A 71,468-nucleotide genomic window follows, 5' to 3' on the forward strand; every position below is an offset into this window, starting at 1 on the left:
CTCATCTAGCACATGTTTTCTCCATAGGGCACATCCCAGCCTTTGTGCTCTTAGAAACTCAGGACACTACTTCAGCACTACACTTGGGGCCACTTTAAACAACAGAGTCACCAACAAAAAGCACAAAAATTCGAAAAACATGGCACAAACAGACCATGAAAAGGACACCTGTTTACAGCATGAGAGCTGATTCAAGACGGCAGAGTGCCGTCTCGTTCCCTTTCAGCTGGGAGCATGTGCATTGGGTAACTCAAATTTTTCCCACTCTGTGCATGTCCCAAGCTTTCAGAGATGGCCTCCTCAGAGCAGCTGACCCAGGGCCCAGCCCAGGGTTCAGAAAGAGTGTCAGCGAGTGTCTAGGCTGAGTCCTGACCCTGTTTGAAAGAGAATGGCCCCTGGCTTAGAAGCTGAGATGAATGTCCAGAGGGACCAGCCACAGCCATTCCCCATGAGGAAGGGACAGAACCTGCTGTGCCCTGGCCAGCAAAGAGGCAGTGATGCAAGCTCCTATTTATACACATAAATTTCCGTTTCCGGAGTGGATGGGTCCCTGTGAGAGTTGAGGGTGTTCCAAATAAGGTCCTGGAAATTGTGTTTGTCAAGCTCTCCACATAAGAGACCAGCATCTAAGGGCTCTCTTCTCTGTACCAGGCACACCTAGAATCCTTCCACATAAAAGGCACATTTTGGGCTTCCCTGGTGGCGCAGTGGTTGAGAATCTGCCTGCCAATGCAGGGGACACAGGTTCGAGCCGTGGTCTGGGAGGATCCCACATGCCGCGGAGCAACTAGCCCCGTGAGCCACAATTACTGAGCCTGCGCGTCTGGAGCCTGTGCTCTGCAACAGCAGAGGCCGCGATAGTGAGAGGTCGGCGCACCGCGATGAAGAGTGGCCCCCGCTTGCCGCAACTAGAGAAAGCCCTCACACAGCAACGAAGAGCCAACACAGCCATAAATAAATAAATAAATAAAATTTAAAAATAAAAAAGGCAAAATTCCTTTAAAAAAAAAAAAAGGCACATTTCATCCTCCAAAAGCCTGAAGCCACTTGTTCACTGCCGCACAGACCAAAGACCCCTGACTTCCAGTCCAGACTCTCCCCTGTACCCTCACCCTCTTCCTAAATCTTTTCCTAATCTGCCCTGAGGTTGAGAGTACGTGGGAGGAGTACAGAAAAAGAATTTGAAAGAGAAATTGATTAAGCGGGCTCCCCAAATCTGGTTAATTTGTGACCCGAGCCAAGTAACATATAGAAACAAAACTGGAGGGTGAGGAGGGCAGACTCTGATGGCCCAGGGTGGGCCTGCTGTTGAAGGAGCTGAACTCTGGTGCAGCAGCAGAGGGCGGGAAAGAGGTGCCTGTGAGGTTGCCAAATGCTGCCGTGGCCAGCCCCTCCCCCTCCCCCTCTTCCTCCCCACCCACCCCCACTGCCTCCCTGCCTCCCACTTCTATCCCTTCCTTTTCCATCTACAGCCCACTGCTCAGACTGCCAGTGCCTGACCCAGCTGGTGGATGCCACCAGGCAGCCCTAGGACTGGTTCCCCCAAAAGCAGGCTCTGTAAACCTTGCGGGAAGGAGGGACACCTCCGTCTCCCTCTCGTGTGATTGCTACCAGGATCTCTCCAGGTTTCCCTTCCCTTCCGCTTCCTCGTGTGGTCTCCACCGTAACCGTAACCGTGCATCAGAAGCACTTGGGGAGCTGTTTAGAAACGGTGATGCCCAGATCAACTCAATGAGAACTTCTGGGGCTGGGACTAGTAGTGTCCCTGTGAGACACGAATATGAATATCCCGCTCTCTTCTCTTCAGCCCCACGGAGCTTTCCCAGGCCTTGGCATACCCCACCCCTACCCCAGAAACCCAGAATTCTCTGGAAAAACAGGTAAGTGATGTTACTCATGGTAGTTAGAGAGGAGACATTCAGCCTATGTTAATTTAATTGCGACAAACACTCTCACACCCTTTAATACTTGTGTTCAAATATTTATATCATTTAAGCGCACAGAGTTTTCAAATTAGAATATTCTCACCAGAGCAAGGGGCTAAAGGTAATCTTTACGTGACCCAGAAACACTATTTGGGTATCTTTCAAGATCTCCTTACATCATTATTTTCAAAGGTGGTTTTAATGAAACAGAACAGGATATGACATTTTCACACAATATCTCATACCAGCTACAAAGTCAGACCGATCCTTTGTTTAAATATTCTCTGGTCACCACCTTGTTATCTGAATGAGCTTTACGCTGCAGAAGAGTATTTGCATTTGTTCAACTGCAGGGGAAAAGGAGGAGGCCATTCTCCCCTTCAGGAGATTTCTTTCTTCAGCAGCAGTTAGGAGGCGGGCACAGGAATTTCTTTAGTTAACACCAGGCAGGACCAGGGAGTGGACAGTGGAACATGTACTGAGTGGGCCCTACAACCTGAAGGTGGGAGGGAAGGTGGGTGAGGGAGGGAGGGAAGGTGGGTGCTCTGGGTGGGGTGGATCTGGGCACAAGGCAGGAGGGCAGGGACGGCAGAGGATGGCCCGGAGTGCAGGGCTGGGGTTTAGTGTGGAGGCGCGGATACGGCCTTGGGGGAGCATGAGCCTGGCAGGGCTAAGGCTGGTAGAAAGGCAGGGCTGGCCTGTGAGGGGTCTGAACGCCATGCTACAGCCCCATGTAGCTGGGGGTTTCCGCCTCTGGAAAGACCCGCAGCTGCAGTGTGGAAAGTGGCTCAGGCCGCCCTGGAGGCGCCGGCAGGCCAGGACAGAGGCTGTTCTGCGGGCCTGAGCTGAGGTAGGAGCTGCCAGCCTGGAGGACTCGCTCAGGGCAGGGCTTTCCTCTCCTGCTTTAGCACCCACCCTGGCGTCAGCCCCGCTCCTCTCTCCTTCCTCCTTCCCTAGCCTGTCCTGGAGGAAGTAGGGGATGATGAAGCACCTCGGAGTGTGGCCATGGCCTCCCACCCACGTGGGGACTTTGTAGCCTCATCTCCGGGGCAAAGGAACTACAACAGCTTTGGTCTCCAATGGGTGGAAGAGTGGGCTTGGGAGTTGCCTTGGCCAGCTTAGTGTCTGTGAAACACGGTCCCACAGAGACTTGGCACAAGCAAGGAAGTAAAGAGCAAGGGCGAGGATGCAGGGATGCAGGAATTTGAGCAAGGTCCCAGGATGGCCGTGTCCTTCTTTGCATCTCTCCTCCCGGATCGTGAGCACAGCAGCCCAATGGACAAGGATTTTCAAATGTTACTTCTAGAAAGGGAAACTGCAGCCTGTCTCCACCATCTATAGGGCTTCGGAGGTAAAAAGGTGTGTTCCCAGTTAAAGGTGGGCAAATAGCAGAGCCAGGCTGAGATCCACCCGTCCTGACACGGAGTCCAGGGCCCTCCTTTGGTAATACTTTGCTGGATGAAGCCATGCATTCCGTGTCTTTCGAAACTCTCTGTGGAGCCTAGTGCTGTTCTCAGAACTTGGAGCCAGCATCAACTGACCTTTGGTCCTTGGGGCAAAGACCTGGTCCATGAGCCCAGTCCAGGGACATAAAGGGAGAGTGGGTCTGAACCCTTGCTCTCTAAAGTGGGAAACCTCATGTCCTGCTCCAGATCCGTCAGAGCCCGGGAGACACTGTCGCACCCAGCTCACGCGGACAGCAGCGATGCGTCAGGACATGGAGGCATGGAAGCAGGTGTTCCAGGAATTAATCCGGCAGGTGAAACCATGGCACACGTGGAAACTGACACGAGACAAAAGCCTTCTTCCTAACATCCTGAAGCCAGGGTGGACACAATACCAGCAGTGGACCTGTGCCAGGTGAGTAGGGAATGCGATAGCAATATTCCAGAAAATTCTTGCTTATTTCTTACGGTGTACACTCGTTACTTGTCTTGTTGTGCTCACGCTTGTAAACTGAAGATTACAGGAAGCAAGGTGCCCTTGATCCAAGACGTTTTGGCTTCATTAAAAATTTTTCCTTTTTACACTGAACCGCAAAACCATAGCAGGACTGGGCTAATGCCCAGATACAGAGAAAACAGGCTGCGAGGGGTGAGGGTGAGAAGCAGTGAGGGAAAGAGAAGGGGAGGAGTGGAGGCTATTTCCCTCAACCGCAGGAGAGTTGGACGAGCAGGACCCAGGGCTCATGCTCCCTGCATTGGGAGACCTAGGGTCCAACACAGAGTCCGTGGGGAGAGGCCCTGTGTGCTGAGGAGAAGCGTCAGGGAGGGGGCAGAGGACGGGGAGAGCTGAGCAACACTCAGCAACCTTACCCCTCTCTACTACAAGCTGATGGAGTCTTTTTAAAATAGGACCCTCAGAAGTCATCCAGAGTCTCACCCTCTCTTTTCCAGTTGGGAAAGCAGAGCCCCAAGGATTGGGGGTGGGAGGCTGGGACTCTAGCTCGGGACTGGGGCCGTGCTCATTGCCTGCCCACCAACCCCTCGCCAGGAGAGGCTCCGGGCAGAGGAAGCAGAGCTCTCTTCTCCTGGTGGCGCGTGGTTTTCCCAGGCCAAGAGCATGGGAGCAGAGTCTCAGCTCATTTCTCCCAGTTCTGGAGGCTGGAAGTCCAAGATCAAGGTGCCAGCTGCTCTTCTGAGCCACAGGCTTCTCCTTGTGTCCTCACATGGCAGAAGGAGCTAGGGCACTCTGTGGGATCGCTATTATAAGGGGACTAATCCCATTCCCAAGGGCTCCACCCTCACAACCTAATCACCTCCCCAAGGCTCCACTTTCTAACACCATCACCTTCAACGTTAGGATCCCAACATGGGAATTTGCGGGGGGACACAAACATTCAGACTACAGCACTTATCCACACCGACTTGTATCTATTTTTGGATTTCAGTTCAGGGTTCTTGGGGCTGTTGCACTTGTAGCCTTTGACCCACTTAAATCTACATTTGAAGAAGCCTTGATTTGGGGTCAAGAGACTGGAGTTCCAGTCCTGCCTCTTCCACTCACTGGGTCTCTGGGCGTGACAAGTTCCCAGCGTGTGCCTCATCTCTAAAATGATCACACCGGACTTCGAATTTGCCCAAGATTCCTTCCAGCTCTGATGGCTTGTGATTTGCTGTTTTCATGGCAGACACATCTGTGGGTCACAGAGCATGTTGGTGGCACAATGGAGATAGGAACAAGGGGCTCGGGATTTCTTCCCCACTAATCCATGACCCGGATCAAATCATATTTCTGTGTGTCCCTCCGGCACAGCCCACAACTGGGCCATACTGGGCCAAGCTGAGGGTCTTGTCTTCTTTCTCCACAGGTTCCAGTGCTCCTCATGCTCTCGAAATTGGGCCTCTGCCCAAGTTCAGGTCCTTTTCCACATGCACTGGAGTGAGGGGGAATCCAGGGGCCGGGTGAAGATGAGGGTCTTTGCCCAGAGATGTCAGAAGTGCTCCCAGCCTTCGTTTGAGGTTCCCAAGTTTACAGAAGGGAACATCTCAAGGATCCTGAACAACCTGGTGTTGCACATTCTGAAGAAATGCTATAGAGAAGGATTTACGTTGGTGGAGATTCCTATGATCAAGGAAATCTCTCTTGAAGGGCCACATGACAGTGACAATTGCGAGGCATGTCTGCAGGGCTTCTGTGTGCAGAGTGAGTTAGGTCTGGCCATGTGGTCACCAATATCCAATTACCACCAATTACCTCCCACAATAAGCTCCCCCATCCTCGGGATCACCACCGAAAAACCTTCTCCCACGAGGAGTAGCACCGGAGGGGATGCAGTGAAGAAAAAGAAGGTATTACCCAGACAGTCGTTTCCTGAGACCACACAAGCTGAGAGCCTCCCCATTTCCTGGAGCCCGAGAGCAAACACCAACTTCCAGGCAGAGAGAAGAGACCAGAACTCCTTCAACAATTGCACTTTCTCTTCCCACACAGCCCAGCGTACCAGGAGCTTAGGCATGAGCTGCTGCTGCTGTCTCATGCTAATAATCATCATCGTAATTGTGGTAAAAACCACTATCTGAGCCTGGAAAGCATGATGTTGAGTTTATCAGACACACAGTCATCTATTGTATAATCCCATTGATGCAAAATATTCAGAATAGGTAAATCTAGAGATGGCAAGTAGATTTGTGGCTGCCAAACAAGGGACTGGAGGGAGAGGGGAAGTGGGGAGCAACTATTTAATCTGTATGGGTTTTTTGGGGGGGTGATGAAAGTATTTTAGAGGTGATGGTTGCACAACACTGTGAATGCACCAAATGCCATTTATTTGTTCATTTTAAGATGGTTAATTTAATATAAATTTCACCTCAATTTAAAAAAAAAAGAATGCTGCAATTTCATTCATTCTCTAGAGAACTGAGACTGAGGCGTTTATGGCTCACAGAACAGTTTGGAAATCTTAGGAAACCTGGGGGCCCTCTCCCCTGATGACTTTGCACAGACCTTCTGACGTCAATCTGTGGAGGCGTTTGCCATCCAAAGCATTAGTCTGAAAAGCCGGGTTCTAGAGCAGTGGTCTCCACCGAGGAGCTACACGCAGCTGAGGGCTGAGGCAGGACCATCTGCCCAGGTGGGGAGATATCCTTACAACTCCATTTAATTTTTGTTTGTACTTAACTATTTCTTGTCACATGTTTTATCATGTATGTTAATATATTAGTAGAATGGTATAGTGATATGATAAATAAATACACACCCATTTGGAGTGGGTGTTGGAGTGGGTTGACAGGGTTGCAAAATCAAAAACATTGTTACGGGGGACCCTGTTCTGAAGGACCAAGGGTGGAAGTCTGTCCATGGATTCTCACCAGGATTCTGAAACCAAGTTGCTTTCTATACAAGTTTTCTATTCTGATTAATGAGAATAATTTTAAGACTCATTCTCACATCTTTTTTATCTAGAAATAGGAATCCTTCTGTATATGTAGCTAAAATGAAAGCAGTAGTCATTTACAGCAAATGCTCCTTTTCACTCGCCCTTGTCTCCTTCTCCATCTGCCTGCCTCTCTCATCAACGACAGTGGTTCCTGAAAGCACAGGCTGCTCAAGCTGGGATAGTCTCTAGAACTTTTTCATTTTGCAAAACTGAAACTCTGTAGCCATTAAACAACAACTCCCCTTTTCTCCCTCCCCCTAGGCCCTGCTAACTATCATTCTTCTTCCTGTTTGTATGAACCTGCCTACTTTAGATACCTCATACATGTGGAATAATATAGTATTCGTCTTCTGGTAACTGGCTTATTTCACTTAGCATAATGTCCTCAAGGTTCATCCATGTTGTAGCATGTGACAGGATTCCCTTCCTTTTGGGGGCTGAACAATATTCCACTGTATGTATGTACCAAACTTTGTTTATCCAGCCATCCATTGATAGACGCTTGGGTTGCTTCCACCTTTTGGCTGTTGTGAGTAGTGCTGCTGTGAACATGGGTGTACAAATATCTCTCTGAGACTCTGCTTGCAACTCTTTTGGCTATATACTCAGAAGTGGAACTGCAAGATCATATGGTAATTCTACTTTAATTTTTTGAGGAACTGCCATGATGTTTTCTACAGCAGCTGTACCATTTTACAGTCCCACCATAAGGATTCCAATTTCCTCACATTCTAACCAACTTATTTTCTGTTTTTTTTTTATATAATAGTCATATCAATGGGTGTAAGGTGATATCTCACAGTGCCTTCGATTTGCATTTCTAGAAAATGCAATTTTTTATGATGTAAGTTTACACTTTCAAGGCAATATCAGGAATAATATTTGTACAACTCAGCACAGAGATAACTATTGGGAACAAAACAGAAATGTGTAGCTAAATTCTTCACAGACTTGCTATTCATGTTCAGACGTTGAAGCATAGTCTACATATCTGTATTAGGCAAACTCCAGGAACTTAAAATGTAATAGTGGGACAAGACAGAACAAACACATGCCTAAGAAACAAACATCTAAGAGAAAAGAGGGTGCCCCAGCAGCCCATAAATAGCTGGAAGCTGAGTGACCAGTGAGGTGGGGAAGGCATGCTGGGTCATTAATATAAAAAGGGGTTCTTAGTGGAAAGCAAATCATAAAATATTAAAGTGGGGATCAGCCTTAGAAATTGTCTTCTCCAACTCTATTTCTTACAGGTGGGGAAAATGAGCCTCACCCAAAGTGAAGTGATTTTTCCCAGGATTATACAGTGCATTTGTGAAAGCGCTGGCCTTGCAATCCTGGCTCCGAGTTCCAATGTTGACTATCGGCCCCTTCAGGAGGTTACAAAATATGTTCAGAAAGTCACAAAAATATACATGCTCTAAGTGATAACCAGGGACTTCCCCAGTGGTCCAGTGGCTAAGGCTCTGCACTCCCAATGCAGGCGGCCCAAGTTCAACCCCTGGTTAGGGAACTAGATCCCACATGCCGCAACCAAGAGTTCACATGCTGCAACTAAAGACCTCACATGCTGCAACTAAAGACCTCACATGCCACAATGAAGGTTGAAGATCCTGCGTGCTGCAACTAAGACCTGGTGCAGTTAAATAAATAAACAAATGAATAATTTTTTTAAAAAATCAATGATGGAATTAAAAAAAAAAAAAGTGAGAACCAGATCTTGTTTTGGATCACTTCATTGCCCATACCTGGGGTTACAGGAGCTACCTGGGGTTGACCAGTCACAACTGAAATTAGACTCTAGTGTAGCAGCTGATTACTAAAGACTGAAGTCCTAGCCCCAGACAGTGTCCATCCTTCCCTCAAAGCCACAGCTCTACTGGTGCAAGCTCAGCCTTGGGTCCTCTTTGTCTCCCTGGTGAATTTTACAATCAAGGCAAGTTCATCTATTTAACATCATATCTTCTTTGGTCCCATTACCAGTGTTTAGCTGCTTTCTTTCCTAAGAATTATGAGTGGTGCTAAGGCCCAATACTCAACTATAATTTGCTTCCTCTGTAATTTATATTATGCTGCAATAAAATGACATAAGCATCTCAATTTTTCACTCTGGTGAAACAGCTGGAGACTGTAAGCAGAGATTTGAGCTGCCTATTAACACTGCAGTTTGGCATCATTTCAAGTTTTAAAGCTTAGATGTAATTTCCTAATTTTTAGAAATAAATCCAATACACATACCATAAAATAAGCATTTACACCTATATACACTACAGAACGATAACTAAGAAAACATACAGATGACCAAAAGCACATGAAAAGATACTCAACATCACTAATTATTAGAGAAATACAAATCAAAACTACAATGAGGTATCACCTCATACCGGTCACAATGGCCATCATCAAAAAGTCTACAAACAATAAATGCTGGAGAGGGCATGGAGAAAAGGGAACCATCCTACACTGCTAGGGAGAATGTAAATTGGTACAACCACTATGGAGAATAGTATGGAGGTTCCTTGAAAAACTAAAAATAGAACTACCATATGACCCAGCAATCCCACTCCTGGGCGTATATCTGGAGTAAACCATACTTCAAAAAGATACATGCACCCCAATGTTCATTGCAGCACTATTTACAATAGCCAAGATATAGAAGCAACCTAAATGTCCATTGACAGAGGGATGGATAAAGATATGGTACATATATACAATGGAATATTACTCAGTCATAAAAATGAATGAAATAATGCCATTTGCAGCAACATGGATGGACCTAGAGATGATCATACTAAGAGTCGTAAGTCAGAAAGATAAATATCACATGATATCACTCATGTGTGGAATCTAATTTTTAAAAATGATACAAATGAACTTATTTACAAAACAGAAACTCACAGATTTCAAAAACAAACTTATGGTTACCAAAGGGGAAACGCTGTGGGAAGGGATAAATTAGGATCTTGAGATTAACATACACACACTATAAAATAGATAACCAACAAGGACCGACCATATAGCACAGGGAACTCTACTCAATACTCTGTAATAACCTATATGGGTAAAGAATCTGAAAAAGAATGAATATATGTATATGTATAACTGAATCACTTTCCTGTACACCTGAAACTAAAACAACATTGTAAATTGACTATACTCCAATAAAAAAAAAAAGATAACTAAAAGTATCTAAGTTTCCTTCCCACTCAGAAAGGGAAAGACAGTAATTGACAGAAAGGGAAAGACAGTAACTGATTTCCGGAGATCACTGCTCACAATCATCATGAGTTACCCTAAACTGGTGTTTGGCAAGCATGCCAAATGGTCATTCTAGAAAGCTAGAGTCAAGAAATCTGGTGTAGGTCTTGCTATTAATTAAAATGCTCTACTCAATGATCTCACCTAAGTGTCTTTGCCCCTTAACTTCCAGCATATGAAAAATGGGTATAGTAATAAGCTTTTGGAACCAGAACATTTTTCTCCTAAGAATTATATTTTCTTTCATTCATATTGCTTTAATGTTCATACATATATTCTACTATGCAAATTACTTTTCCAAATTATGAATCAGTCCATATGCATCATGCAAAATGTTCAAATCTCTATTTTCTCCACTAAGATGCTTATTCTACTTTAGAATCTTTCTGCATTTTTACATTAATATGAATAAAGTAAATAGTATTTCTACAAGCCTCATATTTAATAAATATATTTCTTTGGGGATGTTATGTAACATGAAATAATTACATATCAATGTAGTACTTTTTCAGTTATTTTTATGTAACATCGAGATAAGGTTTTTGCACAAAAGACTGGTTTTATTGAAATAAATTTTACATGAGCTATGGACAGTCAATTTATGCGAAAGCCCTCATTTCCCCCCTTTTCAGATATATTTTCCATTTGGCTGTATGTAACATACACTGTAGCATGAAATAAAATTCCAAAATCATTCACGTAGTACAACTAATAAATTTGCATTATATTTGTAAAGTGTTATAAAGAAAAATACAATTGTTTGAGGTTCGGTTGAAGTGATTTCTCATTTTCCTATTCTTTCCATCTCTTAACCTACTTCTCAGAGTTTGTCTTTAACTTGAAGCAGTACTCTACTGAAGCATTACTATGTGACTTTAGACTGTTCTGCCTGCTTTATGTCTGTTGAGGATAAAATATTTAGAGTTATGATTAAACCCATTAAGACAAAATATTGGGTGTCTATTAACCCCTCTGGGGGTAGACTGGTTCTTCAGATAAGAAAATAAAAATCACTCTTCATTTCTAGCCCAGATTAACTTCTGAAAAGCCCAAATGGCTCGACCATGTTATACAATATGGTAGCTACACTTGGCTATTTAAATTTAAATGTAATTAAAAATTTAGTTCTTCAGTCACACCAGACACTGTTCAAGAGCTCAAGAAGCAGATGCATCTGGTGGTTACTAAATTAGACAGCACAGATGCAGAACATTTCCTTCACTGCATAAAGTTCTACTGGACACCACTGGGCTAGACCATATAGGAGTCGATTCATATATAAATATATGTGAAGATATGCATTTTTTCCATCTTAGTCACAAAACCTACTTGTTTAAACTTAGCTTCAACACATTCACAATCCTGTTTATTTTAGTCCAAGATAATAGAATAAAAATAGATATTTGTACAATTTCTCCAAATCCTACAATGTGATATCAAAGTTCAAAGCCCTGTAATGAATACCTTCTTTGCCAGTGTAAATCCAGTCTCCTGAGCTCCCTCTGGACCGCAGCGTCTTGGCCACAGGCAGAGTTCTCCTGTGGTACCTGCAGAGAAGCCTTGCTAGGGACTCCTCATCAGTGTGGACTAGTCATTCCCACTACTTATATGGCCACCTTGGAGGACAGGTCCCTGGAGGCACGGTCTCTGCTCTGTGCTCTGGCAGGCGCCCCAGAACCCCCAAGGGGCCCACTCAAGGCAGGCTGACCACCCATGCAGGCCACACAAGGCTTCCCAAGATCCCCAAGGGGCCCACTCAAGGCAGGCTGACCACCCACGCAGGCCACACAAGGCTTCCCAGGACCCCCAAGGGGCCGACTCAAGGCAAGCTGACCACCCATGCAGGCCACGCAACGCTTCCCAGGACCCCCAAGGGGCCCACTCAAGGCAAGCTGACCACCCATGCAGGCCACGCAAGGCTTCCCAAGATCCCCAAGGGGCCCACTCAAGGCAGGCTGACCACCCATGCGGGCCACGCAACGCTTCCCAGGACCAGCCAGGCCCACACTTGCTCCACTAGGGACACCAGCACACCATCTAAGCCCCATGCCTGGGCAGACAATCCAGCCCTTCTTTCTGCCCTCAAGGTCCAGATTATACCTAAAGTCTTTCCTGAAAGCCTACACTTGTAAAATATAACTTAAAACATGAAAATAGCCATTTGTATAAACCCAAGGAAAACTGTCCTCAGTAAAAGAAATAATGCATTAAAACTCTTTCAAAATAACAAAATAAAAAAGTCTCATCTGACTAGTCCAGTATAAATACTCTTCTCACCATCCCTTTATCTCCAGATTCCTGAAAACAATGCAATCAACTTCAAATTTTGGTCTTTAAGTGATAATTTTTAAAAAATAACACATTTTCTAAAATATTAAATGTGCATGATTTGGAAACAAGTGTATGCAAATGAACCTTTAAATGTCAATATATAAACCCATTTATCAATTCTCCAGTCCACAGAGAGAGGTACTCACATATTTGAAATTTGAAAATCATCTTTCCTAACAACTATGACCATGGTTTCTAGACTTTGTCTTTAAGCACAAGCCATTATTCCTCTATGACATGACCCACAACAGGAAGATTTACAGCTCCACAAGTCAGGAAAATTCTGTAGTCTTCTGATGGATGGCATCAAAGCTGAAGGCTGAAAGATACTTTAGTGGCATAGCTGGGAACAGATTCTGTAACAAAAAGAAAATATATACTCAACCATTCCCCATTTTATTATAAAGTGTAACTATGTCAAAACACAAATTATTGCCACTTCATACTTCAAGTATAAATGCATTTATTAGAACTAAGTCAACTACCGCAAATGTATAGTCTGGCGTTAGAGATATTTAGATCTAAGAAGAATACATTATTATTAACTCTCATTCTTTTGCAATCTTTCCAACCAACTCACACAGCTACATCAACATCTTGGAAACTGTATGATCCTAAAATAATAAAAGTTGACTAAACAAAAATAGATGGCCAAGGATTTGGGACTGGGGATGCCAGGTGGAAGGGAATATGGTTTACAAGAGAAGTTTGGGCTATTCCTAAATGAAGCACCATCTTATTAATAATCCTTTTATCATACTTACTCTTCCAACTGGTTACTCCCCACTCTCTCTCTCTCTCTTCACAGCCAATTTTTGTCAAGGTATGGTCTATACCAATAGTTCTCAAGGTGTGTTTCTCAGACTCAAGGCATCAGTATCACCTGGGAACTTGCTAGAAATGTACTTTCTCAGGCCACACCCAAACCTGATGACTCAAAAACTCTGAGAGTGGGGCCTGCCGCTGATTCTCATGTGCACTAAAGTTTGAGAACCAGCGAGGGGCTTCACTTCCTTATCATTCTTGAATCATATCAGGTTGGATGTCCATGTAGACTCACTAAATCTACTTTTTTTCCTTAGAGTGATGAACTCTCTAACTCAGACATTAGTCTTATGGGGAAGGAGGAAAAAGAGAGAAGACAACATGATGGAGAAAAAAGAAACAAACTTAAAAAAATTCAAAGCATATGTCCAGCATAAGTTGAACTATTAAGAAATCACCATTTTCGCAGGTCAAAACCAGCTGAATATTGGCAATATCATTTAGTTCAACCTACTATGAATATGTGAAGTATAGAATTATGATAATTATTTAGAAATAAATGAATGGAATCAAAATCTATCATTACTAAAGTTAACTTTGAAAATCAAATTATTTTATTGCTGGCCACATAGATCGAAAGATTAATACTTATTTTCTCTAATTTGTTCTTGCATTTTTATATAATAGCACTATAATACAATTATGAAGAAACGAATAAAATACAAGAAGGTTTTTCACAAGAGGAAAGTTATATGACCCAAAGATAAATTTTGATAAATAAATGGTTCTGTTATTTCAGTTTCATGTTTAACATAAATTTCTAATTTATTTCATAATATTTCAGCATGCAAAATTAGGGATGGACAAACAGATTAGAGGTAACTATATAGAAATTTTCTTAATCTAATTGAAAAACTTTTAATTTGCCAATAAATGGTATTTTTCATTAATGTGATGAGACATGCATGTTTTCTGAGTGTGACTGATGGAACCTGCCCCCAGGTGCTTGTCTTCAAAGTCTTGGGGGCCAGGGCTACCTCCTCCCTAAACCCACATGCGTGACATCTTTCTTTGAGGTCTGCACCCGGCTTATCAGGAAAAGAGACCTGAAAAATTAAGGGGTAACTTGCAGGCATCTACACCCAGAAAAGAGGTGGGGATTAGGGCTTCCCTCGTGGCGCAGGGGTTGAGAATCTGCCTGCCAATGCAGGGGACACGGGTTCGAGCCCTGGTCTGGGAAGATCCCACATGCCGCGGAGCAACTGGGCCCGTGAGCCACAACTACTGAGCCTGCGCGTCTGGAGCCTGTGCTCCGCAACGAGAGAGGCCGTGACAGTGAGAGGCCCGCGCACCGCGATGAAGAGTGGCCCTCGCTCACCGCAACTGGAGAAAGCCCTTGCACAGAAACGAGGACCCAACACAGCCAAAAATAAATAAATAAACAAATAAAATTTAAAAGAAAAAAACTTTCTAAAAAAAAAAGAGGTGGGGATTAGAAGAACAAAGGCTGATTTATGCCTTTTCCTGTGTCTAGACGTGACAGAAGGAAGGGGTTCTAAGGCTTCTGAAACACTTCGGAAATAGCCACTGGGGAAAACACTTCTTTCTCAGCCCTTTCCTGAGGTACTGTGACCGCCCTGTAACTTCACCACCCTATGGGAAACCAAAACTAATTGCATCTACTTACTAATCTGCCATCTTGTTTCTTCCTTTTGTGATTTTTACGTAGGTGTACCTTGATTTATACGAGATGACATTTTTTAAAGTTGAGTTTAAATGGATTTTGACATGGAACCTTCTTTTCCCATTAACTAGAATACTGTTTTATCAATATCATTTCATTGAAAAGCCACGTAAAGTTAGTAATACAATCTTCACATTTTAAGTGCTTGTTTCCCAGCCTCTCTGTCACATGGTTGTAGATGTATTAAGCATGCTAATGCACTAGGAAAATTTCATTATTTAAGGAAAGGCAATGTATCTTTTTTTTTTTTTTTGGTAAATAGAAAAATAATTTACAAATTATTTTTATTTATTGGTTATTGCCCCTAACCAATTAACTTTTTTTTTTTTTTTTTTTGCGTTACGCGGGCCTCTCACTGTTGTGGCTTCTCCCGTTGTGGAGCACAGGCTCCGGACGTGCAGGCTCAGCGGCCATGGCTCACGGGCCCAGCCGCTCCGTGGCATGTGGGATCTTCCCGGACCGGGGCATGAACCCGTGTCCCCGGCATCGGCAGGCGGACTCTCAACCACTGTGCCACCAGGGAAGCCCCCAATTAACTTTTTGTCAGTTTGACTTATAGCAATAAATGTGTTGCATGAGTGAATGGAATACTATACACTCATTTTAAATAATTTTGAATATGAGTAACCTACCTCTTTCTTTAAGATCTTCAATATAGGCTTTCATAAATTCTTTATCAAAATGTTGGCGATCTTGTTCACTTTCCATCGTTTCATCTTGACACTGGGTATTCTCAATAGGATTGTCTATAAGACTTACAAATCTATTCAAGAGAGTATGGAAAATATCACATTTTCACCTATGTATTTGTATTGTGCAAAAATCCTCTCAGAAGAAGTCAAACTTTGTGGCATTAAATCCCAAGTTCTCACTTCTTCTTAGAAGTCACAGCTAACCACATAATATGTGTCACCAGTGGAATTCTACTGTGCAATAATCCAACAGGATTATAGAGTCAGGTTACAGCAGAGACTGTACAGAGGCTTGATGGGGAAATGACAGTTACTTAGCCACAGACAGAGGACAGCGGGCAGGAAGCCATGAGGTGAACGATAACATTTAGTGTCCCCGTCATATACGAGTCTTACTATGTTTGTTTAATATTACTCCCAATTAGTGACATCAAACTCTAAAATGATGTGGCTACATTGAAAAGGACTCATAAAATCACCACCAAGAAGGTATTTAAAAGATGGAGTACATCAAAAAAATCTAGAAACAATAAATGCTGGAGAGGGTGTGGAGAAAAGGGAACACTCTTGCACTGCTGGTGGGAATGTGAATTGGTTCAGCCACTATGGAGAACAGTATGGAGGTTCCTTAAAAAACTACAAATAGAATTACCATATGACCCAGCAATCCCACTACTGGGCATATACCCTGAGAAAACCAAAATTCAAAAAGAGTCATGTACCGAAATGTTCATTGCAGCTCTATTTACAATAGCCCAGTGATGGAAACAACCTAAGTGCCCATCATCGGATGAATGGATAAAGAAGATGTGGCACATATATACAATGGAATATTACTCAGCCATAAAAAGAAACGAAATCGAGCTATTTGTAATGAGGTGGATAGACCTAGAGTCTGTCTTACAGAGTGAAGTAAGTCAGAAAGAAAAAGACAAATCCCGTATGCTAACACATATATATGGAATTTAAGAAAAAAAAATGTTATGAAGAACCTAGGGGTAAGACAGGAATAAAGACACAGACCTACTGGAAAACGGACTTGAGGATATGGGGAGGGGGAAAGGTGAGCTGTGACAAAGCGAGAGAGAGTCATGGACATATATACACTAACAAACATAAGGTAGATAGCTAGTGGGAAGCAGCCACATGGCACAGGGATATCGGCTCGGTGCTTTGTGACCGCCTGGAGGGGTGGGATAGGGAGGGTGGGAGGGAGGCAGACGCAAGAGGGAAGATATATGGGAACATATGTATATGTATAACTGATTCATTTTGTTATAAAGCAGAAACTGACACACCATTGTAAAGCAATTATACCCCAATAAAGATGTTAAAAAAAAAAAAAAAGATGGACTACTGTGACAAAAAAAGAAGCTAAAGGAGACAATCCAAAATGGCATTTGATCTAATTTCTTCACAATTTTTAAAGATTCAACAGCCACTGACCCATCCAGGCCAGCGGTGATGGGAGTGCTGAGTATCCGACCAGGGAGCACCGGTGCCTTCAACCAGCAGGTAGCATTTGTCCAGAAATCCTCTGAGCTCTACCTCCCCATGCCATTGGCCAAAAACTACAAAATCCTGTAAGAAGGCACCAGAACTTCTTGTTCTTAGAGTACGAGAACCATCTAATCTGGTTCCTGAGACGGGCACACAGGCTCCAGGTGCTTCTTGCTCTTCCCTTGTGTCTGAATGGGTCTCTACTGGGCTCTCTGTCTACTCACTTTAAAGGTGTGGATGAGTCACTAAGGGCTGTCGGGAGCTCCACCAAGTGGTCCCCGCTGACGACTAACAAGGTGAGCTTCTTTAAGTTAAGCAAGGCAAAGGGAAGATAGGTCAGCTTGTTCTTATACAGGAGAAAGGTCTGCAGTTCTCGTAGTCTAGGAAGATGTAAAAGGGATTAGAACACAAGGACTTAGCCTCATAGCAAGAAAACCAAAGTAAATTATAAATAAATTCTAGTAGGAAATCCCTAGTTAGTTTATTTTTTAAGTGACTCATAAGAATAAACTAACTTTACAATTTAAATGAATAAAGTCATGCCGGGTGACATGATTTGGGTTTCTTTTTTAAGTTTTTACTGACTTAATTGACAGTTAAAGGCAGAGATACAGCAGCAGGATAAGCAAATTACACAATATAAAGTAGGCCAAGATGGAACTTAAAAAATCAGTATATTCAAGTGTCTACTGCATTCCCAAGGGTTAACAGGTCATGGGAAAGAAATCATATTAGAGTTGGAGTGAGAATAAACAAATTCTGGCAACATATTTCCTTTTGTATGTCTTGAAAACACAGTTACTCTTCTCTCATCATATTTTGACTTTAAAACAGGAGTAAACCTGCAGAGTGAAACGGAAATGAGAAAAACATGCTCCAAATATGTTTTACTCTGTTTTCCATTTTGTTCTAACTCAGTGCCCCTCTCTCTAGTTTTTTCTTTCATTCATTTTCAAAATTTTGACTGATCCCACAAAATATTTCACAAAGTTCCCCTTATGTTTCAAACTAAAACAATTCCCACTTAGCCTCATAAACCAGGGAAGTATCCATACACATCATATGTACCAGGAGTAGAGAAAGGTCATATGAGACAGCATTTGGGACCAAGCCATTTTCGGTTCCTATGTCCCAATAGTTTACTTATGCTACTTTATAACGAAGACTGTGGATTCCAGGAGGCCAGACAGTTTGTTTCATTTACCACTTTGAACCCAGCCCACTCTCTGGGCCTGCCTAGTAATATTGGTAGAATGAATGAATGAAGGAATCGTATATGATTTAGTATAATAGTTACTTTTTAAACAAGAAATAGCTGTAAGGATATAATCTGAAGACATTACTAAGTACATCAATCAAAGCAGTAAATGAAACTAATAAAAATTATCCTGATATCCCAAATAGAATAATATATTTTGATTCTGTACATAATAAATTTACTTTTCTACTTCTGGGGAGGAAAGGAAAGTTAATGTTCCATTCTATTGAGAACTAAAGTAAATTAAAGATGTGTTCAAACTATATATATATATATATATATATATATATATACACATACACACACACACACACACACACACACACACACACACACACACACACACACATATATAGACCAACACAGGTCTGAACTGTGCGGGTCCACACGTTACAGTACTGCATGGGTCCATGGTTGGTTGAATTCACAGATGCAGAGGAGCCCCAGGTACGGAGGCTGACTACAAATTACATGCAGGTTAACCACCTCATTGTTCAAGAGTCAACTGTACATGTATATGTATGGTGCAGACTGGGAATTGTCTTATTCTATAAAGAATCAAACTGATTTCCTGGAAACAAGAAACTCTGGAAAATTAGTTGATCTCACAGAACATTCACGTGTTATGCATGTTTAAAATGTTAGTGACTAATTCATATACCTCACCTTCAGAATGCAAGTAGCTACCTGTCTATGTCTTGTGGCAGGTCACTCAGGTTATTGTTGCTGATATCCAACCACTGCAAATTAGACATCCGCAGGACACAGATCGGGACACTGGAAAACTTGTTTGCTGAGATATCTACGAATGAAACTTGCTTCAAATTACTTAACTAGGAAGGAATAACAAAATATTCTAATTACTTTTTAGGAGTGGGAATTAAGTTCAACTAATAATTTTGAGATTGATGTCTCTTCCCAAAGGTATTTCTATGAACATATGCAAACCAGATCAATATAGTATGTACGTTGAGCATCTACTAGGTGTCATTCACTGTGCTACACGCTGGGGGTGCTAGGATGAAAAGCACACAGTGGCTGCCCTTGAGGAGTTTATACTTTCATAAACAAGCAATGCAATTTTATGTAGTTAGAACTAGTGTGAAGTTTCCAATTTGCAATGTTCAGTAACACAAAGAAAGAAGTGGTTAATCTGCCCAGCATCACAGTGAGGTGAGGGTCAGAGGTCAGGAAAGATTTCACAGAGAATGGAGTATTTGAATTGGGTCCTGAGGTTCCCTGACAGATGGAAAGGTAGGGGAGGAAACTCCAGGTGGGGAACAGCATGTGCAAAGTCAGAGAAGACAGAAAGTGCAAGCCTCAAAGAGTAGGATGACCTGGGGAAGACTGTCTTAATGGGCTTTGGCAAATCTTCAGAAGACTCACATGTGAACCGGTAAAGTGATGTGGCAAATGATCAGAAATCTCCCCTGTTACTCTGAACGGCGTGCCCAACAGGACTTACTCATGGAGTGGACATGGGGCATGGGAGCAAGAGAGGTCAAGGGTGAGTTGGCTTGCTTCCAGCCTGCACATCTGAGAGAGGACTGGGTCCCTCTCTCAGATGGGGAGGACTGGGGAACGAGCAGCTTGTGTGGGGAATCCTGAGTCCTGGCTGTGCACCCTCACCGGGACCACTGCCCAGCATTTCCTGGGTGACATGGGTGCTAAGAGCGGAAGTGGCCTCTTCCTCCCACCCGGAAGTTTTCAGGAAAGGAAAAGAATATGCCTTCTAGGACTAGATAGAATCTGTGGCCACGGCCTTGTCAGAGCCTCACCAGTGATACTATTTTTAGCCTATTCATTACCAGCAGAATTTGTGAGATCCATCTCTCTCTTCAAGCACAAGAACCTGTTTAGTTTTATCTGGCAATAAAAACTGTTCACTTTCATATGTTCTGTTTTATCAGAAAAGTAATTTAAAATCATTTCCCCAATGAATACAGACAAAAAGAAACTAATGGGTATTTTTAAATTAATGGAGTTCTCAAATCCTATCTGTAGAACTGCTTTAGTTATCTATAAGTTTTGTTACGAGTATATACATTTTTAAATTTTATCCCCTGTATTTATTTCCAACTGTTTTCAACTTATTCCTCCATTATGGATAAATAAATCAGGATCTGCATTACAGACAACAGGCATCATATATTAAATAGGCATTAAATAAAAATATATTGCATGAAAATAGGATTTTTTGTCTAGTTTTCCTTTGATAGCTTTTTTGAACTTAAATTCAGGTTGTGGCCGAGTGTAAGAACATTTTTAAAGACTTGATAATAGCTGGTTTAGGGTGATTAAAATGTCAGGAAAAGTCATATAAATAAAAATGAATTTCATCTTTTAAAATTCTTCCCCATGTTACAGACCATTCCATGTCATAAACCAAATAAAAGTAAAAGTGCAAACATTTTCTTTCTTACTTCAAAGGGGAGCTCAGTTAATTCTAGATTTCCAGAACAATCCAGTTTCTCTAGATTTTCACAGTCTCCCAGTTCTGGAGGAATGCTCTTCAGACGGTTGAAACGCACATTGAGTTCCTTCAGGTTCTTCAAACGACCTGTCATCAGAAAAAAACAACATGCATGGTGTAGGTCCATTAAGGTCTTTTAAGGACAAAAAGCAAAACGAAGATGTAAAACATTTGTATAAATGATGGTGGGAAAGGCATTAAACATAATTCTGTGTTTGATTTTTAAGCACTCTGATTGAATGTCTGCTCATCTTTTATCCTGAGCATTTTGGTCCTTGCAGAGCATTTTTTCCTTTCTCTTTATCTGTTTAACCCTTTGTGAAACTACAGGCTAGGTGAGTGTGGGGGATTTGTCCCCTGTGTAGACTGGGTCAGGGGCCAGCACCCACAGAGCGCAAACCCCTTTGAAATCACATGATGAATGAAGTAACAGGCAATGGCTTTGAAATGGTCCAGTTCCTAGGAAGCACAGTGACAAGCTATGGCCTATCGGTGGACTCTAATGGGAAGTGAGCTAGGTACTGAAATACACACAAACCTCTATGTACATGCTAAATGACTCAAACAAGGAGTCATTGTTTATAGGCTGCATGTAATTCATTTATCTTTGGCTTCAGGTTTGCATTTACTAATTATGGTGTATTGTGCTTCCTAAAGAATATGCTTTAAAAAAGCCTAAGTCCATTTCACAGGCAGGAAGCGAACACACTAAGAATATCAGGCAATAACTGGATTGATGGAGAAACACTGAATCCCAATTCTGTCTTGATTGAATAAATACATGACCAATTCCAAACCAGAAACTAGCACAAGAGTAAATATATTTAATATTCCAAAAATCATGTCACACATGTTCTAAGGCATTGAATACCTTAACATTCTTAACCTAATTTTAAAAATTAGAAAACCAAAATTATTGTTTCCTTTTGCGGAGCAGGCACTCAAAATACAAATTTCCTGACATTTTATAAATGAGAAAGGGAAACATACAAAGACAGTGTATTGGAGGCAGGGCCACTTCTGAGTCCACTTTGGTGGTCTCACTGTTAGAAGACAATGGTGATGCTGTGGAAATCAGTGGCCTCTCTAACTTACCCACCTGGTATATATACACTGCAACCTTACAGTCAGCTATTGGTGTCAAAATAGCAGGATGGATATGGGGGCTGATAAAAAAATAAGGAAAAGACTGCTTTTCTGGGGAGGACTGGAGAGCATGTGATCAGACTAATGATCGCCACAGCCCCAGCTTCTGTAAGACAGTATATTGCACAATCCTTCTTTAAATGAGGAAAGTAGAAGATTGGCATAGATGGTGTGAATGTTCTAAGCTGTCTAGTTTCCAGACACAGGAGAGTAAACTTATCTATTAAAGAGTTACCTGATCTGGTTGATGGAGGCATTTGCATTAGGGACACATTTATACCAACTGTATGTGCATTTATCATGAGGGGATGCAAAGAGAAGATGAGGTAACTGGAGAGAAAGCTGTATATGAGCTCCTTCTAGCTAGCTCAAAGAAAAAGTAACTTTCCTAGCTCAGAGGAAAAGCAATAGCTTTAGAAAGTCTGTCTCAAATATAACATTTTAATAATGTATAGACAATAAGAAATTATATATGTTTGTATTCAAATTGTTGTTCTCCATGCCACTTATTTCCACAATGTCTGATCTCATTATAGAAACACTACTTTTTCTTTCTCAACATTCTGGTAAGAACTTGGCATTATTCATCTGAGATGGGCTCAATTGTCTCCATCAGACGTGGTGAACAGCATTATCTTCAAGCACCATGAGCTTGAGGTTCTTGAGAAAACAGTCTTTCGGTGTGACAAGGGTCCCACGACACAAAAACTAAAATAAAACGTTTAAGGCACTGCTATGGTCTGAAAATTTGTATGTTGAAATCCTAATGCCCAAAGGTGATGTTGTTAGTAGGCGGGGTCTCTGGGAGGTAATCAGGTTTGGATAAAGTCATGAGGATAGAGTCCCCACGATGGGATTCATGCTCTTGTAAAAAGATCCCACAGAGCTCCCCGGCCCCTTCCACCATGTGAGGATTCACCGAGAAGTCTGCAACCCAGAAAAAGGCCCTCAGCCCGCCATGCTGGCACCCTGAGCTCATACTCCAGAACTGCGAGCAATAAATTTATTTTGTTTATGAACCACGCAGTCTGTGGTATTTTTTTTTAAAGCAGACTGAACAGACTAAGACAGGTGTCATAGTTCCAGCACGTTATATTTCTAAATAGCTAATGAGTCCATCCCTTCCTAGAATGTTCCAGGATCTTTTCCAACTGAAATGAAATCTCCCTACTTGTAGCCCATTCTCCCAAGGCCCTCAGACCTAATTTCCAGAGAGGGGACTATAACCCAACTGAGGCACCATTTGTTGTCCAGAGGCTTCTTGTTCCTAGAGCCCAAGGAATACCTTAAGGAATGTACATACTTTAAATTATTTGAGTAAACATTATTAAATAATTTCAATAATTAGCTATTTTAAACCCATTTAATGATACTTTCTCAGGAGTTCCACAAAGGAGTTAAGAGGACCACCCACTGCCATGCTTAATTCCTTGATGTCAAATGTCAGAAATAATTGTCCTGATAATGAGAAAAAGAACACCCCATTTGGTGACCACTTTCCCCGCATCCCCTCTACTCAGCCAATGCTCAGTAGTTCTCTAAGGCAGCACTATAAGAGATCCAACTCCACCTCCTTTACAAAATACAGCCATTCAACAGAAAAGAGCTCAAAACTCTTCATTCCCATGGTCCTCTTTCTTGACTATCTCATCCTGTAGCTGAGTTTTTTTAAAGTATTTGCCCAAGTTACTCAAAGTCAGACTAGAATCGTACCTTCAGAGTCTCAGACCTAGTATCCAATTATTTAGTTTAAATTTAAAATAGTTGAAGAACAAGTTAAATAAATCATGCCATAATCATCACTTAGCCATTAGGGAGAATGATGAAAGTTTGGATATTCTAATATTGAAAAATAACATTTACGTAAAGACAACAATAGAGTGGTGGTGGGATGAATTGGGAGATTGGGATTGACATATATACACTTATATGTATAAAACAGATAACTAATCAGAACCTGCTGTATAAATAAATTAATTAAGTAAAATTTTTTAAAAACTTAAGAAAAAGACAATGATGATGATGATGATGGAGGTGGCTAGCAAGTGTTGGGGGTTTATCTGTTCTAAATGCTTTCTTTGTATTAACTATTTAATCCTTACAATAACCTTGTGAAGTAGGTACTATTATTATCCCCATTTTACAGATAGGGAGACTGAAAACCAGTGAGTGACCTGCCTAAGGTGACCTGCCAGTAAGTGAAAGACCCAGGCAGCCTGACCCTAGAGTCCACCCCCACCTTCATGGTATGATAAGGGGAAACAAGGCTTAGGCTGGAGAACATGCTGTAAGCCCTTGTATGTAAATATGTTTAGCGTGCATATATTTTAACATATGTGTATATAAATATTTTTAACATGCATATATATTTTAATACATATTTATAAATAGATATGGCTACAATGTAGATATCTAGAAGAACATGGGTTGTGTGTACAATTTTTTTTTTTTTTTTTTTTTGCGGTACGTGGGCCTCTCACTGTTGTGGCCTCTCCCGTTGCGGAGCACAGGCTCCGGACGCGCAGGCTCAGCGGCCATGGCTCACGGGCCCAGCCGCTCCACGGCATGTGGGATCTTCCCGGACCGGGGCACGAACCCGTGTCCCCTGCATTGGCAGGCGGACTCTCAACCACTGCGCCACCAGGGAAGCCCTGTGTGTACGATTTTGTTACCCAGGAAACTGTTAACAATCCTTACTGAGAGAGTTGACTTTACATTTTATTCCTTTCTAGAACGTTTAAATATTTTGCCCTGCTCATGACTGAGGTTTATGGGGATGATATGTCTCCAAGAAGACTTGAGTGTCTTAGAAGAATCATAACAACTATATGCCCAGCACAACTATGTGTCTCACACACAAGACAAAGAGAAACAGTGATGATGATCACGTGGACTTCACTTACAGTGAAGCAAGTGAACAACAAAATGATTGAAAATAATAGAACCTTGATCAAATTAGTACAATAAACTAATCAATGGACTAATATGTGGGAACAATATACTGTTATCTTATGTTTACAATAAATATATTATTGCATGTTTATTTCTAAAACTAATATGTGGGAACAATATACTGTGTCTCATGTTTACAATAAATATATTATTGCGTGTTTGCACTTCTAAAACTAAAAGGAAGAAAAAACAAAAAGTTTCTAAACACAGCACCGCTCACTCATGAGACTTGTTTCTGAGAAACTGGCAGATGTCAGTACTGCTGAGTTACACAGGTGAGACCCTGGCATCAACATCCAGAGGGGACGCCGCAAATCAGCAGCTCTGGGAACACCCAAAACAGCCCGGCCCAGCGACTTCCTGCGGCAGCAGGAGGAGGAAGAATTCTCAGTATTGCCTGCTTCCCAGACAAGGGGCCGGAAGGCTCCAGCTAAGCAACATACCAATTTCAGCTGGAAGACAGGAGATTTGGTTTTTTGGCAGATCCAGAATCCTCATGGCTTGAAACAGCTCGATATACTTAGGAATGATCTGAATCAGGGTATTGCTTATGTGCCATTCTTTCAGGTGCGTCTGCTCCTTCAAGGAATCTGGGAGCTCCTGGAATAGAATGGATCCCATCGATCAGAACTAGCTCCTCCGTATGTCGGAGTTCAGAGGCAGAGCACACAGAGCCAAGGAAAACGTGCATTTATTTCAGAAACAAGAGGGGAGAGAGCATGGGTGAGAGCTTACCTGCCAGCTCTATAGCCATTCCAAAAAAGAAAGCAAGATGCTGCTGATGTCATTAATTTCACACTAGCAGATTAGCCAAATTTCAAAAGGGCCATGAATTCATGATTCTATTAAAGTCAAATGCCGAGTGAACACTGACAACCAGGCTCCCACCCAAAGCTACACATGTATTATTTATTTACAACATATGGATTTAACATTTTCTAAAAATAAAATCTGGCCACGTCTTAGATTTTAAAATGTGTGCTGCATTTCCCTTCCTCTGTACTAATCGCTTTTTTTCCTTTCAGCAGACATCTTTTTTTTTTTTTTTGAAGTGTAGTTAATCTACAATGTTGTGTTAGTTTCAGGTGTATGGCAAAGTGATTCAGTTATACATATATACATAAAAGAATATATATATTCCTTTTCATATTCCTTTCCATTATAATTTATTATAAGATATTTAATATAGTTCCCTGTGCTATACAGTAGGACCTTGTTGTTTATCTGTTTTATATATAGTAGTTTGTATCCAGCAGACATCTTTTGAGCCATGTTATGTCCAGGCAGACTCATGTTTGGCACTAGAGATACAAGAAGGAATCAGGCAACTCTGAAACTAATCACTTTTTAAAATATTTGATAAACACCTAATACTTGCTGTGCCAAATTTCTAAATGTTTTTATGAGTCTTTAACAGGGAAAGAGCCCAGAAGGACAGTGTGGAGACCTGGACGCCGAGCCATGTTCTAGGGGCACCCCCTCCCTGGGCCCTCACTTCTGAAGTGACAGACAGGAACTCGGCTGTATCCAGGGCCTCCCCTGGCTCTAGTGTTCTGGGATAAAATTGTAAAGGTGTTGAGAAGTGCTTAAGGCTTTAGAGGGGGCTATTTGTCCCGTTGAAGAAATTCAGTTCACAGGATTACGAGCCCCCACTGCAATGAGGTATGCTGAGCACTGAGGGACATGCATGTCCCCTGACCTCATGGAGCTGACCACAGCACATCAGCTGCAAAGTGGGGCAGGAATGTACAGGGGAGAGGTCGGGTGGGGTGGAGGTAGCAATCAGAAGGCCCACAGTGGCCCTTGCTTGCTATCTGGTGCTTATAATGGGCTTTATGATCATTGCTATTGGATATGTGGATTAAGCTTTTAACTTGCAAAAGTACTTTCACCTTAAATGTGCTTTCACGTAACAGTACCATAAGATAGGCAGAGTGGGCATGATGAAGGCCCACTTAAAAGAGGGACACTGAAACCCAAAGACATTTAAATGGGTCACTTAGAGTAAGAACAGGCTACATAGTTTCAGGAACTAGTACAAAATGAAAATGCAGGCCCCTTCTAAAAATTAAGAATTTCAAGATGGTGACAGCAGAGCATTACATCAAGCACAGGGCCCCTCCCAGCACAGGGCCCTGTGTGACTGCCCCCAGCACCCGGGCCTGGCAAACCCATCTCGGCACCTCCTCATCCTGATCTGAATGCAGCCCACACCAGATCAGAGGGTTGCCTCCTGTCGCTGAGACAAGATGATGAGCTGGGGCATCAGGGAGCTGACCCTAGGTCATAAAAACACTCTCTCTCTCTCTCTTTTTTTTTTTTTTTTTTTTTTGCGGTACGTGGGCCTCTCACTGTCGTGGCGTCTCCCGTTGCGGAGCACAGGCTCCGGACACGCACGCTCAGCGGCCATGGCTCACGGGCCCAGCCACTCCACGGCATGAAAACACTCTCTCTTTTGAAGCTTCAATTATCAAGTGTCTCATAAATAACTTCTCTCATATTGCTCTTCCAATAATGGCACACTTGGAAAGGTTATTATGCCTTCCAAAATTATATCCATAACTATTTTTAATAACATGGGAAAATCTTAAGATAGCGTGTTAAATAAAAATAAAAGGAACGGGGTAAAGATGGCAGATTGAACACAACACAGACACTTTTGCTCTTCTCTAAAATTCCATGAAAGATGACAGTAAAGGAATTCCTTTTTGAAGATATAAACCTTACAAAGGGCAAAGAGAAAGAGAAGGGAGGCAGCAGCAGGAAAATGCTGGTAGCTGGAAAACTGGAAGATGGTAACCCACCTCCCTGGATCTGCTCAACCTTAGACCAGCAGCAGCAGGAACAATGAGACACGACCCAAACTTCTCACCAGAGGCTCCCGAGGCTCAGGAAGTGGAAGAGCCGGGCATGTCTGGAGGTGAGAGTGGAAGGCAGGGCTAAAAGGAGGAGGTCAAGTTCAAAGTCTGCCCCCCATCCATGTCACAGAACTACTGCCCCTGTAGAAGACTGAGGCTTATCCACTGGAGGGATTAAACAGAGTGTCTGGATTGGGGACCATCAGGCACATCTAGGGAGGGAGGCAGCAACCACAGGATGAGTGATGGAAGCTGAGACTTCCCCACCCAGCCTTCCTCTCTGTCCAGAGCACTGGTTGCCAGGCCTGTCCCTGCCTGCAGGATGTGAGAGGATCCTCTCTGTGGGCACCCACCAGCTGCAGACAAATCATAAATATGCACTCCCGGGGCGGGGGGTGGGGGGAACGTGCTGGAGACATGGGGCTCCATAGCAACGCCCTCCGAAAAATGAAGCCTTCACCTGACACACACTTGGAGCTTCCAGTTTCTCAGTGCTCCCGACACCCTGTGTCTCCAGACCTCCCAGAGAGTCCCAACATGCCAGACCAATACAAACACCCCAAAAAGAAAAAGGAGACTCTGAAAGATGGAAACTTCCTCCAAAAAAAGCTATCAATCCCAAGATAAGTAAGAACAGCCCCCATGAAATGAAAACAGGACAAAATTTTTAAAGGAAAATTTAAGACTCATGCATAAAAGTAGAAATATAAAGTCACATTACAGGACTCATTCATTCACAAAACAAAGAGACAGCTCTTGGAAATTAAAAACTTGACAGTAGAAGTGAAATTTTCTATTGAAAAGTTGTTCAGTAAAAGTAGAGAAATCTCCCTGAAAGAGCAGGGCCCAGGGCCTGGGGTCTTCCAGCTCACAAAGAATGCCTGACCCCCCGACACCCCCATCCTAATCGGGTACCCAAGTCATAGGTCACAGCCCCACAGCCGCTCCAAGGAACCCCAGGGGAGCTCTCCCCACCCAGTTCCCAAGACCCCAGAAGCTCCACCGCCCTGTCCACCTCTTGCTGACCTCCTGCAGAGGCCAGACCTGCTGCCTGGTGAGATGTTAGAGGCCAGAACTCCCTCGCTGCCGCGAGCACTCTAAGATGGCGAACATCCTTTAATGGAGCTTTTCACTCCTTAAGCAGAGGCAAGACTGAAACACAAATCTCTTTGGGGAAGGAAAATAGCAACTGAAATTCATAGTAATGAATGCCTGAGGCCCCAGAGTCTTGCCTTCGGTGGGTACCCATGAGGATAAGGTACCAGCTCAGGGAACCGAATGCAGGGGACAAGAAGGCTGTAAGTAATGAAGACAACATCCACATAGTTCACCCTGGGGTCTCCCTAGCCTGCTGACTCATAACCCTCTTCCTATCCCCCGACCACACTAGGCACTCACTAAATGCCCTTTAAAGTGGTTTTCCAAAGGTGCTGTGAGCCGAGAGGACTCAACAGGTTCCCCAAGCGGGCTGGGATCGTGTTTGACCACGGCACACGAGAATGATTTACCAGTGGTATTTAATTAGAAATCCAGACAGGCCCTCCTTCTTGCCCCAGAAAAGGCAGTATCCGTGTACCCACTGATCTCAATGATGCGGATGCAGGAGAAAGACCACCAAAGAGGTGTCAGTCATAGTCTCTCCCAGTCTTATAGGGCTGTGTCGCTAACAAGACAGTGTCACAGAATATCTGCTCGTTTAATCCTCACAACAGCCCTCTGAGGGGGTGAAGGCAAGCATTAGCACCACTGAACAGGGAAGGAGATAAAATGTATACAAATGGAGCAAACAGCCTCAGGTCACACGGCCAATAAAGGGTCACCCAAAATATACGGTCTCCCAGTCCAGAGTCCTTTCAGCCACAAAATGGTGGGATAAAAAGAGATGGAGAGCAGGTCCCAGCACCTCTGTCCCACTGAACGGAAGATAGCCCGAGCTCATTTGTGCCGCCACCCAGCACACACACACCGTGGGCTGCTTCAGCCAAGAAACATCAGAGCACAAGCAGCCCCGAGGTGCCTCTCCAAGCCAGCAGCAACCTGGGGGAGTGCGAGCAGGAAGCACCTGTACACACCTGAGGCAAGAAAGAGGGCACACCTTTGTCCTGGCCTCAGAAACTCAGAGGAAAACCGGCTGAAGGGTCTGCGAAATTCCTTTGCGGCTCTACACTCTGTGCCAAGTCAGCAAAGTCACCGCCCACAGAGGGGTGTTAGGCAAGTCGAGTGCTCAGAGCATTAAAAAAAAATAAGAAGGCAAGAAGGTCTTTTTAATGGGCGGGGAGGGGTGGCGAGGAGGCGGCAGAATCGAACTTTTTTTTTTTTTTTTTTTTGGCCGCACCCCGCGGCTTGGCGGAATCTTAGCTCCCCTACCAGGGATTGAACCCGCGTTCTCGGCAATGGAAGCGCGGAGTCCCAACCCCTGGACTGCCAGGGAATTCCCAGAATCAAGCATTGTAAAGGCTGTGCCATCCTGAGGAGCCGCTGGGGTCCCAGTCCCTCGCAGCGTCGTAAGGATCCAAGGGGATCCCGCTGCTCTTTTCAAGACTGCACAGTCCTTCACCGCGGAAAAGACGCGAGAACCCGGTTCAGAGCCGGCAATGGCTCCTCCGCATCCAGGGGAAAGCTCTCTAAAGACAACAGCAACAGCGTGCACTGGGCCAAGGTCAACGGCCTGAGCTCAGCCTAGCAGCAGACGTCGGCCGCAGCGCTGCAAAGAGCCTCGGCGTGCTGTAGGGACCGAAACGCATGGACTCACCTTCCAGTGCTGCCCCGTAAGTTCAAACACAAACTCACTGCTCCGTTTCTCTCTCTCCTTGGAAATTGCACTCTGCCTTGCGAGGGAGTTCCTTTCAATCTTGTCCAGAAGCCTCACGCTGGTGTCTATGAAGCCATTCTTGCAGTACGCAGCCTGGGGGATGCCCTTCCTTCTGCACTCGGCCACGAAGTTCCACTCCTCCTTTATCCTAAAACGGGCAGCAGAGGTCTCGGTTATCTCCTGGGGAATCGCCATCACCTGCCTGGAGAAGTCAGGAGGGCCACCTGGGCGCAAGCGCAAGCGCAAGCGCAGTCCTTCTCATCACCTGCAGTTTCCCAGCAGGAGACAAGCCCTCCCCTCCACTTCCGCCCCCTCTCCGCCCCTTCTTTCTTGTTTCCTCTGCTGTGGTGGATATGGGGTGTGGGGGAAGCTTAAACCCTCAGAGTTGTGAAGTATTAGCAAATCTGACTTTAAAAGTAGAGGAGGTGAGTTAACATGGCTAAAATTTCTACCAAAATTACCTATGCCTTTGATTAATTACAATATCCCTTGATATTATGAGGTGACACCCAAATTTTTCAAAAATGCAAGGCCAGGGCTTCCCTGGTGGCGCAGTGGTTGAGAGTCCGCCTGCCGATGCAGGGGACGCTGGTTCGTGCCCCGGTCCGGGAGGATCCCACATGCCGCGGAGCGGCTGGGCCCGTGAGCCATGGCCGCTGAGCCTGCGTGTCCGGAGCCTGTGCTCCGCAGCGGGAGAGGCCACAATGGTGAGAGGCCCACGTACCGCAAAAAAAAAAAAAAAAAAAGCAAGGCCACAGGAATCTGATGACCTTTCAGGAGCATATGGATAGAAATATACAGGCAGCCCCAGTTTATAAAATTCGACTTTAGAAGGTCATCCATCAGCCACCTTGGGAAACTTCACTCCTGCAGATGAACCTGTTATTCATAAACTCCAGTTCCAATCTGACACTGGAGCTGGCCCAGGACTCCTCAGCCTCCCCATCACTCCCAGCACCTTCTTGTTGCTACTTCTCTGACATATTATTCTATAGTTGTCTTATCCCCCCAGCTTGGTCATAAGCTCCATCATGATGGACTACGTCTTGCTGCCCTCCAGATGCTCACGCCGTCATTAGAACAGTGTTTTGCACCTGGGGGCCTTTCTCCATGTAGAGATTTGATATCTGCTTGGAGCCTTTAACAGGTTGACATTCTATGTGGTACAAAAACAAGGTTTGTTGTGGTTTTCCTTCAAATCTATCACACAGAGACATTGTCTCAAAATAAGGTAGCCTGCCTTGGATAGGAACTTGGTGCATTCCACACTCAGGAAGGCATCTGGGCCCTACTCAGCCCAACTCAGGGACTTGGTGACAGGCAGTATCCCAGGCTTCTAAAAGAGGGCTCTTTTAGAAACAGGCTGCTGATGCAGCCCTGGTCTCTACAGGGCCTGAAGCAATACAAATGCTGAATAAAACAAAACAAAACAAAAAACCCTGTAGTAGAGGGTCAGTCCTAGTATGGAAACTCTCAGGTGGTACCCGAAGGAAAAGTGCACTAGAATCGCAGGAAAGCCCAGGAGCCAAGTGGTCAGGAGGGGCAGGAACAGAGGAAAGAGTCTGGGGCAGAAACATCTTTGAGGACTGGGCATGTGGAAAGTCCTGGCCTGGACTACCAGGCACTGTCAATTGTAAGAAGAAATATAAGGCTGATAAAAGCAAGAGACTGGTGGATATCCTTTTTCTGGAATACTGGAGACTTGGTGGATTTTATCTGATCCTATAGGGGTATGCACCTTTGTCGTTGACTAAGCTATTTTACAACTCGGCAGAGACTGAAGTTAACTTGTAGAAAATTGATAGCAATACAAATCATTCTTGTCTACAGACATTCTTGTCTCTTGGTGTTAAATACATCTATATGCTGATGATGCGCAATTATATATCTCCAGCCAAGACGTCCTCAATGAATCCAGCCTCCTTGCCTCCCAGCATCTCCACCTGAATATCTAAAAGGCATCCCCCAAATTTACATGTTCCAACCCAAACTCCTGATCTTCACCTGCAAAACTTGCTTTTTCCTCCATCTTAGAAAAAGACTGCCAGTTGCTCTGGTCAAAAACCTCAGGGTCATCTTTGACTCTGTGCTTTCTTTCATATCTCACATCAAATCCATCAACAAATAGGGTCATTTCTACCAGAATCTGACCATTTCTCACCACCTTCACTGCTCCCATCCTGGTCCAAGTCACCAGCATCTTCATGTAGGCACCACTCTTGCCTCCCTACAGTCTAAACTCATCCAGCATTTTGAGTGAGCTTGTGACAGTGTCAGTCACACCATGTCATGCCTCTGCCCATACCTCTCACTGGTTTCTCATTTCACCCAATAAAAGCAAATGTCTCACTATGGCCTACAAGGCCCTGCGGATCTGTGCGCTCCCCTTGCCTGTCTGACCTCATCCACTACTGCACCCTCACTTTTTCTGACCCAGTCACTCTAGCCTCCTGGTTCTTCCCTGAACCACCCAGGCAAACCCCTGCCTCAGGGTATTTGCACTTGCTGTTATGTCTACCTGGAGTTCTTGATCCCAGAATTCTGCAGGGCTGGTTCCCCAGGACTATGTGCAAATGTTTCCCCCTTAATCAGACTTTTTGCTCTTCAGACACCACTTCAGGTATCAGTGGAGTTTCGTGCTTGCCATTAATCTAGGAGAACAGGAGCGCTTGAAAAAAACTATCTTGCTGACGGCATTGGCTAGCACAGCTACTACCCTACCCAGGTCCTAGTCACAGGTTGCTGAGCTGGGGAAAAGCACTGGGTAATCAACTACCTGGGGCTTCAGGATCTACACATGAAATCTACAAATAATGTAATAAAACAGATAAATTTTAAAATACCAGCACATGGAGAAATAGGAATTTAATACCAGGAGAAAGTGCTGGAAGAGTTAGAAGTGAGCTCCTCTGGGAAATATTAGCAGGGGCTTGGGGTGATTTGCTTTTCATTATTAGCTCTTCTGTGTAATTTAAATATTTTTAATACCATATGATAAAAATAAGTTTCAATATCTACCTGTAGCTCTAGTTCTGACTGTAGCAGTCAGGGATACAGGGTAGACCCTAGATCCAAGGCATTGATTGAAATAATAAAAGAAATCCTTCCAGAATTTTCACAACCAGCAGCACAGCCGCAGCGAGTTCTTGTATTCAATGAGCACTTTTCAGATTAATGTCTCTAAATTTTCTTTCTTCATTTCTTAGACTGAACCCGAAGGTAGAGTCTAGCAAGGTAATGAAATGATACCGGTTAACCCCTACTCAACACATCTTTCCTATATCACAGATTACAAATTGATGTAACTATTTCACATATCTTGGTACAGCCAACGTAAGTGGAGGGAAAAAGGAAATTAGATGCGCTACTTAAAAAATAGTTAAATACCAAATCTTTTTTGGATTTCTGTTTTAAATGTTTGATGTCTTAGTCCCTTTGAAACCTAGAGAAAGTCACAATGAGAATATAAACTATTTTTACAAATCCATTCTCTTCCTTGAGAGTAATTAATATAAACAAAATGTCATTGTCTTTATACTTTATCACCCATATAATTGAATAATTGTCCCCTTAAGTCAATTTTAGTAGTATTTCAAATACAAGATAAACATACAAAACAATGCCATTAGAGCTCTATTCATTAAATCAGTAAGTGTGCAAATAAAATACTCTTTCCTTAGGAAATGAGCCCACAATCTTAGTCTAGATGGCAAATAGGCTCACTGGATGAAAAATTCCTCACTTAGAGCCTAACAAAAGCATCTCTATCTCTCCATCTAAATGACTGAGTTTCATTCAAGTAGAGTGATGTTCCGTACTCATAACTTTTAAGCGTTGGTATATACCTCATGGAACAAATACAGTATTACAAAATGAAATACCATGAAGTGAGGTAACAGAACAAGCTAAACGGTTTTGCCTGGTTTAGTACATTTAAATTAACCAGATAACTGCCTTTTATACAAAGCAGTCATCAGTACCTTAACTTTCAGGACCTCCCTGGTGGTCCAGTGGTTAAGACTCCATGCTCCCAATGCAGGGGGCCCAGTTTCGATCCCTGGTCAGGGAACTAGATCCCACATGCGTGCTTCAACTAAGAGTTCACATGCCGCAACTAAGGAGCCCACCTGCCACGACTAAGACCCGGTGCAACCGAATAAATTAATTAATTAAAAAATATATATGTATGTATGTATATATTAACTTTCCCACAGGAAACAAATTTTGAGAAACTAAAGGGTAACCTTCAAATAGTCCTAACAACAACAGTATAAATTATATTATGAAACTTCAAAAATACCTGCCAGAAAAAGGTAAATTCACTACATTCATGTTTGCAGGTCCTGGGAAATTAATGCTTTTTCCTGAACATCACACTCCTCCAGCCACCCTCCCAGTTCCTCCTCACCACCCATCCAGTTTGGTGGCTGTTTTTCTTATCTTGAGCTAGAAAATCCTAACAAATTCCCAAGAAGTTTTCTGTCTTAGGTTAAGATAAGGCACACCACAAGCCCTATGGCACTGAGCCTAATGCAGGACCAACCCTGTGTACATGAGACGTGTGAATGTGGACACAAAGCCATTTGGCACCACGATGGAAGACAGAGATCGAGAGTCAAACATGACTGCAAAGTGGCTTCCAGGGCACGGTTCTCAGACGGAAGCTCCTGCAGGTGGCTGCTGTTCCCAGAACCCACAGGCGGTTACCTCAGCTACAGACGCCTCCATAAACCTCCCAGGGCTTGGGTCCCCATTCAGCAAGTTGTCCCACCCTAGAGTAACCCCAGATGCTGGGGGTGGGAGGAAGCTGGAGCAGGGCTGAGAACCACTTTGGGCTCATAGGGCACTGGGACCTTGTGTAATTCATGCTCATGTAGATCCCTAAGATCCTCTGCCATGGGTGTTGCCTGGTCTGAGGGTTCCAATTCTTAAATTTAAGATTCATGTCATAGTGGATAATCTCATATTAGTGGCAAGTGAAAAGACAGTCCAGCTATCTGTGATTACAGCATTATATAGGGGGAAAGGTTTGGCCAAATCCTCCATTTACCAGCCCTGTCAATTTGGGCAAGTTACTTAGGTCCTAACTTCGTCTTCAGACTGGGGATAATTATAACCACCTGGAACAGCTGTGATGCTTACAGTAGCAGCTTAATCATCAAGCATGATCAGAATAGGTATTTGCTTGATCGAAATAATTCATAGAAGTGAAGAACCAAGAATAAAGAGACATTCATATCCTACACATTTTGTTTTTAACCTAAAGCCTAGACATATGTCACAATTTGCCAATTTGATGTAGGGTCATGGACCGCCTTTGAGAATGGGTCTGCCAATTAGAATCCCACTCTGCCTTTCTTATATAAACCACACCCATAACACATGATCCAAGACTTCCAGTTTGGGTTTCCTCACAGGGCATAAAAATTACAGACATGCAAAGCCACCTGAATGTACAACCTTTCTAGCCCATTGTACTTTTATCCGTCTTATACAGTGTTAATTCAACTGGGTGGTTCATATTGATCACACACATAGTTTTTCCGAAGCCCTCAACTTAGTTTTCATACACACAATAACTCTCTTTTACTCATACTTCATGAGTGTATGACAGTAGTCAAACCACATCATTCCAATCCAAGTAAAAATTGCATCAACACAATGAATCTTATCTAACATTCAGCTCAACGGGTGAGAGCTGAGTGCAGGACATAGAGCAGCCTCATGTTGTCACGTGGGTGGACAGCATCAGCCTGCTGAGGGCAGCTAGGTGGTCTTTCAGAATTTCCTGTAGAGGGATTTGTCATGTCATTGCTGTCTTTTCCATGCCTAGCACAGTACCTGGAATGTATGTGGGTCCTTATAGCTATGAGTGTTACTGTTACAGGAATCGAATGTTCATTGTAGGCAACAGCGTGAAGATTCTGAAGTCCAGTGAGCAAGTGTTACGGACAGGAAGAAATCTCGGAGGAAAGGCATCCCCCTCCACAACACAAATGCAGCCTGTCTTATTCGCTAGAGAGCTACAGAGCAAGTACAGAGAACACATACTTTTCCAATGCGCTTTTCTCGAGCCTTTCTGCCTCCTGCTTCTGCCAGGCTTTGTGCTTCTTGACACGTGTTTCCCACAAGGCTCTGATGACAGAGACGTCGAATACGACCACTTTATGCCCCATTTTAAGAGCATGAAGTTACCTATTTAAAAAAAATTATATATATATATATGTCAGCTTCATACACACACAGAAGAAAATAGTTTTAACTTGAACTTTAAAATAAAATATGAGTGAATCAATTTCATCAATAATGATGAAATGCCTTGTTTCTTCCAGGATGGCAGTTGCTATGTTCTTAGGGTCTGAGAGTACTCTTGTTTGTAAGTCAGAGTTCAGCACTCAACTGGGGTCCTCTCCTCTAGAATGTCACACTTGTCTCTCTACCCCTCAGCTGACACATGGGTTCCCAAAGCCCCCTGGGCATTCCTCAAGCTTTGTGGTTCCACATTCTATCGAATTTACTGGCATCTGATCTTCTCAGTAGGTTGTAACATACTCAGAGGTAAGTTTGATTAGTTATTTAGAAGATACACACACACACACACACACACACCAGTTATCTGAGGCCAAACACCAGCCACCATTAAGCGCACCAAGCATTGTACCAAACCCCACCGAGCACTCTTCCTCCTGGGACTGACCACACAGCCTGGGCACTTGTCCTGTAGGTTTCTCCTGCGACATGAACCCTCACAGCTGCTGATCTCTGTTGATGTGGTTTCTCAAACACAAGGAAAGTCAGACTCAGGTACATCTTGGTCATCACCTCTTAGTGAGAACTAGCACAGTGTGTGGCACATAGTGGACCCTCCATAGATATTTGTTGAAAGACTAAGTGAGTAAATGAATGAATGAAAGTGAGTAAAAGATTTGCATCCAGGTTGCTTCACTCTCAGCCCACTCAGTGAACTTTCTCTCTTCATTTTCCCACCTCATATTTACTATTTGTTTTAAGTCATTATTTGCTCACTGCCAAAAAAAAAAATTATCAGGACATAAAAGTGCATTTCAACATTCATTCCACTAAGCTATACTCATCTCCCTTATCGAAGTAAAATAAGTTTCTATATATTGTTTTAAACTTCCCCTACCTACAGCATCAAAATCTGGCTAAAGCCATTTCCTGATGTGCACAGATACACGGAGTGTCAGTTGGCAAACAGTAAGGCTGTTGAATATTCTCTGTTCCAATTCCAGACACTTCTAAATAGCAGTCAGTGGGGATAAAAAACCAAATATTTAAATCTTCTGACTCAAGTCTGTGCTCTCCACAAATGGCTTGCCAATATGAGTGGCAGAACTGGCTTATGTTTATGCAGCTGAACATTTGAGGTCAATAAGTTTAGTCTGAAGAGCTGAAAACACTGACCCCCGTTGATTTCCCTCTTTTCTTTAATTTCTGACATCTGGGACTGTCTTTTGTCTCCCTTAAAACTCTTTTACCTAAAGGGGATTTTTGACAAAGATGCAAATGGTGCAAGTTTTGTGTGGACATAAGTTTTTGATTCTCTTGGGTAAATACATATGAGTAGAATTGGAGGGTCATATGTTAACTCTATGTTTAACCTTTTCAGGAACTGCCAGACTGTTTTACAAAGCAGCTGCACCATTTTACATTCTCACCTGCAGTGTACGAGGGTTCCAGTAACTCCACATCCCTGCTGACACTTGTTATTATCTCTCTTTGTATTGTAGCCATCCCAGTGAGTGTGAAGGTTGTCTTTTGTTAGCATTTCCCTGATAGCTAATGACGTTGAGCATCTTTTTATGTGCTTTATGTGTTGAGCATCTTTTTATGTGTATACCTTCTTGGGAGAAATGTCTATTCAGATTCTTTGCCCATTTTTTAATTGGGCTATTTGTCTTTTTAGTGTTGAGTTGTAATAGTTCTTTATATAGTCTAGATACTGGTCCTTTGCCAGATATATGATTTGCAAAAATTTCTTCCCATCTTGTGAGCTGTCTTTTCACTTTCCTGAGTCCATCCTTTTACTTTTAACCTTAATATATGGTTATAATCTATATGAGATTTTATAGACAGAATCTTGTTGATTCGCTTATTTAACTCATTTGGACAATTTCTGTCTTTTAATTGGTATGGTTAGGCAATTTACATTTAGTACAATTAAGGATATATTTACATTCAGGTCTATCATTTTATTATTCATTTTCTGTTTGAGCCCTCTTTTGTTTTCCTCTTTTATATTTTCCTGCCTTCTTTTCTGTTATCTGAACATTTTTTACTATTCCATCTTATTTTCCCTATTGTGTTTTTGACTATGCTTCTTCATCTTTTCTTTTTCACGGCTGCCCTAGGGAGTATAAGATACATGCTTAACTTATCGTGGTCTACTTAGAAACAGTATTTTAACCACTTCAAGTGAGATATAGAAAGCTTATTACCTGGGCTTCCCTGGTGGCGCAGTGGTTGAGAGCCTGCCTACCAATGCAGGGGACGTGGGTTCGAGCCCTGGTCCAGGAAGATCCCACATGCCGCGAAGCAACTAAGCCCGTGCGTCACAACTACTGAGCCTGTGCTCTAGAGCCTGTGAGCCACAACTACTGAGCCCGAGTGCTACAGTTACTGAAGCCCGCATGCCTAGAGCCCGTGCTCCGCAACAAGAGAAGCCACCGCAGTGAGAGGCCCGCACAACGCAAAGAAGAGTCGCTCCCACTCGCCGTAACTAGAGAAAGCCCACGAGCAGCAACGAAGACCCAACTCAGCCAAAAATAAATAAATAAAATAAATAAATTTATTAAAATAAAAAAGAAACCTTATTGCCATATAGATCCCCTTATGCTCTCACCTTTATGTTGTAGTTGTGCTGTGTATTATATCAGTCAGTGTTAGATTTCTTGGCTTCAGATCGTCAAACTTATTTCAAAGAACTCATGAGGAGGAAGCTAGCCTGTCATATCTACCCTGATATTTACCGTATCTGTTGTTCTTCCTTCATTCCTATTGTTCCAAGTTCCCCTCTGGTATCATTTGCTTTCTGTCTAAAAAACTTCCCTTAACAATTCTTTTAAAGGAGGTCTGCTGGCAAATTCTCCATTTTCCTTCTGAAGGAGGGCAGGAAGCCCACAGAGCAAATGGGCCACACAAGGCTCTGTTTTCTGTGTCAAGAGAGCTGCAGAAAGTTATTGCTAGCCAAGGCTGCCAGGTTGCAAAGGGACCATATTCTGTGCCCATGACTGGGGCAGGCTCCAGCAGATGTCCCACAATGCTGATTCTCCCCTGGGAAACGCAGGAAACCTCTTCCTACTACACTGTCACTCCAGCGTCCTTTACTGAGAAAGGTTAACAATGGTGTTCACTTCAAAGGACGAATACTTAAAGGAATTCCATTATATATCACAGAATACACACACTGAAGAGTGCATTCAGGTTGAGAGGCAATAAGTTGATAACTAACACAGTAAGTGATCAATTTGGTTGGGTTCAGACCTCACATTCCAACCTGCCCTCTGAGGTTGTGATTCCCACGTCAGATCAGTCTTCTGACTTTGCAGTGCTCTTCAGCTGTTCTGTGGGCGCCACCCAGTGGCCATCTGGGACAGGGGTTCTAACAGACTGCCAACGCTGCTTAGGGTCAGATCCATGCAGGTGCAGCTTGGGAAAGAGCCCAGGAGCTCATAAGCAACCTTTTGGGGTTGTTCTCCAGAGCTTCTCCCTCTCGGTGATCTCTCTGGTCCTTCTAGATTCCTGGGGCTTGCTTTTCAGGAAAAAAGCAATGAGAGTTTCCTCCACCCTCTGGGGACCACAGCTCCTCTGCTCAGAAAGGAAGGATCCCTTATCCCAAAGGATGGGTGACGGAGGTCCTCCATTACCAACCTTCTCCCCGTCGCCCCTCACTGCTGCTACTACTACACAATCCCACGGGGGCCTAAGGCATTAGAGGGTGGAGCAAAGAAAAAGAAAAAAGACAGGGATTTACCCCCACGCTCTGAGCATTAGGAGCCTGCTTCTCACTCCTGGAACAAAATTAGGTGCTTTGTGCTCAATTCTGGGTTTCAGGCTGCCTTGAGTCCAGGCTGGGGAATACTGGAGGGGAAAAATGGGAAACAGACCACAGGTTCTGTTCTACTTTGAATTAGGGTGTCCTTCCCTTCTTCTCTTGCAACTGCTTACTTTTCAGGGTCTTCACATTGCTGTTCTGTGTAATGAGTCCAGGTTTTATAGCTACATTTAGTGGGAGAGACAAGGTGAAGTGTGCCTACTCCATCTTACCCCAAACCATAAATCTCTGCATTTATTTTTTCTTTTACCACTTTCCTTACTCTGTTACCTTCAGCTCAGGAGCACCTAAGCTGCAAAGGTCTTAAGGTCTAAATTTTTTTAAAGAGAAAGAATTAAGCAGCCTAGCTCCTTTGAGGAAATCTCTGCACATAATCCAAGTCTACACATAAAAGCAAACCAAAAAGCCACAGTAAAATGAACTGCTTTTGAGCAGTGTGGACAGTGAGTCATCCAAGGGTACCTGAAGCTGGAAGACCTACCTGCTGTCCAGGGTGTGTGTGTTCTAGATCAGCCAGTCACGGCTCTGATTCTTTTGTGGAGTTTCCTTTATTTTCTCAGGCCAATAAATCCTTGAAGAGTAATCAGATCTGTACATTAATATGTACGATAATTTCTATGCATTAATTTAGAGAAATATAATTCAAGTCCCTATATTAGAGAAATGGTCTATTCTTGATGCCTTTGTGTTCTATTTTTAAACATTTGTAAACCAACATTAGTCTCAGTATTTTGGTGGGAAAGAGTCTATCCTGTCTGTCATCTAACCACGTTCACTATTTTCTCTGTGTTTTTGCCAAGCAGAGAAAGAGGTACTATCCTTCAACCAAGGGGGTTTTGAAAGTGCTAGGATTTAAATCAGGGTTTTGCCTATCAGATGTTCTATTTACAAATGTGTGTAATGAAAACTAGAGACTCTAAGAATGGTTAAGTGATGACCATGTACGCTGGGGATCTACATTGTAACCTCCAGAGATCCTGCGAAGGTAAGAAATACCAGCTCCTAAATCCCGGGTCCAGCCCAGCTGCTGGCATCCTGTGCAGGACAGGGCTGAGTCCAGGCCTCCCTAGACAACTGGACGGGATGGACCTTAACCCAGGAGGTAGTAGCCCCATGGGCGGGTGCTGAGATTGGGAGAGTGGTTTTATGACAAGAGCCCGTGAGTCATTCCATCCAGGAAAAAAAGCCCCTTTGGGGAGCAGAGAGGAGGCAGATTCAGGGACAGATGCAGATGCCAGTCACTTAGCAGCTTGGGGGAAGGAGATTCCCCTGGCAAATTCACAAAGCTAATCTCTTCTTCAGAGCATGAACTCCATTCAACCCAGTCTTTCAGGCAAGTACATAAGATGTAATTTTCTAAGCATTAACTTGCTGCAGAGCTATAGAAATATCACCATGGTATGCTATACCAAAGCAGAAGAGAGAAAAATTACCCTCTCCAGGATCCAGTCTGGAAGCCCTCAACACAAGTAAAACAATAACCTCTCAGAGAAAACGTTTACAACCAAGGAGACTCTTCTGAGGCAGCATAAGAACGCAGAGCTTTAGCCTGGGCCTGCGCTGAACTTGACAGCAAATATGCATGGTTCCAGGACTCTCATTCCAGTTCTTTGCTAGAGATCTGGCTTCCCATGGTGAGTGCAGAATCACGAGAACAAGCCTCCCTAGATTTGGCTGTACTGCCCATAGCCACAGAGCGTCTTCCAGAGAAGAAAACACTTGGGGCTATGAGAAAGGAGGGAACCGCGGTGTCCCTCACTGCAACAGAAAGGACACTGGCACAGAGTGTGGTCAGGTTCATTCCCCTCCAGTGCCGAGTGTTTCAGATTCTGAATGAAATGTCAACAGAGACTCTCAAAGGTTGGATTCACAGAGGAAAAAAAAAATTTTTTTCCTGCAAAAAGTGTTTGCTTTATTGCAAGGGTCAGCAAACTTTTTTAGTAAAGGGCAAGATAGTAAATATTTTATGTAAGTACAATACTTACATAACAAAAGAGAAAACTCTTGGCCTCTCTGCTTGCCTGGGGTGGGCCTGCCTGAGCACTGACCCTGCGTCCATGCTTCTGCCCAGTTGCCGCCTACCGGAGACATTCTCAGGACAAGAGCGACTGGCCCAAGATGGAAAGGCCTGGCAGGCCATGAGCACGGAGCAGGCAAGGGGGGACCTGCTACAGTCAGCTTCGCTCTCTGCCCCAGTGACACCCAGGTGCCCGTGTGTCCTCTCCTCCCACTCACCTCAAGTTGGGCAGCTGGTAAGTCTCCAGCTCTTGCACAGAGATTCGACTGCTTGGTGCCTGACAGTTGCCAACAGTAGAGTCTCCAATGTGTGAATGGCAACCAGTGCGGGCCTTGGGCAGCAGTGAGATACAGCTGGCCAGGTAGACAGGTGCTGAGAGTCTGGGGGAATGGGGACGGAGGGGGTTACTCCAGTTTGGTCTCCATGGCTCACGGTGCTAGCCTGCTCTGGCAGTGCCAGGCCTGAGAGCGATCATTTGCTAATCCCAGTTTTCGTGAACAATAAATGGCCGCAGCTTTCATTCCCCCAAGGTGCTAAGTGAGTGGCAACTGCATCTGTCCCTGAATCTGCCTCTCCTCTGCTCCCAAAAATGCCTTTTTTTCCTGGAAAAAAAGCTTTGGTGGATGTGATGGCTTTAAATTATATGCACAAATTCTTTGACATTCTTCCCTCTAAAAAGGTAGAGCTTAATTCCTCTCTCCTTGAGCTTGGGCTGGACTTAGTGCCTCACTTCTAAGGAATATAATGTGGTGAAAGTGATGGTGTGCGACTTCTGAGACTCAGTCCCATAAGGTATTGCTCTCTCTCTCGGATTACTCACTCTGGGGAAAGCCAGGCACCACGTCCTGAGGATGCTCAAGCAGCTCTATGGAGAAGCTTCCTGTGGAGAGAAACTGCGGCCTCCTGCCAACAGCCGTGTGGGTGGACGCTGTCTTAACAGCAGATCCTAAAGCCCCAGTCAAGCCTTCAGATGACTGTAGCCCTGGCCAAAATCTAGACCTCATGAAAGACCTGAGCCAGAAACCAGGTTTCTGACCCTTAGAAGCTGTGGGATAACAAGAGTTTATCATTTGAAGATGTTAAGTGCTGGGGTAATTTTTATGCAGCAATAAATAACTAATAAAGTGAACAGTAAAATAAGAGGCACTTATAAAAATCAGTCTTAATTTACAGTGACATCTGGTGTCTATATCCAGCTGCTTCCTTGACATACCCACTTGGACATCTCACACATATCTCAAAAGAAACATGATTCCCTCCAAACTTACTCATTTAGAATCTATCCCTCCCTGTCTGCCTTAATTCCCCATCTCGACAATGACTCCATGTTTATCTGGAGGTCACTCCTTTATGCTTTCTGTTTCCTCACCCTGACCACCCAATATATGGCATGCACACATACACACACACACACACACTCATTCACACATCTAATTTATTCTGTAGGGGCATGTGTTTCTCACCACCAAATTCTGCCACATCTGGCCTCAGTTGTGCAAAAGCCTCTCAGCTGGTCTCCTGACTTCCCACTCACCCACATCCAATCCATTTGCTACACGACGGTGAGCATCACCATCACCAAAGAGAACTGGATCATGCTGCCACCTGGCCCAAGTCCTCCAGAGACTTCCCTTTGGAATGAGAGGGAGATCCCAGCCCCTCACAGGGCCCAGTAAGACCCTGGCACGACCTGCCCTCAGACAGCCCCTCCCACTCACCCCACTGCTCTCCTCCTCCGAGCCCGTCCACCACCTGCTTCTTCCCACCTCAGACCCTGCAAACGCTGCTCCCTCTGCCTAGACGTTCCCCCCATTCACACGACTCTCCCCACCCTGACACCCCTGAATTCAACTTCTGCGTTCCCTCCTCAGCGTGGCCTCCCCTGTCTTTTCATCTAAGGCAGAGCCTCCTGCTACTCTCTCTCTCAGACTGTTGCTTACTTACTTCACAGCACATAATACAAGTTGAATCATTTGACCATTTGTCTAATTATACTTTATCTGTCCATGGACGGAACCACGGTTTCCTGACGGGAGCAACCACCTGAGGGGCCCCAGACTTGGGCTCAGAGCCTGGCCCCTCAAGTCAGCCACCGACACTAGGTCACTCGGCAACAGACGCCAGGCTCCCACTTCTGAGCCTCAACCCAGAAATCCTGGGTATGGAGCCAGTTTACTTGGTAGGTATTTCTGTTCTTTGATTCCCAGGAACCCTAAAGAACTGACATCTGGGGACACTCATTAAATGCAGAAAGATGAATGTCCTTGCCTCTGAGCTCTCAATCTGGAGGGACGAACAGATGTTTAAAGGGATACATTTCAATGCAGCATGTGGATTCGACAACAGAGACTGAAGGAGCTGCTGTGCAAGCCAGAAGAGGAGAGATGCCCTCCCGTGCGTGATGGGGGTGGGAGCAGGGGGTCAGGGGGAGTCCTGCCGGGACTGTGAGGAAGGCGAAAGGACCACTCTTCTGGGTTTGATCGAATAGTTTTCCATGCTCCCTCCCCAAGCCAGGTATATCAGAATCACTTTACAGAACCAGCTGCGATCCCGAGCCAGAGGACATGACTGGAAAAACACATCCTTTGGCAGCAGAACACTAGTCTCCACTTAGAATCATATGCCAGGGTTCCAGGTGGGAGGGGGGACTTTCTGGTCACCTAGTCCTCTCACTTCTTGTCAAATGACAGGCTGGGCTGGAAGAGGGCGGGGGTGGGGTACAGGGCTTATATCTCAGAGAATTTGAGGTGTGAAGGCCCTGGGAGAGTCTGGGAGGAGACTCAACAAAGTCCACGATACAGGTGCCAAGCCATCCTTGGTTCTCCCTCTGCGAGGCTGGGAGGGGGACAGCAGCAGAGGGGGTGAGGGGAGAAGGGCATGGAGCTGGTGCCGGGGGGTCACCTGGACCAGCCATGGGGAGAGAGGCCTGGCTCCCCTCCTCCCCACCTGCCCCTTAGAGCCCCCCAGATCCGTCTTCCCTTTGGACTGACCAGCTCCAGGCCTTCCACAGCATTTTCCAGGTGTATCCGCCAGGTGCAGAAGACACCTATCACCAGCCTTGCTGGATCCAGGGGAATGACTGTAACCAATGGGAACTTCTGGTGACACCAAGGTACAGTGGAGGCAATAATATGACAGACCAGGGGCTTTAATGGCCCACAAATTCCTTTCTATCCTCACATAAGGCCACTGCCTGGACCCCAGAGTTGGAACAGAGTGAGATTTCTGATAGAAACAGTGGGGGAAATAGAGGGTAAATATTCAAGTGAGGTCAGTCACAGTAGTCACAATATTTCTGCCAAATTCTAAATTAAATTACATTTTATGTCACCTGATCAGTGTTCCCCTGGGGACACACATTATTTTACGGTAATTTGTTAAACTAGAAAATCTGGCCAAGGGAGGCAGAGGCTCCAGACAGGATTAAGAGGACAGTCTCAGGGTCAGGACAGTCTCAGGGCTGGAGTCCTGCCTCCCCCGCCTACTGCTGCATGTCCCTGAGACGGCTACCTAACCTCTCTGAACCTCGGTGTTCTCATCTGGACACGGTGCGACAGCAGCACTGAGCTCATAGGATTAGTGGAAGGATCACACGTGATAATTTGTGTCACGTGCTTAAGACAGTACCTGGCACCTAGTAAACCTCAAAAAATGTCAGTTATTTAAAGAAAAAAAAGAAATTAAGACAGACATTGTTCCCAGTTATATATAAGATAAGAACAAAAGGTACATGAGCATCTGGGGATTTTTCTCTATCAGGTATGGTTACAGAGGTTCTATGGGAGAACACCCAGCTCCTAAGTTATGGGAGAGGATTTGGTCCATCAGAAGAGCCGCCACGCAGTGGTTAAGAATCCACCTGCCAATGCAGGGGACACGGATTCGAGCCCTGGTCCGGGAAGATCCCGCCTGCGGCAGAGCAACTAAGCCCGTGCGTCACAATTACTAAGCCTGCGCTCTAGAGCCCACGAACCACAACTACTGAAGCCCGCATGTCTGGAGCCTGTGCTCTGCAACAAAGAGAAGCCACCGCAATGAGGAGCCCGTGCACAGCAAAAAAGAGTAGCACCTGCTCGTGGCAACTAGAGAAAGCCCGTGCGCAGCAACGAAGACCCAACGTAGCCCCCCCCAAAAAATATATATATATATGTATGTATGTATGTATAAAAGAAGAGCCACCAGCACAGTCAAACTGCTTACAAAACCAGACAATTCTCTTCTGGGTTCTAATCACTCTCCCACCCTCACCCCCACGCCTCTCCTGGAGGACAGACTTCCCCGGCCAGATGTCAATCATCCCTTTCAGGGCACTGAAGAAGCACAAACAGAGTTGATTTATCACCCCTGGACAGCACTGTGGACCAGAAAGTTTTGAGCTCAGCCTTGGGAACAAGGGTGATGCTGAGAGTAACCCACTAACAAGAGCCGGAGTGTGGAGACCCGGCCACAGCAGCAGCCCGGCTACCTAGACCTGCCCACTCACAGGCTCTCCTTCCGCATTCAATTCCAGGCCCTGCATAATCCTCAATCCGTGTTCGTTTGGGAGGTTCACCCCCGTCAAGCCTCAGCACCGCAGGGACAGACATAAACAAGGAAGCACTGTCCCCCGCCCCCTCCACAGGTGCCCCATGCCCCTTCCCTCACCTTCCCCACAATCCCCCAGTTTCAGGAGCAGCCGCGCACTCACCCCCCACGCCCACCTACCCGTGAATGGGCTGCAGCCCTGAGCCCCTGCCGCTGCCTGCCGAGTGGAATCCGAGCCTGTTTACTCCGCAGCAGCGACACACTGGGGCCAGAAGCGCTCCAACTGCCCCAGCTTCCCGGCTTGTGCGCTAATGGGCTATGTTTGTAGGCTGATAATATGATCTGTAGGACATGTGCTGATAAACTATCTATCTATTCTATGTGACTCAGCCCAGCGTGAGACAAAACAGACTTGGGCGGGGAGGGCTTGACACAGCGTAAACGATGTGCCGGCCAATCTGAGCCATACAACCCGGGATTATCTGCACCTCCCTGCAGGTGGCGGGGGTGCCTTTCAACATTGGACATCCTGAAGTGTGCTAAAAAAAAACAGGTCAGAGAAGGCAAAGGGTGACATATTCTTAGCCCGCTAAGCTGGAAACCAAACTGAAAGCAGGATGAGAAAGCCATACGACCAAGGAAATGTAATTTTTTTTTTCAGTATTTGAAGCAGATGTCCAAGGTCTTGATTTCATCCTTACATTTTTTTCTTAATTTTATTTAATTTAAGAAATTAATTTCCTAAAACATATGTGAGTTTAGGTTCTCTTTAGAGATTTTACTATTTCGGCAAATATGTTTTCCTGATATCCAACAGTGGGACAACATGACAGTTGACAAGCAGCAATCGTGCCTACACAACCCCTTGGTGCCCCTTCACGGCCACAGTTCCTCATACACCTTCACCCTAAAACAGAAAAATGCCTTTTGTCTAATATATACATAATAACTCTAATTACAAAATAGTTTGATTTCTGAAGGACTATTTCCATAATGGAACATTTTCTGTTTGTTGACATTTTAATTAAATTACCATTTTTAATTGTATACTAAGTTAGTGGGGCTCAAATTAATCTTTGTGACTATATTGAATCGTACCTTTAAAATGTTAGATGTGCTTTTTATTACTTAGGATAGAATTTTCATATTATGTTTCTCTTTTGATAAATAATGTAAGTTACCTAGTTAGTAATTAATGTTTAGTTTGCATTTTGTTTTCTTTTTTTTTCTGGTATCCTCAACTAAAGAATATAAATTGAAAAAGCAGTTTCAGTTCACATTCTACTTGAATACCATTTCAATTTATAAGAGAGAGAAACATTCAAAAGCTTAATCATATTTAAGTGGAAAAAATTTTTTCCCACAAATGCATTCAGAATACAATGGGATTGGGCTTCCCTGGTGGTGCAGTGGTTAAGAATCCACCTGCCAATGCAGGGAACACAGGTTCGAGCCCTGGTTCGGGAAGATCCCACATGCCTTGGAGCAACTAAGCCCGTGCGCCACAACTACTGAGCCTGCGCTCTAGAGCCTGCAAGCCACAACTACTGAGCCCGTAAGCCACAACTACTGAAGCCCACGCGCCTAGAGCCCATGCTCCGCAACAAGAGAAGCCAACACAATGAGAAGCCTGCACACCGCAACAAAGAGTGGCCCCCGCTCACCGCAACTAGAGAAAGCCTGCGCGCAGCAACGAAGACCCAACACAGCCAAAAATAAATAAATTAAAATTAAAATTAAAAAAAAATACAATGGGATGCCTTTATGATGCTGATTGGAGGAACAGGCCATAGTCATCAGACTATAATGATGTGCACTCAACAGGATCGAGAAAGTTAGCAAATGAAAATAACTTTCAATTACATTTGAATTTCAGATAAATAACAAATAATTTTTTAATATGTGTCTCAAATACTACATGAGTCATACTAAAAAATTATTTGTTGTTTCTCTGAAATTTAAATATAAGTGAGTGGCCTGTATTTTACATGGCAACCCTCCACCCAAACCACCCAGGACCTTACTAAAATGCTGAGTTGGCTGCAAGAGGCCAGAGAAGGGCTGAGAGTCTGTATCTCTAACAAGTTCCAGGTGATGTGGAAGTTGCTGGTCCAGAGACCATATTGTGAGTGGCAAGGATCTAGAATTAGCATAGTCTGGTGCAGTGATACCGAGGACTGGCTTCTCACTGGCATGGCCTGGATAGACCCCTCTGCCCCTCAGAAGTTCTGACTCAGTAAGTCTGGGACAGGGGTCCAGGGGTCGATATTTTCAGCATGCTCCACAGGAGTTGTTGTTTCTGATTCACAGGCAGGGATGTGAACCAGGAAATATTTTAAAATACAAAACGTACCATGTTCATGCAAGGAATTATTATTGCATTAAAATCACTCTGTGCAGATTGTTGTATCGCTGGGCTAAGTGTGTCCAGAAAGACCTTCCAGTTTCTGAGCTCCCAAGGGGCAGCAGGTAGGATTGTGCCCTGCAGTCTTCACATCCCAGTGTCCCCTTACAGCTGGAAGCAGCCCAACTCCTAACAGCCTTATTATTACCAACCCTGGCCACTTTCTTAGAGCTCAACACTTTTTTATGCAATTCAGTTCCAGCTGGGCTTGTAAACTCATGAAACGCAGTCCAAAGACCATAGCTCCAGCTTCTCCATGGGGAGGTGTATAATGTTTGCCTTACATCCAAAGGGGTTCCACACACAAGCTCACCCAGATACCCACAGGGGACTGAATGCTTTCTCACAGCCACTCTGAGTCTAGGATTCCTGTTGGAACATTGAGTCACACGCACCACAAAGCTTTCTTCCAAGTAAATACCTGGTTTCCAGAGTTTCCAGAGTGGGGTGCACTTCAAAGGGCCCAGGGTCATTTGCATACAGGAAATCTTCTCCCTGGAGCACCTTAACCCATCTCTGACACAGCTTGGGTTTTGCACTTTGGCCAGTTCAAGTTCCCTCTAAGAACCACCTGCCAGTCCCTAGAAAAAGAAATACAAGCATCCAATAAACATAACTGCAAATCCAAACAACAACAGGATACTATCTTCACATATAGAATTGGCAAAAATTCAGACGCTTGCTGCAGCCAGCTGGTAAGGACCTGCAGGATCTGTGTGGAAGGGAGGAGAAGGGAGGGACAGGACACCGGTGCTGCCTTCCTGGAAAATAATTTGGAAATGTCCCCCCTTTAACCAAGCAGTTCCAGTGCCAGAAGTTTATCGGCTAGATATATTCCCAAGCAATCACCAGGATATACATATAAGGGAGTTCACTCCAGAACACAGAAACACACCAAGTGATTCCTGATAAGACAGTTTATGATACGTCTACATAGAAATTCATATGATACAGTCCCCACCCTCTGCACACACATACACAAATGAAGTCCCCTCTTAAGCCCTTCTCTGTCCCTCTTACCCAATTTCTGTAACAGTATAGCTCTAAAATGGCTCGTTTGAGCAGTCTTCCCTACTGAGTTTGAAGATTTTTGAGAGCAAGAATCTATTCTTCTAAACCCCACACAGAGGTCTGTAGCAAATACAGAATAGGTTTCCAGTGGCTGTTTGTTAAATGGTGAAAACAGAAAGCCACTTACTTGATGAACGGGCGAGGGCTCCACTTCTGACAGTTACTTGAGTTTTATCAGAAGCTGTTGGGCGCTGAGCTTGGTGGGATAAGAGGCCTCGCATTCCTCAGCTGGAGAAATTCCCTGGCCTGGCTTGCCGCTCTCCCCCATCTTCTGGCCTGAGGGGAAAATGACAGAAGTAAGACACAACGTGCCCCTAGGAATCCTATGATAAGAGTAGGCTTTGACCTTAAAACCTCCTCATTGTGCTGCAGAAATGGCTGCTCTGTTTATTAACTATTCAGTTGGGGGTTAATTCTAAATGGTCTCGACCACTGAAATGTTCGAATTGGCTTTTTAAAACTATCCTACCTCCAAATGTGTTTTCTTCCTTGAATTTGAGACAGACACTGGAAGTTTCTCTTTTGATTACGATGTTTTGTTTCGACTATTCTTGGTTGGTTGGATGGTTTTAAGGCAAATTCTTACTTGTATATTTTAAACACACACAACTCTGTCTCTCTTGCCCCAGTGTTTAACACAGGACAGCTCAGAGTTGTCGAAGCCAAGTTCGTGTGCCCAATGCATGTTTCGGTCTGTTTGGCCCCTTTGTGCATTGGCACACGAACTTGGGTTTGACAACAAGAGGGCGATACTGAACCGTCCTGAGACCAAGACCATTTGTTTGTCAGTGCCCTCCATAAGGGAGGAGGTGGCCCCCATTCCAGGGTCTCCCATCCCCAGGCCCTCCGTGGGTCTCTAACACAGTACTCACTGGCCAGATGCTGGGTGGCATCTGTCAGTCGGCAGTGACCGAGCAGAGGTGTCCAGTGGCCGTCCCAGGGTCACCAATCAACTCCCCACCCAGACACAGCCACACAACTACAATCACTGATTATCGTCCTTTATCCCCCCTACTACGCAGTGGGGCCACCTCTCACCACTGTGTCCCCAGAGCCTAGCCCTTGACCGGTAACATAGTAGACTCAGTCTGCGGGCCGCCAGCCCGATAGCAAATGTCTGGCCACTCAGGCACCTCTGCCCTCCCCTCCCCCTCATTTCTTCCTAACTCAAAACTTTGCCCAGATTCTGTCTAGTGCATACACTTGACTTTCTTTGGCCTCTGTACCCGTGGGGAATGCAGATCTTTTCAGTGAGTTCCAGTCTTTGGGTACACAGAGATTCTGAGTGGGCTGCAGGCTGAACACACCAGCCATGCAGACTCGGGGCCTTGGTTCCCTCCTGAAAGTGGGGAGGTGATTTCCAGGGATCCTAATTCAAGTCCTAAAAGTTCCACAAGAGCCCCTTTAAATAAGGAAGTGTCAATGCAGGGGTGGTGTCCTGCTGCCAGTTCTGCCACAGACCTGCCCAGCCTCTGTGGAAAAAGACATTTAAGTCCACAGATGGGATTCTTTGGTTCATCCATAAAATGAGACTAGTATTGCCAATGCTGTTATCTACTTAGCACACCGGATTGTTGAGGACTGTGAAGCACAAAGTGTACTAAGAATGTACTGTACTTTCTTTAAGCCTCCGTGCAACTCCTGGGGTTGGGTGATTAGCTTTCTCCTCTGCACTGGCCTTCCCCATATCCAGCTTCTAGAGCTGCAGGCCAAGTTCCCCATTCTCTCTGAATCTCAGCGTGACACTTGAAGCTTTTTAACAAGTTGAAAGGCCACACAGGGAGTTGAAGCACAGCAGGAATTAGTGAGCTGCTGTGGAGTAAAAATGCTACCAGCTATAAGTAAATGGGCTGCATCGCATCCCACCATTGCTTTGATGGGGACCTACCTCCCACTAAAAATAATTTAAAGTTTAATTCTCCCAAGATGCAGGTGTAGAAGCAAATAACAGCTCTTCTTTAGCACCTGTGGACCTGTTGCCTTCACAGAGGTAGACACGGATGCTGAAATGGCTTCAGATGCTGCTGCCAATTCGTTTTGCCACGGTGTAAATCCAATGGACAGAGATGGGTGACAAGAGAACTGAAACAGGAGGGAAGGGGGCAGGGCACAACCTTTCAAGAATAACACAGTGGTTGAGAAAAACTGGAGACGACAAACACTGGTTAGATAAAGATGTAGAGAATGGACTTGAGGTCACAGGGAGGGGGAAGGGTAAGCTGGGACGAAGTGAGAGAGTAGCATGGACTCTCTCTACTACCAAATGTAAAATAGATAGCTAGTGGGAAGCAGCTACAGAGCACAGAGAGATCAGCTCAGTGCTTGGTGGCCACCTAGAGGGGTGGGAGGGAGATGCAAGAGGGAGGGGATATGGGGATATATGTATAGCCGATTCACTTTGTTATACAGCAGAAACTAACACAACATTGTAAAGCAATTATAATCCAATAAAGATGTTAAAAAAAAAACAAAAAAAAAAACTGGTTAGAGCTGACCAGGCCCAAGATGGTGGAAGATTTGACTCCCGGTAGACCTTGAGCTCATTATGCACTCATTGTAATATATTAGCATATGCTAAATGACACACCCACAGGCGCCATGACAGTTCCAAGGCTGACCATAAAAGGCCAAAATGTGGGCGGTGGCCCAACTCCTGGAAATCCCTGCCTCTTCCCCAAGAGTCTCTTTCCCAAGAGACTCTTTGCTCAAGAGTCCAGTACTGCAAGACAAGTGTTGGGTAAAAGGAAAGATAGCCTTACTGAGGAAGCCAGCAACCCTGGGGAGATGGTAGACTCATGTCACAAAGACCCAAACCCCCAGGTTTTGCTTGGGAAAAGAGGGAAAAGGGTTACGTGCAGGGGAGGGGTCAGTCTTCTATTTTCAGAGATGATTGTCTCCATCACGCGGTTCCAAGTAGCCGTCAGGTCTCGATTGTGGTTGGAACGTTATCTGACCCATAAATCTTTGGTCACTTAGTCCTGGAGAATAAGGAACAAGGGTGAAGTCTATAGAAAAACTAATCCTCAATCTCGATACACATCAAGCAGCAAGCAGTTTCTCCATCAGCGGCAAGCTAAGCTAAGCTAATGGTAGAAGTCAGGCATAGTAATAATTAAGAAATATATTGGGGAGAATTCCCTGTTAGTCCAGTGGTTAGGACTACATGGTTCCACTGTCGGGGTCATGGGTTTGATCCCTGGTCGGGGAACTAAGATCCCACCAGCCTTGTGGTGTGGCAAAAAAAGGAGAAAGAAATAGATTTGGAACAATGCTGAGTTGCTGACAGTCCCTAGTTACAGTCTCATTTCCTCAGTTACAATCCCCACTGCCGGATTTTCTTTCCATGTCTAGGGAAAAGGGGTGAAGACGTCTCTGTAACTTCAAGCTGAGCATGGGCGACGAAGGATTCTTAGAGTGGAAGGATCTGACATGGTGTAAGAAATATTCTTTGGTTCCCTTACGTGCCTGTTCAGATTCCAAAAGAGGCATCTCATTACTAACGTTTTAAGTAACTGTTTTGCAAAGAGCTGGCGTGCCAGTTATGATCCCTTGACTAGAAGATAAAATCCCAACTTAAGGATTCCTTCAAGCATTGACCTAATCCCAGAGGGAATCCAAGAAAATAGGTTCATAAACCAATCCCATCCACCTTGAAATAGGGGAGTATGGTGGGCTAAGATCTGTTGGAGCCAGGTTGTGTCACCGTCATCTTGATTGTTTTAAGCACAGTTAATCTTCAACTCCAGGGTCAGTTTTTTCCCATTCTCTTGAGGCCAGTTCTTGGAATTGTGCTAGCCATAGATTCAGTGCTGCTCAAGACAGAGCAGCTCATGTCATGGCTACAGTCTGGTCATCATGCAGTTAGCTTTTTCCCTCTGGTGGCAGTTATAGTATCTGCAACACAGCTCAGGAATGTGCATCAGACACTGTGCCCTTCAGGGAGGAACTGAAGATTCTGTGACTCTATTGTCCTAATCATTAACTGCTTGAGCCTGCTCCTCTGTGACTCAACAGGAGACAAGGGACATGGAGGGGCTTTTTGTACCTGGGAGGGCCCCTCAGGGTCCTGCTTGGTTTCTAGAGGCCATGGGCTAAGTGACATGCCTCTCCAGCAGCAGCGTCTGGGGCTTCAGGGAACCACCAAATAAAGGCTTACAGCGTAACAGGGGACACAGCTGAATCTGGGGTTAATTCCCGTGTTGTTGGGGGCAGGGCGGAGAAGGGATGGAAGAGGCCACACTGTGGGCGCTGGGAGACTGTTAAAATGCAGTGAAACCCAGTGGCAAGGCTGAAATGGCCTCCCAGGCCGGACTGCCATGTTTCCAGAACATTTTCCTAGAGCAGGCCTGGCACCCCGATGCGCAGGTCACCAAGAAGGCGCAGGCCCTGGACGCACACTCGCACCTCGCTGCCCGCCTCCCCTCGCCCCACACCCCACCCCTGGCGCCGGCTCCGCTTCCTTCCAGTCTCGCTTGCAAATTCAGGTGCGCCTGGAATTTACACCCACTCACTCCTGCGAGGGCAGGAACCCCCCTCCTGACCCTGAACTTCTGTTTGGACTACCTGCTTCCTCGCCTTTCCCTCCCACCCGCTGAGACACACCCTTCTCGACCACCTGAGTCTGCCTGGGGCGGAGCACGGGCTCAACACACCTTTCTTGGAAAACCAAAGATGAAAGCAAATTTCGGGAAATAAAACTTTTCAATAAAACATCAAACGCCTTGGGAGACCCATACGTGGTGTTCAGGTTTTCCCGATTACAGCAATACTTTCCACCACTCCTCCAACTTGGAATCACCACCCCGTTAAGAGTAATTGGTTTGCTCTTTTTTTCTTCTTTCTTTCAAAGAGTAAATCTGATCTTTTTAACTCGAAACTAATGATAGAGACATTAGGGCTAATTAACAACAGTTTTACAAGAATGGCCTTTTCCATTTTCTCTTTGTTTGGCTTCACCGCCTCTCACCTCCACCCCCGAGTGTTTCGGCATTGTAATGCGCACGGGCCTCCGCCTCCCCGCCCACCGGAGGGCTGTCCCCGCCACCCAGGGGCTTGTGGCTGAGGAAGGAGAATCTCCCTGAAGGTTTTATTCAAAGCGTTTATTAGGACCGACCTGTCTGAGGAACGCCCCAGTTTCTTCCGGCATCCTGGCTCCTGCTTCTGAGACCTTCTGCGGAGACCATATTTCTCATCTGGGATATTTTTCTCCTTAAATGCCCATTTTTCACTTCAAGAAATTAACGTTTTCCTTTGGGTGTTTTGGCAATGACTGTGAATTAAAGCCAGCCTAATATCTTTTTCTTTCTAAATTGTTAGGAGCCATGGACCAAAGAAAGATGGAGCGCTTTTCTTCCAGGTATGAACCAATCTTGAGTGTGAGCTTTTGATTACTAGTTTCCCAGCTTAGGAAACATGTCCTACACCTCTCTGTTGTTTGACTTCATCTCGTTCAAACCTTAAAGAGCTGCCAACAGTGCTGCTGTTTTTCCAAAAGACCTGGAACTTAAAGTTGCATCCACCTTTGCTATTGGCTTTTAACATCTTCAAACAGGTCACTGGCTCTGCCTCTGAAATGACTAGTGTTTTCCTACTCTCTTGTTAGAAAAGGTCAATATTACAACGAAATTAAGAATCTGCTTCTGAGAAGGTTAAAGGTATAGGCAGGTTTTCAATGTTTGGGAACCGTTAAGAATAATGGGAAATTTTTTTAAACCTTGAACATCTTTTAAATGACTGGTTTAAATGAAATAGTTTGTAAAATGGAATTCATAAATTACATAGAATGTCATCCAGGCATTTAAAATTCCTATATGAAAACTATATGCAGGAGAAAAAAACATGTGAAATAGAACATAAAAGATTTATACCTACTTAAAATTATGTGCGTATGAGGACACAGCCTAAGAAGTAATAACACGTATTGGAAAGAGCTGGAGATTAGGTGGACTTTATTCTCATCATCTTTCTTTGTGTTGTTACGTGAATTAGTCAGCCATTTTAAAAGAAAGGAAAAAGAAAAAAAGGAAAGTGGTGCTCTACAATTTCTCCCTAGCGGTCTGTGGTCCTGTGATGAGAAGACCCAGGTGTTAATTCAAAGGGATTTTATTTGCTTTGTTTTGCTAATGGAGGTCTGATTTCCTCTTCCTAGTATGATTTTGATCCTGGCCTTTTCCAGAGCATTTGAACTGGGATTAGTCACTGGTAAGAGACTTTGCTTTTTTGATCACTAGCAATTTTCACGTGGCCTGAAATACAGACGCAAGGAGTTAATTTTGTCATTCAGGATTGGGCCACTGTGAACTTGCCCGCCCATCACAGGGAGACCTGGCCTTCAGAGACGATGGCCTTCAGTCCCGGGAGGAGCCTGCAATTCGTCATCGGCCTTCCCAGTTTGTACCATCCATGGGAATCCAGAACAGTAAGGTGTACCTGCCTTAGATCTACAGTGCGGTATTGCTATCCTGGTTCTTCACGTGTTTCCTGAGTATCTTTTAGACCCTCTTTCACCTAAGACAGTGGGCACCTGGTTCTGGAGCTGGGCAGATGAATAGTTGGACTGGTTTTGATTCTGGGGGCCAGAGAGGCATTGTGTACTTCACCTCCGCAGAATGCAGTTTCCCTCACCTGATCCCACTTCATGCTGGGGACTCCAGGTACCACCACTGGCTTATGCATGAAAAAAGATTTCTCTGATCAAAAGCACAGGTAGCCAAAGGAACACTAAAAAGGAGAGTCTTATTCTGTTAGGTTTACAATGTTTATAGACATCTGTCAACACTTGGGGAGATTAAGTCCTTACCGTCATATTAACCTTGGTTAACGGGAACTCAGTTTTTCAATCCTTCCACCCTCTCAGCCACTTTTCTTACATTTCAGGTAAGGAGCTAAACAGAACCTGCTGTCTGAATGGGGGAACCTGCATGCTGGGGTCCTTTTGTGCCTGCCCCCCCTCTTTCTATGGACGGAACTGTGAGCATGACATGCGCAAAGAGTAAGCCACTGAAACGGGCTGGGGGTGGAGAGGAGAGGGAAGGAGAGGTGGGGATTTAAACTCCGCATGTCCGTTCATCCTCAGGAACTGTGGATCTGTGCCCCATGACACCTGGCTGCCCAGAAAGTGTTCCATGTGTAAATGCTGGCACGGCCAGTTCCGCTGCTTTCCTCAGCCTTTCCTACCTGGTTGTGGTAAGCAAAGGGTTGCCCCTTTTGCCCTCTCAGGTTAGTTAGTTGCCTGTGGACACTTAATTAACAGGGTCTCTCCTCTTACCTCATGGCTTGCTGAAGACTGGCAGCCAGAGCTCTCCCTGTAAAAGCATCAAGGACTCCAGATGGGATGGTCGCCCTGGTGTCCTTGATATTTACTTCCTCAATATGTGGCCAGTCGTGCTGCCTTTCAGGTGGAGAGTTATTTCAAGTCTATTTGACATTCTACAGTATGTGAAATTCTATAGAGGCAAATAAACAAGAAAAGACTTGGCCTCTTAAACACGAAGAGACACTCTCTGGCGTTCCTTTCTTTGGGCAGGGAGACCCAGACAGGCTCCAGGGGGGCAGCTCAGTGCCCACCCCACAGCAGGGTTGGGGGCACCCAACTCCAATTATTGCCCTTAAATTCCACCAGAGGAACTGACCCCACTCTCCTTTCTTAGGAAATTCTTCAGGGATCCTAAAAGGCCCCTCTAGGGCGCCCCCTGGTGATTGGTCTCATAACCCTTTCACCTCATTGATTTTTACTGATTTGAGGAAAACAATGACAAGGGCAGGGACCTAGAAGAGAACAAGAGGAGAGGGTTTGCTCCCTACCCCAACCTGAGCCAGATTTCTAGGGCCACCTTAGTTCAGAGACCTCTCCTACTTCTGACCCTGCATGTGTCAGAAATTGAAAATGTTCAACAAATTGAAAATGAAAACAAATGCTTCCTTGAGTACAACATGGGACCCCAATCCAGGCAGGGATTGTCTTTTCCTTTTGCATTGGGTATCAGGCCCAGGATAGGTGACTGGAAGGTGTGGGTGGAATGGCTGGATAGGTGGGGACCATATTTTCTCCCTGGAACTCGGGACGCAAAATGTGCTGTCTCCTTAGCATCAGAGCCTAACCAAGTTCTGCCACACGCCAGCAATTATAGGCGTCACCGGCTGGGGTAGGTTACCAGGTGTGAGAGCATGTATCCAGGGAAGATCAAGTTAACAGTTTGTCGCAATATTTTCTCAGGGGAGTCTAAGTGCACATAATCGGTACTGTTGATCCCATAAGCACATCGTACTCATCAAATCTTGGGCCCTAACTGCTTTTGGGTTCGTGTAGATGTGCCACGTGTTTGCCAACAGGATAAAGTGCCCGAGGGATTTCCTTTAATGACCAAGTGTCTCTACCTTCCAGATGGCCATGTGATGGATGAGCACCTCACAGCTTCCGGGACTCCAGAATTAGCGCTGTCTGCATGTGCTTTTATGCTACCTGGCATCTGCCTTGCTATACAAAGTTATTATTAACCCACATTTGTGTGCAGCATTTGCCATGCAGCTTTCATGACCTTTAAAGGCTGTCTCTCCAATGTCCCAACTGAGAGATGATCATTTGTTAGTAGTCTTGAAATTGTGAATAGATTTCCCTATGGTCCCTAACATTTCCTTAAAGTACCAACTACTTTCCTTTTCCCTGCCCTCTCCAAAAAACTACTTAAAAAAAAAAAATGCCATATCTTGTTCCCAAGTCCTGTGTTTCTTGATACATGTAACTCTACCAAGGGCTTATTAATAGTTTCTTTTAAACAATTGAATTCTATCTACAGATTATTAAAGGTTACTCCCAATGTGGAACTGAGCATAAAGCATTGAATAGAGTTGTGATCAGAATCAATTAAGATAGTATCTTAAGGGTTTCCCTGGTGGCGCAGTGGTTAAGAATCCACCTGCCAATGCAGGCGACACGGGTTCGAGCCCTGGTCCTGGAAGATCCCACGTGCCGCAGAGCAACTAAGCCTGTGCGCCACAACTACTGAGCCCAGGTGCCACAAGTACTGAAGCCCGCACGCCTAGTACCCGGGCTCCGCAACAAGAGAAGCCACCGCAACGAGAGGCCTGCGCACCGCAACAAAGACCCAATGCAGCCAAAAATAAAATAAAATAAATTAATTTTTTAAAAAGTATCTTGAAAATGAAAGGAAAGGAAGCATTTGTAAGGGGAGCAAAGGAGAAGGGAGGGGGCAGACATCAGAGGTGAGAGACAGGATGCTGGAGTAATGGAAATGTGTGTGTATCCCTGGGAGACTAGGTAGAAAAGTGGGAGCAAATGAGAAATTTGAGAAAATAAAATGCATTACTTGATTGATCAGATGGTACAGAGAAGCAGATTAAAAAGCTTAAGTTGAAGGGCAAGTTTCTATCATCAGTAGGAAGCTGTATAAGACGAGGACACCTGTTTTCTCAAGGATTTGGAAAGAGAATAAAGTCCTTGAAAAAAAATTATATCTAAATTCCCTCAATGTATTATTAAGAGTGCTTAATACATTATGATTTCTCCATACTATGCAATTATTTTAACAGTGGTAAAAGAGAAAATGTTCACAATATATTTAGTTGTAAGCCAGGTGATAAAACTATACATTGTAAAGCCCATTTTGAAAATATGTATCTGGTCTGCCCAGTAAAAGTGGGAAGTACGTTGACCAATGTGTGAACTGTGGTTATTTCTAGGTGGTGGGATTTTTTCCTCTGCACTTCTCTGTTTTCCACGGTGAGGGCGTATATTTGTTTTCATATGGAACGAGATGACTACAACAGGCTTAAAACTGAGGAATCTGGAAGCGCCAAGAGCTCAGAGTGGTGCCCAGTTTTGTTTCTGGCTTTAGTGTGTGTGTTCTGCTGTGAGGGACAAGATTTGCTTCCGTTATTTATGTACTGCTGGATCCACGGAAAATTCCAAATGAGTGGAATTTTTTTTCAATGTCCTATGACAGAAGGTGAAAATGGGATAGGCAGGGAAGCAGTGAGGGATACCCCAGAGAGCTCAGAGCGTGAGGGTGGGCCGCCCAGTGGGGAGGGCTGTTCTGTTCACTTACTGGCAGTGGGGCCCAGTTTCCCAGTTTGAACCGGGTTAGTCCCTACACCACAGTGTTGTTAGAATGAAGTGAACAAAATAAAACACTAGCACAAAAAGTTTCTCAACAAATGTCACATTTCTTCTCTTTCTACCTTCCTATTGACCACAAAGTAGTGTAAAACATTTTTTAGCCCAGAAATAGAAAAAAAATTTTAAACAGAAAAAAACAGAGTATTGAAAGAAGGCTTCTCATTTGCATGCAACTCCTGTAATCCCTAACCACACTGTGGGCAAGGCTGGACCGTGTTTTCCAAAGTTGGGCATTCACACTCTACCTTATAAGGGCCACATCACCTGTGCTTAATTGTTTTCTTTACATCAACTCATTTGTGTATTGCAGTAAAATATACATAACATAAAACTTATCGTTTCAACCACTTTTAAGTATAAAGTTCAGTGGCATTACGTATATTCACATTGTTGGGCAACTATCACCACCATCCATTTCCACAACTTTTTCATCTTTTCAAACTGAAACTCATTAAACACTAACTCCCCATTCCTCCTCCCCACAACCCCTGGCAAGCACTAGTCTACCTTCTGGGTCCAAGAATTTATTCTAGACACTTCACATAAGTAGAGTTGTGTATATCCTTTTGCGACCGGTCTATTTCACTTAGCATACTGTTTTCAGGTTCATCTATGTTGTAGCATGTGTCAGAACTTCATTCCTTTTTTTTTTTTTTTTTTTTGGTGGTACGCAGGCCTCACTGTTGTAGCCTCTCCCGTTGCGGAGCACAGGCTCCGGACGCGCAGGCTCAGTGGCCATGGCTCACGGGCCTAGCCGCTCCGCGGCATGTGGGATCCTCCCGGACCGGGGCACGAACCCGTGTCCCCTGCATAGGCAGGCGGACTCCCAACCACTGTGCCACCAGGGAAGCCCCTCTTACGTGGTTTTGATTTGCATTTCCCTAATGACTGGTGATGTTGAACATCGATCCACTTAAGTGCTTTTTACTCGTCCCAAACAATAGCATTTGTGAAGCCCTGGATAATTTATACCAGTCTTGAAATTAAAAAAAATAATAACGTTCACCTGTATGCCATCTAAAATCATGAACCAGAGGTACATTTTGGGAAATGGTGTGCAAGGAGATGCAAAAGACTCTAGATTCCACCCTCAAAAGCCTTATAGGGGCTTCCCTCGTGGCGCAGTGGTTGGGAGTCCACCTGCCGATGCACGGGACATGGGTTCGTGCCCCGGTCCGGGAAGATCCCACATGCCGCAGAGCGGCTGGGCCCGTGAGCCATGGCCGCTGAGCCTGCGCGTCCGGAGCCTGTGCTCCGCAACAGGAGAGGCCACAACAGTGAGAGGCCCGCGTAACGCAAAAAAAAAAAAAGAAAAAGACAAGGGAGAGATTATCTATTGTAATTCCAAATCACTCCAGTTTGTTTTTATTTGGAAAAAGAAAAAAAAAGCCATGATAAATCATGTAATCAATGTCAATCAGAAAAACTGACATTATTATAGGATTTACCAGACTAGCCCATCAAAATAAAACCCATGTGTATGAAAAGAAAATCAAATCTTGTTTGGTATTGTGAAAAGTAAGATGTTCATTTTCCTATAGTACTTGGATATTTGGATAAAGGGTGTTTCCCCCTCTAAAGTGTGTCCCGGTTGTACAAATGCATCAGTTATAAACAGAAATGTCAACAGTCCCACCAGACAAAAGATGGTTAGATCCTTTGCATAAGACCCTTGCCTTGAAGCTTCGGCTCTCTCTCCACTCACAGTTGCTGAGTCTTGGCTCCATCTCTGTCAGCACAGGCACAGCCTAGCCAAAGGTCAGTGTCACCCCCACGTCCAAGAATCCTCCGTCTCTGGGCAGGGGAAGGAGGAGGGAAGTCCACAAAGGGAGATAAGACTAACTGCTTTGTAACTCCATGAGCCCCTAAAAGCCCCAAGTGAGAAGCATCAGGCGATTGCAACTGGTGATGTGCCCTCCAGCCCGGGAAATGCATGGAAGCTTATTCTTTTCTCTGCAAGAGTCACTCAGAGGAGCTCTTTGGGGCTAGTTCTGAATTCAGCTGTGCCTCATCTCACTTCTTAGGAGAGGGAATAACAGCTGCCCGGTGTGCGCTGGCCTGCAGGGCAAGCAAGCACACCTAGTGTGCAGAGCTGGAAAGACTGCACCTTCTCCCCATATGGCCATGTTACCAGTCCCCAGCCTCCTTCCAACTTGAAACTGCTAGGTGGGCAGACCTGACTGATGTTCTTTGAGATGGATGTGGCCCTTCCCTTGGCGTCTGTCAATCACTGGGGCAGGTGCTCTCACTGGGAAGCAAGTTGTTCCAACAGCCCATTGAAAAATGGCCAAAAGGAGGTTCAGAGCCAAAGGTAGCTCAATAGATACATACATACACCCATTCAAGCGTGCTCCTGGAGATCATGTAGCGGCTCGGATAACTTTTTTGAAGGTCCAGTTTCCCCTTTGGACCTGGAAGAAATCAAGGGAGCCCTTTCCTGGCACACAGGGAGAAAAGCCTCCTTCTTGGGTGGGGCCTCTGCTGGGAAGAGGAGGAGTGGTGAGAAAGAAGGGCCTTTATACAGGATGGAGAAGAGCAGGAAACCGCAGACACACCTTTTCAGGCTGCCAAGAGCTGGCCATCCAAACTTTGGTCTTTTTCCCAACACAGTGGGTTTGGACTCTGACAGCCTAAAAGCAAGTCTCAGCCCCGCCCATTGCTAGCAAGTTGCCTTAAAGGCCTGTGCCTCCACGTGCTGTGGACAGAATGAGGGCCTGGGCAGTCTGTTCATCGTTGTCCCCGTGGTACTTGTGCCAGCATGTAAGCGGTGCTCAAGAAATGTTTTGGAAGGGAGTGGGGGAGGTCCTACCACCATGCTTCCCATTAATCACCTCTTTTCCTATAAGTCTCTTCCAAATATTTCCCCTGGGCTGCCTTGCTGCAGCGTGTGCTGAACACTCCTTGCCAAACCACAGGGCAGTGCTGAGCACGTGGCCTGGTTCTAAAGCAATGGCTTTAGAAAGTAGGCAGATTAAAGGGGGGAAAGTGGCAGGGGGGTGGTGGTGGGATGAACTGGGAGATTGGGATTGACATATATACACTAATATGTATAAAATGGATAACTAGTAAGAACCTGCTATATAAAAAATAAATTAAAAAAATTCAAAAAAAAAAAAAGAAAATAGGCAGATTAGGTTCTCATTTTAATTGGATTATTAAGAGGGTTGTATCCCTTTCTACTTTCCTTCCTTTTGTTTATTCTTCTGCAGTTGTTTTGGCAAAACATTTGAATTCAACCCCCACAGAACAGTGCTGAGTAACTTGAGTTCACACCTCAGGGCAACTCATTCAGCTCCCAGCGCCCTTCTGCTCCACTCCTGAGCCAGACACGCGGCGTGGCAGGAGGTGGCCAGGCTCACCCAAGCCTTTCTTTGCCCCGCCTCCACCTCGGGAGACATTTGGATTAAAATCTAATAGCTGATTTCCCTGAATATGTCAAGGGTAGCTCACTCTTTGTTGCTCTTGTCTGAAAACAATGTTTGCACCTGCCCAAGGTGGTGGCCCCAGCAGGTAGAGGGGTTCATCCTTCCCCAAGGTGAGGGCAAAGACCAGGCCCACCTCCTGGCTCCCAGGCTGGAGGCAGGAGGAACAGCAGCTGCCTGGGACTCCACTCTCTGTCCCAGCTGCCCTCTTCTGACCCACCAGGATAGCAGCCCTGTGTCCCGGCGTCTGAAAGCCCAGGCATTTCCTCCCTGAACTCAGCACCCCAACTGTGGGCTCCCCCATTTTGACGTGAATGGGGGTCCCCTCAATGAGGGCTCACCCTCACCATTTGGGGCCCCACTGAGAGGTTTTCTTTTCAGAGACCCCTGACCTCTCTAAGGTCACCCCTCCCAACACCTTCCATCACAAGGTCTTTCTCATCCTAGTGTTGGTTCATTGTCATCATACTTACTTGTGTGTTGTCTGTGTCACTCCACAAGGACAGGGATTTGAGTTCCATGAGGCTGAGGTCTCCTGTGCTTTGTTCACTGCTGTATCTAGAAAAATGCTTAGCACATAGTAATGTAACCAAGCAGTACATTATGGGGCCTTCCCAGTACAGACCCCCACCATGTCCTCCACCTGCCTCTTGTTTGCAGTAAAACTTTAGGCTCCCAGGCCCTCCCCGAGTTCCAAAGAATAAATTTAATCAGAGAAGTGAGAAAATGCAGAAACAAAGGAAAACAGTCAAGCAAGACAAAATAATAATAGTTTAGCCATTAAACAGTCAGGGAACTTTAGTTCCTTCTCAAGGGCTATATATAGTATTCTGAACCATGTCCTTTGAGCTGTTTTGCAGACACTGAAAATCTCACCAGGGGGAAGAAGTTAACTCTATGCTGACCACCAACACATAGACCCTAGACCCGTAGGAACCAGAAGGTTGATGATGTTGACTCCCAATTACCTCACCACCAACCAATTAGAAGAATGTCCATGAGCTGACCACACACCCCTCAACCCTCTCCCTCGCCCTATCTTTAAAAACCTTTCCCTGAAAGCCTTTGGAGAGTTTGGGTTCTTTAAGCACTAGCTGCCTGGACTCCTTGTTTGGCGCCCTGTGATAAACGCTGCACTTTCCTTCATCACACCCAGTGTCAGTAGATTGGCTTTATCGTGCAAGGGCAAGTGGACCCAAGTTTGGTTCAGTAACAGTAGGTAACAAACAAATCTTTAAAAGAGTAAGTGAAGGAGCCCTGTCCTATATTCTTATCTTGGAAGGTTTTGTGTTTGGGGCTCTTACTTCTTTAATCAGGGTTTCAGATGTTTATTCAGCTACCTTATAAAACAGTGTTAGGCCCCACTAGAGCCCTCAGCCAGCTGAAGGGGCAAGGCAGGTGGCCTAAGGTCATACTCAGAGCCACATGTTACCTTTCCTCCAGCTGCTGTCATGACAACGGTACAGCAGTGACTGAGCATCCACCAAGTCCCCTGGGACCCAGGAGAGGCCTGGACCAGACACAGGTGAGGAGTAAAGAAGTTGGCCAGATCCTGAGCCCGCCTGGCCTCCAGGGCTCGGTACTGCCCGCTGCTTCTGAGCTGCGTGGATCAAGGTAACTGCCAGAGCTGCTGCTGTCACCTGCAGAGGGAAGACAAGATGTACCCAGCAGGGAAAGTGCCTGGGGTGGCCATCGGTCATCGGTAAACCAGCTGTCCTTGTCTTTATCTTCATTGCACATAAAACCAGTCTTTATTAGGCAAATGCCATGGATAAAATGTGTGGTATCACAAATATATAACCAGGCGTACAGCCAAGGAGGCATTCGGTCACCAAGGGGACAGGCAGTGGTGACTGATCAGGGTTTCGAGTCTGTACTGCCTTTTATGGAAACTTTCTTAACAAGGCAAACCACCTCTAGAAACTCTGAACAGTGATGGGTTCGCTGTGGAGAAAACCCAGTGGCTCCGTGACCGTGGGCAGACATTAACTCTCTAGATCTCACTTTCCTTGTGTCTATACTGGAGATGATACCGATATCCACGATCAAAGGATTATTGTGAGGATGACGTGAGAGCAAGAGCAGGCAGGGGCCCCACTAGACTGAGTCCTGCACCCAGTAAGGACACAATGCCTCATTCAGAGTCAGGACTCAGGACAGTGCAGGGCAGGGACTTCATGCCCAGCAATGACCAGGATCCACCTCCAATGCAAGAAACATGGGGGTGGGAGGAAGTGACTCAAAACCAAAAACCAGTTCATGACCCCTCTGTCCCTCCCTGGCCATGAGGCCCCAGGGCACATCACATCACTTCTCAATTTCTTACCAGTGAGTTGAGACCAGCTGACACACGGGCTCCAAAATCTCTGACTTTTTGCATTTCTCAGAGTGTTTGGAACTAAGTGCAAGACGGTTTTTGACTTGTCACTCAAGAGCCCAAACCTAACACCAAGTGACCCCAAGTGACCTTCACAGACCCCTTTCTGCCTTCTCCCCAAGTTCCTGAACCTGACAAGCTTTCTCACTGCTTCCCAAGGCTTTTTCTTTTTTTCTGTTTCCTTCCTGACTTCTCTGGCTGCTCACTTTTCCTACTTGATGTGCTTTTCCCAAACTCTCATGTTAGCACCTTCATGGCCCCAACTCCTCTCATTGGAGTTTTCCATCCACATTACACGTTTCCCCCCTCTTTTTCAGAGTGAGATCGAGATGCCGTTCTTACCCTCGAGATTCTGTTTCAGCTCTTTGACTGTTCCTCACTTGAAGCACCTGGTGTTTGAACCACATTCTAGGAGTCTCTGGTTCATGTCGACTCCTTTAAGATGTGCCGTAAGATATGAACTAGAAGGGGATCAGCTGGCGAGTGGGTTTTGAGGTTTCCTTTTCCTTCTGTGGTCTGTAGTTCTCCCAGTCAGTTTCCTGTAGGTTTGCTGAACATGGCCTGGCAAACTGAGACCTCTGCCGGAGGACCAGAAGGAGCACCCTGGGGGTGAGGACCAGGGGCTGCTGTCCTAGCAGTGAGGTCCTGGAGCAAGTCAGTCCAGCCCCGCAGGTCCCTCCAGGTCCCCCAGGGTCACCAAGGGCCCTCTGGGCAGCAGATAGTTTGTCTCCTGTCAGGGAGAGACAGGGTCTGACCAGCTTGGACTTTGCCCCACACCTAGAGGAGAGGCAAGCCCACCCGCCATGGCTTCTGGTCAACTGCCTTCACCTGGAAGTTTAGAGAATGAAGCCCAGATCCACTCCCTTCCCTGTGCATCTCAGGAGAACATGATGCTCAGATAGCCTTCGAGGTAGCGGTGTTACCCAAAAAAAGTGCAGAGAGGACAAGGAAGGCAGGACAAACATGTGTGTCACCATCTTCCCAGAATCCAGGGCTGCTGTCTGTATTCTTCAGGGCAAACTGACCACCCACCTACCTTACCACCCTGGTGTCTTGCCCAGACTGCACGGTGAGACTGCTCTCTTCATTCTCTGGGGCAGGTGAGGCCCAGGTACCTGAGGAAGTCCTGGTTTGCTCCTCCTCTAGGCCTTGCAATGTGATGGGAGATAAAGACAAATTATTTAAGTTCCTAACACCCTCTCTCCCCAGATATTTTAAGGTAGAACTTCATAGACTAACTAATAAGAGTGTTCTTCATTTATTTATTCTTAGGGTCAGGGCTTTCTTTATGTGCCTGCTGCATTTTTCCTACTTCCCTTCTTTCTTAAAATTACAAAAAAACTTGTGCCTGCCCAACACTATTTGCAGTGCATGGTTGTACGCGAAGCAGGACGTGTAAGGCAGAGTGGGGAGGCTTCCACAAGCTGCATGGACTCTACTCCTAGTGGATTTGGGTTTGCAGAGTGCTTTCACCACTTCCCCTGCCGTGTTGCTGCAGCAAATCCCGAGGAAGGGACCGTGGAAACAGGACAGGTGGTGCTCCTACCACAGGTGAGCCTGACCCTCTGCAGCTCTGCGAATCCACAGTTCCCAGAGCTGGTTTGAACCCCTGCCCAGGCTTCATATGCCCAGTCCTGAGCCCACCCAACAAGTCACCAAACTGTGGCCCCTGATGGCTGGTGTGGGATCTACAATGGGTTGGCCCCCTGCCCCCATCTCAGCATAGAGGGTGCTGGGTGTGTTCAGGGAGAGACCCAGAGGCACTGGGATTCTGTGAAGCTGAGTGCAGCGAGGGTAAGGTGCATGGGCTTAAACACCCCCTCCCTAACCTGGGGCTCTCCTGACACATTTAACCATCCTTACCCTGCACACAGGACAGAGGCTCCCAGAATTTTTATCTTTTGTGGGGTGCTTGGTTGGTTTCCAGCTCTTCACAGTCTCTGCAAAGATCATCCTTATGCCTGTATATTTGTACACTCGTGTAATTGCTTTAGTGGAATTGTAAAAGTTGGACACGAACTACGAAATTATCCTTAAAAATATTTTTTTGCTTATAAAAAATAAGGCCTATTGGCTTATAAAAATAATAAGGCCTTCTTATAAGTCTGAGGTGAAAATAAGTTCCTAGAGCCTTTGTTAGGACAACCTGGAGGGATTGCCCCCAATTTACATGGGCTACACTTTGAATTTATCCCCCCCCAAAAGAATTGCACATGTACGTATAAAATTCTAGGAATAACCTAAATGCTTATAAATAAGGGAACGATTAAACAGGTATTGTGTAGCCATAACAACGTATATGATACATCTTAACATGTACTGGTTAAAAAGAGAGCATGAATCTATATGTATAGACTTGGAAAGAACTTAAGGGTAAAACATGCGTGTATAACATTGCACTTATATTTAAAAAGCCACACGTCTTATTTCTACATATATTTGTACATATACCTAGAAAAAGGATCAGGAGACACGTCAAATTCAGGAGTGGTTGTACCTGAAAAGGAAAGCAGGATTGAGTTGGGGCAAAAGGATGTGGTGGTGAAGGGGGGCATTCATGTCTAATTCTAGGTATCTCTGTGTTCTTTCAACATTTTATACCAACACAACGAAACAAAAAACAAACAAGCATGCATATATTACTTATTAAAAAAATAAAGCAACTCATTAACCCTAATAAATTGATGTAATAGTATGTTTTTAAGCTTACTTTTCCACCAAATGACTCTGAAAGTGCCTGTTTTCCCACATCATCTCAACATTGGGCATCAGCCCTTTTAACCTTCAGCAAATACTTTAGCCTAATATTACATTATTACTGTCATTAGCATTGTTTGAAATGAGGCTGAACCGTCTTTTTGTGTGTTTATTGGCTACCCGTATTTCTCCTTCATGTCCTTTGCCTAATTTTGTATTAGATTATCTCTTAAGGATTTACATTAACCTTCTGTCTGTGTATATGTAGCCTCCAGGCCTGTGCTGCTTTTCTATTGGCTTTTTATCCCCACAATGTAGTGTAATAGAACAAATACTACTCGTTGGGGCAATTCATTTAACCCCTCTGGTTCTTAATGTTCTCATAATTGCTTCTAATACTCATCCATCTATTGTGGGCTTACTCTGCCAGGAACTTTGCTAGAAAACTTGTACACATATGATCCCATTTGATGCTTTCAACGATAGTGTTGGGTAACTATTTCACAGAAAAAGAAACTGAAACTCAGAGAGGGTGACTAACCTGCCCAAGACCACACAGCTGGTAGGTGAAGATAGACTCCAACACTGATTCCACGTTCTAGGTCCTTAAATCCCATACTACATTATAACTCTTCATCCCCAGCCCCATTCTCATCCCAAACATGTGGGCTTGGATCAAAGTAAATCTACTGTTACTGATTTTCTTTAAGCTAAAAACATTTAGTAGGGGGAAAAAAAACCACGCTCACTATATGCAAAGCATTGTCCTAGGTGCCTGGGGCAAACACATCAGGACACACAGGACATAGCCCCCACAGACCATGGTGCCCGTAGCCTGGGGTGTGAAGAGACAACTACACAAAGGGAAAAAGCACAGAGCAGGTGGTGCTGAGTATGGAGCAACTGGAAATAGTCAGGTTCACCATTCAAATCTGAAACAATAGTATTATTGCTCTGTGGGGTATAAAGCCCCATTTTATGCAGCAGGTCACATCTCATCACTACAGTGAGAAGACCATTGACAGGAAATCCTGGAGAGCACAGGGTCCTGACTGTGGGTGGAAAGAGGTCCTCAGGTCCAACTGCTGGCATCACCACTGTGCAGAGGCAGCCCTGGCTGGGTGCTGGCTCACGGATCACCAGCTGCACTCCTGACAGAGGGCATCAGCACGCCGCTCCCCGCACACATGTTCTCACTCACCCACATCCTGGGCGGGGATCGGAGGAGGAGTTCCATCACACTGTTACCAGCCCGACCCCCTTTCCATGAAGCCAGCCTAGGGGCTGGCCAGAGAGCTGCTGCTCTGCGGGCCGCCTCCCTTTCCCGAGCTGTACCCTTGAAACAGTAAGGACGTGCTTGGCCAGAGGTGCCTGGACTCAGCAGCCTAATTTTTAGTGTCTGGAAAGACCTCAGAAAGTCCTTTCCCAAAATAATCTTCCCCATGCCACTGCCAGAAAATCTTCCCCTACTCTCATTTTTCTTTAGAGGACGACAGGGAAGACTGGCGGAAATGCTGGTGTAATCCAGGCAGCTCACTCACTGGCACCCCCTACCTGCCAAGTAAGAACAGCTTCTCCAAAGGTAATGGAATACGGATCAGATTCATAAAGGGGTGGAAAAGGTCAGGCCAAGAGAGACACAAGCCCAGGCCCTGTCAATTTCACAACTCTTACCTTCTGCAAGGCATGTTTCTAAATGAGGTTCTTAAAGGTAAACCTCCAGGAGGACAGATAAATGCATCACAAAGCGGGCCCGTGGTCCTGACCACATGAAGGCATTTGAAGCCTCAGAGGGAAGCTTCTGTCAGCATTTGCCGTGGATGACTCTTAGAGAAATTCCAGTTCCCGGCTCTGTATCAGTTGGGGTCTGCTGTGGGCAAGGGTCTTGGAAAATCACTGACCTATGGGTCAGTGATTGTCAAGTCCTGTTCTGCTTCTGCCCAGGCTGTCTGGCACTCAGGGGCCGGCTCACAAACATTATCCTCCTTCACCAGAGGAGCAGCATCATTTAGGTCCCTTCCCAAGCTCATCTTACGCCTTTTGTCATCTTTGCCGCACTTCTTATCACTTCTCCTCACCCTTGTTGATAGCTCATTAGACAATGTGATTGAAAGCATTTTGTGAATTAAAAAATGTCCTACAAAACCAGTATTAAA

General features: G+C 44.9%; 3 protein-coding genes across 3 annotated transcripts; 2 read left to right on the plus strand and 1 right to left on the minus strand.

The window, feature by feature from the left end:
* The first annotated feature begins 3,532 nt into the window (after nucleotides 1-3,532).
* Nucleotides 3,533-6,636, plus strand: RTP3 (receptor transporter protein 3). Its single transcript, XM_060022341.1, has 2 exons — nucleotides 3,533-3,785; nucleotides 5,236-6,636. The coding sequence occupies exons 1-2, from the start codon at nucleotides 3,631-3,633 to the stop codon at nucleotides 5,945-5,947; spliced, it is 867 nt and encodes a 288-aa protein (XP_059878324.1). The 5' UTR covers nucleotides 3,533-3,630; the 3' UTR covers nucleotides 5,948-6,636.
* A 929-nt stretch (nucleotides 6,637-7,565) lies between these two features.
* On the minus strand, nucleotides 7,566-36,766 carry LRRC2 (leucine rich repeat containing 2). The gene is made up of 8 exons (XM_060022340.1): nucleotides 36,642-36,766; nucleotides 30,531-30,738; nucleotides 25,364-25,520; nucleotides 20,773-20,909; nucleotides 19,037-19,182; nucleotides 17,316-17,471; nucleotides 15,532-15,662; nucleotides 7,566-12,746 (listed from the first exon to the last, which is right to left on the minus strand). Exons 1-8 carry the CDS (start codon nucleotides 36,764-36,766, stop codon nucleotides 12,697-12,699), a joined length of 1,110 nt encoding a protein of 369 aa, XP_059878323.1. The 3' UTR covers nucleotides 7,566-12,696.
* A 19,236-nt stretch (nucleotides 36,767-56,002) lies between these two features.
* On the plus strand, nucleotides 56,003-59,177 carry CRIPTO (cripto, EGF-CFC family member). Its single transcript, XM_060021417.1, has 6 exons — nucleotides 56,003-56,037; nucleotides 56,830-56,882; nucleotides 56,965-57,099; nucleotides 57,558-57,672; nucleotides 57,757-57,866; nucleotides 59,065-59,177. Exons 1-6 carry the CDS (start codon nucleotides 56,003-56,005, stop codon nucleotides 59,175-59,177), a joined length of 561 nt encoding a protein of 186 aa, XP_059877400.1.
* The last annotated feature ends 12,291 nt before the right edge of the window (nucleotides 59,178-71,468 follow it).

The sequence above is a fragment of the Delphinus delphis genome, chromosome 10 (assembly GCF_949987515.2).
Source record: "Delphinus delphis chromosome 10, mDelDel1.2, whole genome shotgun sequence".
Taxonomy (NCBI): Eukaryota; Metazoa; Chordata; class Mammalia; order Artiodactyla; family Delphinidae; genus Delphinus; species Delphinus delphis.

What these genes read in the sequence shown, in the direction of transcription:
- RTP3 (XM_060022341.1), top strand. Translation starts at nt 3,631, where the DNA reads ATGCGTCAGGACATGGAGGCATGGAAGCAGGTGTTCCAGGAATTAATC. An exon ending in CAGCAGTGGACCTGTGCCAG is followed by an intron (nt 3,786 to 5,235) that starts GTGAGTAGGGAA and finishes CTTTCTCCACAG; the next exon opens with GTTCCAGTGCTCCTCATGCT.
- LRRC2 (XM_060022340.1), bottom strand. Translation starts at nt 36,766, where the DNA reads ATGGGGCATAAAGTGGTCGTATTCGACGTCTCTGTCATCAGAGCCTTG. An exon ending in GAGAAAAGCGCATTGGAAAA is followed by an intron (nt 30,739 to 36,641) that starts GTATGTGTTCTC and finishes TGCCCGTTTTAG; the next exon opens with GATAAAGGAGGAGTGGAACT. An exon ending in TTACGGGGCAGCACTGGAAG is followed by an intron (nt 25,521 to 30,530) that starts GTGAGTCCATGC and finishes ATTCTATTCCAG; the next exon opens with GAGCTCCCAGATTCCTTGAA.
- CRIPTO (XM_060021417.1), top strand. Translation starts at nt 56,003, where the DNA reads ATGGACCAAAGAAAGATGGAGCGCTTTTCTTCCAG. An exon ending in GAGCATGACATGCGCAAAGA is followed by an intron (nt 57,673 to 57,756) that starts GTAAGCCACTGA and finishes GTTCATCCTCAG; the next exon opens with GAACTGTGGATCTGTGCCCC. An exon ending in GCCTTTCCTACCTGGTTGTG is followed by an intron (nt 57,867 to 59,064) that starts GTAAGCAAAGGG and finishes TCTACCTTCCAG; the next exon opens with ATGGCCATGTGATGGATGAG.